The sequence below is a fragment of the Glycine soja genome, chromosome 7 (genome assembly GCF_004193775.1).
Source record: "Glycine soja cultivar W05 chromosome 7, ASM419377v2, whole genome shotgun sequence".
Lineage (NCBI taxonomy): Eukaryota > Viridiplantae > Streptophyta > Magnoliopsida > Fabales > Fabaceae > Glycine > Glycine soja.
Window position 1 is genome coordinate 17,013,126 of NC_041008.1, and position 72,089 is coordinate 17,085,214.

Sequence of the window (72,089 nt, forward strand, 5' to 3'; positions counted from 1 at the left end):
CACAACTGTAACACTGATATGCTGAGACATTAACCACCGTGTGCGATTTCAGAGAGGTATTCGTGCTTTATGTAGAGCGGGAAATCTGGATTAAAGATCCCGAACACGGTGGCATCCCATGTAACCTGATAAGGCCTCAAGAAAAGCTCTGGGATGGTCAATGTCATCAGATAAAGCAGATCATCGACTTCCGGATCGGGCTTTGGAGGTGGTTTTGCCAGAGAGACAGCTACCTGTTCATTAAACAAAGTTAAATGGCATAATTTGAGGCACACTGAATGAATTAATTTAAAAATAAGAAACATATAGTAAGAGTAAAGTACCTACTGTGATAAAGACTTGACCAGATGTGTCGGCCAAGCAAGGAAGGTGTGAAGTGTTTGCCCCACTAAGGAAACCTCATCAGTGGGTACAGGAATTGGAGCATCTGCATCTGTAACCTCCTCCACACCCACCTTTACTTGTCCAGGCAACAAAGGAGTGTTATGAACAACAGTGGATCCCTCATAAACTCTCCCAAGGGCAACCAGGCGGACAAGATCTGCTTCGATGTACAAGCCGCACCTATCTGAGTCACCCGTCTCAGGATCGTTTCCTGAGGGACCAACACAACTCCCCTTTATGCTCACTCGAGAACCGGAGGGACCAACCAGAGGCTCGGGAGGTAGTGCAAGTCCTTGAGATTGCATCTGCGACTGAATCTGGGACTGCATCTGGTTGAAGGATGCCATGAGATGCCACGTCACACTCTTTGTGATGGACTCCTCTAGCTGGTCCCTGATTTGTTGGGTCAGCTGCTGCAATTCTTCAGGAGGCAGGGAGGAAGAGTTGTGGGACGTCCGTGGAGCCGATCCAAAGTATTGCTTGATGGTGACACCGGCTTCAGCAGCACGGACACGTCCAGGGTGCTCTGGACGTCCAATAGCAGCGGCAAGAACATCCTGACGTCCATGGGGGATGAAGGATCCCTGTGCCGCCTGATCCTCAAAGGAATCCTGCACAGAAAACACACAGTTGTACATGGCATTCACAAAATATTGAAATATAATTCTAATGGTTAGTTGAAAATGACTTACGATTTTCGCAATGATTTCCTTTACGGCCTCAGTTGTCATCTCCCCTGTTTTCTTCGTGCGGGCCATCTTCCACTTCATGTGGCGTCTGACCGGGGATGGAGGGTCGATGATGCCATCAACGCTTCTTGACTGTGCAGCTTCCTCCAGCTTCTTCCAGCTTCTTCTTGGTCTTCTCAACCAGGAGCTTCTGCTCCAAATAGTCATAACCCCCACGAGACAGAACGTGGGGGGCAGTGTTCTGCTTCTGGATGGCCTGTGCCTTTTTGCGCACATCCTGGAAAAATAAAACAATAATGTTTCAAATGGCTAGAATAAAGTATAACAAGTTAATGTTTTTTGGAAAACAACTTAAATGGAAAGGAACATACCTCCCAAGAAGGGTCTCTGTGAGTCTGGCAAAACTGGGCCCATTTTTCCTTGCTAATGCCGTATTTCTCACACACAGTGTCCTCCCCACCGTCCTGATAGGCTGCAAGGACCCACTTCCTCGTGAGGTCTGATTTAAACTGCCTCCATCTCTCCCCCACGGTCTGAAGTAACTTCCTTTTCGTCCTACTGTCAAAAGCCTCTAGGATTTCAAATTCCGCCTGACAACATCAAATAAAGTTTATTTGTTACAATAATGTATTTTTTCGCTTTTAATTAAACAAAATCAAATAAGAAAAAGAAAATACCTAAATATCCTCCCAAATCAGGTCCTTCTGAGCAGTAGGGACCTCCTTCCAGTTCTCGTAGGTGACGTCCACCTTATCACATGCCACAATCCCCAAATATGTTTTTAATTTCTTCCTGTGGGGACTGTCGGCCTTGCCGGTAGTAGGATCTACATGGACCACTGGTCTCTCAGCACTAGGTGGTCTAGTAGACAACGATCGTAGACGTGAGGCTTTGCGTGTCCACTTCACGGCAGACGGTGAAGCCGATGCGTTCGAAGGAGAAGAAGGAGGAGGAGGAGGGGAGGCAGGTGGAGAAGCCATGATCCTTTATATGAGAGGTTTGCTTTGTATCTTGGGATAGTGTTCCCTCAGTCCAGGCAGCTGGTGGTTTGCTCTGTATGTGGAACAACTCAGCTTTTCATGTGGAAAGGAGGGTTAAAGGAAGAAATTTCCTAATGCTGGATGGGAGGTGGGTGATACAAAATCAGAGGCTTTACATAGTTAATGTCTATGCCCCTTGTGATCTAGTTGGGAAAATAGCCTTGTGGGGGGAGTTAAGGCAACTTAAAGTGTCTAATCCTAATGGTTTATGGTGCTTCCATGGGGATTTTAACAGCATGAGGAGCCAGGAGGAAAGAATTGGCTCATCCCAAAGGATGGCTGACACTTCTGACATTTCAGATTTCAATGAGTGGATATCTGATATGGAACTTCAAGAAATTAAAGGCTTTGGTGGCAGGTTTACCTGGTTTAGGCCCAATGGTACTATCAAGAGCAGACTTGATAGATTTCTGGTTCCAGATCAATGGATATCTCTATGGCCTGATACCTCTCAGCATATCCTTCAAAGGGACTACTCAGACCACTGTCCAGTAATCTTGAAAACAAGGATGGTGGATTGGGGTCCCAAGCCTTTTCGGGTTGTGGACTGGTGGCTCAATCAAAAAGGGTACCAAAGAATGGTCAGGGAGGCATGGATCAATGATCAGTAGGGTGGTTGGGGGGAATTGCTCTTAAAAATAATATCAGGAATCTAAAATATACTATAAAACAGTGGAGTATAGTTAATGGGGATATCAATGCTAGCAAGATTCAGAATTTGAGGCAGAGCTAAATGACTTGGAAACCATATCTGGTGATAGAACGTTGTCCGAAGATGAGGTTAAGGCCAAGAAATCCATCCAACAAGATTTGTGGGATGCTTCAAATGCATATGAATCCCTGTTGAGACAGAAATCTAGGGCTAAGTGGATAAAGAAACGTGATAGCAACTCAGCCTATTTCCACAAAGTTATAAATTTAAGAAGAAACTTCAATGCTTTTCAGGGAATCTTCATTGATGGTGTATGGGTTCAGCAGCCTAATTTAGTCAAGAATGAAGTTCTCAAATTCTTTCTCCATAGATTTACTGAAGATAAATTGTTCAGACCTTCTCTGGATGAGGTATATTTCCCTATGATTGATCAAAGGCAAAGGGACGGGATGATGACCCCTTTTTCAGACCAAGAGCTTAAAGATGTTGTTTGGAGTTGTGGTGGAGACAAATATCCGGGGACAGATGGCTTTAATTTCAATTTTATTAAGGAATTTTGGGGGGTTTTGAAACATGAATTCAGGAGATTTGTGGATGAATTCTATATTCATGGCAACTTCCCTAGAGGCAGCAATGCCTCCTTCTTGGCTCTTATTCCTAAAACAACCCATCCACAGTCTTTAAATGACTATAGACCTATTTCTCTCATTGGTTGCATGTATAAAGTAATAGCCAAGCTTTTGGCAAATAGGCTGAGGAGTGTGTTATCTGGGATAATTGATGAAAGGCAATTAGCTTTCATAAAGGACAGACATATCCTTCATGAAATTCTGATCTTTAATGAGGTGGTTGAGGAAGCTTTGAAGAGAAAGAAGCCAGTTATGGTTTTCAAAGTGGATTTCGAAAAGGCCTATGATTCTGTATCTTGGTCTTTTTTAGATTACATGTTGATAAGGTTAGGCTTTTGTCTTAAATGGAGAAAATGGATTGCTGCCTGCCTCCAATCATCCACCATTTCAATCCTAGTTAATGGAAGCCCTACAAAGGAATTTGCCCTCACTAGAGGTTTGAGGCAAGGGGACCCTTTAGCCCCTTTGCTTTTTAATATAGTGGATGAAGGTCTCACCGATATGATGAGAGAGGCCCTTCATAAAACTACCCCTATAGAAGCTATCTGGTTGGGAAGCAAAAAGAGCCTACTAATATCCTTCAATATGCTGATGATACAGTCTTTGTTAGTGAGTTAGCAACAAAAACCACTTCTCAAGTAGAACAACAACTACAACATATGACAAAGCACGCAGAAATGCTACAAGGATTACAAAGTTGATCACTCAAAGGAAGAAGCTGAGGACAGAAATAGTGAGAATAACAATGATTGGGGGTACAAAATCAGCAGTTTCAGGAACATAGGTTGGCTAACAAGAATGGGCAAGTTACTGAAGTTTCCAAAGTTGATCACTCAAAGGCAGAACCTCAGGAGAGAAATAGTGAGAATAACAATGAGTGGGGTACAAAGTCATTGCTAAAGGAGAGAAAGGCAGAACTTGATCACTCAAAGGCAGAAGCTAAAGGAGCCACTTTCTCTCCAAAGTCACTTTTCTGCTCCCAACTTACTGAATATGCTTTTGCATAAGACAATATGATAGATATATAGCTTTTTTATCAGTCTACAGGCTACACCTTATAGTTCAAACAATTTCTAACAAATTATTCCTTTTAATTTATGGCATACACTTAATAACTTATTAGGAATGGACTCTATCTTATTTTACTGTTTTTTTTATTCTTTTTTAACTGGAACAAAACAATCCTAAAAGCATGAAATGACTTATGTGAGGTGGCTAGCAGTTGCTGTCAGATAGAACATGTGCTTGTGCTTTAAGTGGTTTGATGATATATATAAGTCAGCCAAAGTGTAAGGTGGCCATTAAAATGGCAACTAAGGAGAGGAAGACCCGGAGAAGGGTAACAAATTCATATCAAGACAATTATTGTTTCCAAATAATACTTTGGTCTTAGAACCTTGCACTTAAACTATATATGGCTTAATCCTTCTAATTAGCACCTTAACAAATTTTCATAAAGACATACATTTAACTAGAAATTTCAGATCGGGTATATGGTAAAAAAACCAGCAATTTCAAACACATTCTCAAGTAAGTAAGATTGAACAGATGTAAAAAATATCAATGAAAACTCATAGCTTCAAGTGAGATTATACAAACTTCTGAAGTCTCTGTCAGCTTGAAGCTTCAAGGACTTTAACACGTACCTGCTAGTTGTATTTGGTTGTAGTGTTTTAAAACAAGTTTTAATACATGGTTTAGACATATACATGTATATATAAAAAGTAGTAACAATGTGCTTTACCTGGACTTGATATAATGAAACAGCTTCCACAAGAACACCAATGGACAAACCAACTTCAACTACAACAAAGTAATTCAGCTTCACCTGGAGTTCATATAATGAGTAATGGCATTAGAAGAACTCAAAGCCAAACCAAGTTCAAGTATAACTAACTAATTCGGCTTTTTCTCAACCAAACTATGTCAAACTACTTGTTGGCTATTAAAAGTGTTAGTTATTCATGTGACAGGCATACTATTATAGTTTCTATTCATCATTAAGATTCACAAAGAAAATATAGTGTTCTCATAGCAATACCACACAGAGAGAGGGGTGCAGATAGCAGCCACAGGCCCACAATCAGACCAACTTTGCCTTGCTATTATCTTGTCGGGAGTTTGTTATAGCTAATAGGATAATTTCACAAATTCTATTAGTGATATTTCCATTTTGTTATATTCTTGTCCCCCACTATCAAGTGTATTAGCCATTATAAATACCATGAATGAATGAAATAAAGCAAGCATAAAAAAATGTTATCAGTATAGTCTCATAGCAGTAGCAGTAGAAATTAGCTAAGTATAGAAATCCGTTCATATAATTTTCTTTCTCCAATGATTGCTATCAGCTGAACAAACAGATTTGTTAGAGCACAAAGGTATGAACACCAGATTTTGGGATTTCAAGATTGCTCCCTTATGATGTAAGCCATGTCTCCATAGCTCCACAAGGGTCTGTAGGGTATCTTGACCCTCAATAATTCGAATTATACATGCATTGGATAGTTGACCCTCAATCAATCACACCAAATTCTGTTCCTTCAAGCTCCTATCCCACCAAATACTAGGAATCAATGGGGATATTAAAAACATCAGGCAGAAGTTAAACATCAGGCAAAAGGCTATGAACAATAAGGCCAAACAACTTGAACAGCCATTATCCCAAAAAGCTATAAGGTATGAAGCATGGAAACAAAAACTAGAGCATGAAAGAAACGAGTACACAACAACAGTGAAGGAAGAAAGTAGATGCTTCCAAGCAACAACTCAACAAAATAAGGCAATATTTTGACACAGCTTTCCAAGCAAGACTACCTGCATTCTAAACCCTAGTAGTAGTAACTAATTAAGAAACTAACTAACAATCTGTAAGAACAAAGAGCACAAAGACCACGTATGCGGAAACACAAAGTTACAATGAAGACATGAAGCTTACCTCGAACACAACAGCGACAATGCCGACGAGATTGTACCTCAGGTGAAATGTACCTCAGCTCACCACAAAGACCACGTACTACCAGTCAAATGTACCTCAGGTGACCACCACTTCGCCAATCCTTGCACCAGAAACCAAAAAAGGTCCTTAGCTTAACCACGAGTTCCAGAAACAGACCTAGCACGGTCACGGTCTTCAGTTCAATAGAACAACACAGGTAGACGAAACGTACCTGTCACAGTCTTCAGTGCAATGGAGAACAAAAAGCTTCAATGTTAATAGTGCAATGAAGAAGAGAGCGCGAAAGGGTACACAGAGAAGAAGAGAGCGTGAGAGGGTAAATGGAGAATAAGGGAGCGCGAGCGAAATAAGTGGCGTCAAATATAATTTAAAATGTAAGTTCAACATCGGTTTTCAATAAAACACTGATGTTAACAAATTGATGTCAACGTTAACATCGGTTTTATTCAAAAAACCGATGTTAAGGAATACACATTATTTACAATTATGCCACCGCGTTTACGTTAACATCGATTTTGTCAAAAACCGATGTTAATCCGCCGATGTTAAATCTAGTTTTTCTAGTAGTGTATATATAGGAATGACCTTTCCATTGAGAAGGCAGAGAAATAAAATCAAAACATTCATTTCCTTCTTGTCTTCTGGAGATTTGTCTTGGTCCTCGAATTCCAAGGCTTAACATTGGTGCTTTCATTGTTTAATGGCTAAAGCAACTCGCTCCAAATCCACTATGGATCGTCTTGAAGATGCCATTGTGAAACTCACCTCTTACCAACTTTCCATGTCAACCAAAATTGGCGATCTCATTCATCGTATGACCTAATTAGAAACCACCCAACACAGCCAACACTCACTAGCTTCATCTACCGCCAGCCCTTCTACTTTTACACCTTCGAAATCTCCACATCGTTTGAAGCTCGAAGTTTCATGCTTCGACGGCTCCGATCCGACTGGGTGGATCTTCAAGATCACTCAGTTCTTTGAATATCATGCCACCCCGGACCACAAACGAGTCACTATTGCCTTTTTTACATGGACGGGCCAGCCTTAGCTTTATTCCAGTGGATGTCCTGAAATGCTCAGTTGACTTCCTGATCTACCTTTCTCCACGCTCTTAAAACTCGGTTTGCCTCATCAACTTATGAGGATCCTACGGGACTACTTTTTAAGCTCACTCAACGTGCTTCTATTAATGAGTACTTATCGGAGTTTGAATCCCTCGCAAATCGAATTATCAGACTTCTAGCGCCATTTTTGCTTAGTTGTTTTGTCTTGGGGCTCAGCCCATAGATCTGTCGCGAGATACAAGCCTTGTAGTCGGTATCGTTGATTCATGCGGTTTCTCTAACTCACTTACAGGAGGGAAATTTTTTTGATGCCTGTTAACGGTTTGTCAAGTGCACCAAATGTCCAAGTAGTAAAACTTGGAAGTCCAAGTGTCGATTTCCACATGGACTTTGTTTTGTACTTGTATTGTATAGTTTTCAATTTATAAGAGATGAGAATGTTAGAACCTAGCATGCCTTTTTTGCCTAAGATGTATGGTTTTTAGATTTTTATCAATTAGATAAATTTATCCTACCCACATCTGTTAAAATACTTGTCCCTGATGTCTCACGATGACAAGCATATTTTACCTATCCATATCTCCCAAATGTCTTTGCATAGACTCAACAGGTAAAATGCATGAAGCTTTAGTTCTAGATGTGTGCTTTAATGCATGGGCATAACGTTATCATCCTATGTCTAGCAATGATTTCATTATGATATCTTTTCCTTTTAGTTCTATTAGAATTTATCCTCTGTCGAGCGCCTAACTCCTAAAATTGATGCATGCATGTCTTCTTTATATCTTTATTAAGAGTTATCCTCTGTCAAGAATCTAACCCTTAACATAATATAAAGATGAGTAATGCATGAAATATAAATAGAAAAAGACAATAGGATAGAAAACACTTGTTGCATTGATAAATATGGAGTACATCATACATCTCTTGGCTTTTTAGGTCTGTCAGACCCTAACTAGGGGGTTTAGCCTCTCATAGCCATGAGGGCCTTACATTGAAAGAGGGGTATAAAACTTGGTGGAAGAGAAGGGATGGAAGAAGGGAATAGAGAAAATGATGAGAGAGGGGAAAGGATTCCCTAAGGAAGAGTTCTCAGGCTTTGGGTATGTATGAGAGTGCTTTGAGAATCGGTGTGCCTTTTCCCTTTGGCTTGACTCTCTTTTTGTAGTTGCTGGAGTGGACTTGGGTTTACATACTTACGCTTAGCGCGCTCTGCTCGCTTAGCCCAGGTGTCTGTTTTCGCGCTAAGCATGGATAACTACTAAATAATTATTTTAAAAGATATTTTAACTCTATTTTCATTATAAAAAAAAAAACAACTCTTATTTAGTAGTTATCAATGTCCGACGTCCTGGCCGCTACAAACCCCCTCTGCTCCCAACGGGTTCACTAGGCCCACGACCACCTCCACCCATTTCTTCTGCACCCTTGCTCTCCACCCCCACCAAACAACCTTCTCCTTCCATTCCCTTCAAACGCCTTTCCCCTGATGAGCTTGCTATGCGGTGGGAAAAAGGATTATGTTTCAATTGTGATGAAAAATTCACTCCTGGCCATAAGTGTTCTTCCAAATTGTTCTTGTTAGTCTCAAATGAGGATGAAGCTTCTCTAGAACCTTCCCTCGCGACCCTGAACCCAGATCCACCCGAACCAATTGAAGATCTGTCCCCGACCCAAATCAGCCTGCACGCTTTATCAGGCCATATTGCACTTGAGACCCTGCAAGTAGTAGGCCTAATTTCCAATCAGGGAGTGCGCATTTTAATAGACGGGGGTAACACTCACAATTTCCTTCAACATCGTTTGGTCTTAGCCTTAGGCCTCCACACAAAATATACAAACCCGTTGTGTGTAACAGTCGAAAATGGTGATGCACTCGAATGCCACCAACTTTGTAATGACCTGATAGTGCAAATACTTGGTCATTCCTTCCCTGTCGATTTTCATGTTCTTTCCTTGTGCAGTGCTGATGTGGTACTTGGAGTACAATGGCTAAAATCCTTAGGCCTTATTGTCACTAATTATAATACTTTAACCATGAAATTTATCCATGGCGACAAAATGGTTGAGTTGAAAAGTGAAAGAGCAAGTGGTCTTGAGTTGATATCTCCACCACAGCTTCGCCACATGGTTTAATCGGAGACAACCAACATCTTCTTTCACATTTGCCTAGAGACCCCTTCTACCCAAACTTCACCTTCACCACACCACATGACCTCCATAAACACATTAACTCATAAATACTCCTCCCTGTTTCAGCCTCTCACCACTCTACCCCCGTCTCACCCAACCAACCACACCATCACCCTTCTACCCAACTCATCTCCGGTTAATGTGAGACCATATTGCTACCCTTATTACCAGAAAAAAGAAATTGAATCTCAAGTTGCTTCTATGTTGCAACATGGCCTCATTCAACTTGGCACCAACCCCTTTTCTTCTACAGTGCTACTCGTGAAGAAGCGCGATGTCTCTTGGCGATTCTGCGTCGACTATCGCACATTAAATGCCATCACGATCAAAGATGACTTTCCGATTCCTACGGTAGATAAGTTACTTGATGAATTCGGGGGCGCAAAATGGTTCTTGAAGTTGGACCTTATGTAGGGATACCACTAGATTTTAATGAACGAAGGCGACATTGGAAAAATATTTTTTCATACCCACCATGGCCACTACAAGTTTCAAGTGATGCCATTTGGTTGTGCAATGCGCCGTCCTCATTTCAAGCTACCATGAATAAACTTTTTCAGCCTTATTTGCGTAAATACATCATCGTATTTTTCGATGATATCTTAATTTACAGTAGAACTTTCTCTGATCATCTATTGCATTTGGAAAGTGCTTTTTAGGTTCTCTTACGTGGCCAATTCTCTCTCAAACTTCCTTAGTCATTTGGTGTCGGAGAATGGAGTTGAACCGATGCTAGAGAAATTAAAGTGCAAGCTATTCGACAATGGCCACAACCACGAATAATTTGAGCACTACGAGGATTTCTCGGCCTGGCAAGATTTTATCGAAGGTTTATCAAGGGGTACGCCACCTTAATAGCTCCACTGACGAAGCTCTTAACTCACGACCAATTCATGTGGTCATCTGAAATTGACCTTGCCTTCCAATCACTTAAAGATGACATAAGCAATACCCCTATTTTGGTCTTACCAAACTTCACCATTCTATTTGTTGTTGAGACAGACGCTTCAGGTTCGGGAATGGGGCGGTGATATCTTGGGGTGGTCACTCTATCACTTTCTTTAGCAAGCAGTTTTGTCCTAAGTTACTGCATTCCTCCACCTATGTCCGGGAACTAGTCGCCATCACGACAACAGTCAAAAAGTGGTGCCAGTACTTGTTGGGTCACCACTTTATAATCATAATGGACCATCATAGTCTCAAGGAACTTATGGCACAGGTGATTCAAACCCCAGAACAACATTTGTATTTGTTGCGACTCTTAGGCTATGATTACATGATTCAGTACAAGACATGCAAATCTAATATGGTAGCAAACGCTCTATCTCGATCGTCTGACAATCTGACTGGCTCTCTATTTCTTCTCTTTATGTCAAATTTGCTTTTCTTAACAGAACTCAAACAGGAGTTGTCTTCCAATGGGGATTTCGTCAACCTTCATAATGCAATTCAAGCTGACCCAACAACTTATTATGATTATTCTTTGACTTAGGAATTCATTGTTGGACAAGTGGCTTCAATAACTTAAGAGGGGGGGTGAATTAAGTTTCTAAATTCCCACTAACAAACTTTTAATCCCCTTCTAAATGATAGGCTCAAAATGCAGAAGAAGAAGCAATAATCAATTTAATTATGTTCTTTAAACATGCAAAACAAAATTGATTGCAATAACATAAATGAGATAAGGGAAGAGAGAAATGCAAACTCGATTTATACTGGTTCAGCCATTTCCCGTTCCTACATCCAGTCCTCAAGCAACCCACTTGAGATTTTCGACTATCTTTGTAAAAAATCCTTTTTACAACTTCTGAACACCCAAGGAATCTCTTTCTCTTGTGTTCAGGAAACTCACAATTCAAGAGACAACCAGTCTCTTTATTACAATTGACTTTCTGAGAAGAACATAAAGATTTCTCTCCTTTAGAGTGGATAATACAATTTGAAGTTCATAAACTCTCAATAGATTTGCAAGTGTTTGCTCAAGAGTTGTTGAGAGAGCATTTGACAATGAATTTCTCTTGGAATATCTCTCTCTTTCCTTTTGAAGTCAGACACACATATATACAGGCCCTTCATGCCTTTCCAAAATGATTTGAAAAGATGTGTCTTTTCAAAAAGCTTTTTATGAAATTCTTCACTAATAATCGACTACAGGTTTCTGGTAATTGATTACACAGTTATATTTTGAAGGGTCATGACTTTTCAATTTGAATTTCAAGAGTTTCGTTGCTGGTATTCGATTACATACATCTGGTATTCGATTACAGGTTCAAAATTCAAATTCAAAACCCTTTTCAAAAGTTATTTTTCAAAATTGTCTTCTGGTAATCGATTACATTGCCTGGTAATCGATTACCAAATCCTTGGATGTCTTGGAAACACTTTGTTTTGAGGAAAGGCTTGATCTTGAGTTAATCTTGAAGCAAGACTTTATTTTGTTGAAGCAACCATGTATTAATCTTGAAGAAATGCTTAACCTTTGAAGCAACCTTGTTTGATTCTTCTTTGGCATCATCAAAATCATCTATTCATACATTCACATTCTCCCCCTTTTTTATGATGACAATCATTATCAAGTGAATTCTTTTCGACATCATCAAAACCTGCATGATTTACACTACCCACCACACTGTGCACTCAGTTGCCCTCCTTTTTATGGAGATAGTTGGCAAGCTTCATGGCATGCCTAGAAGTATTATTTCTTATCGAGACCCACTGTTTATCAACAAGTTCTAGTAGGAATTATTTTCCTTGAGTGGCACCAAACTCAGGATGAGTTTTGCATATCATCCGCAATCGGATGGCCAAACTAAAGTTGCTAATCATATTGTTGATCAGTACTTAGGTGCTTTTGTCCATATAAGACCATCGTCTTGGGGGTGTTTCCTATTATGGGAAGAATGGTCCTACAATACATCCTTCTATTCAGCTACAAGAATATCTCCATTCGAAATCACCTTCAGCAGGAAGCCACCTAATTTTCCTCAGTATATAGTATGTACCTCTAAAATTGAGGTTGTGGATGAAATGTTGGGTCAAAGGGAAGTTGTGTTTGCCTTGTTATGAAGCAGGTTGTTAAAGTCCCCAGCTCGTATGAAACGCATTGTAGACACTCATTAAAGGGAATGTGAATTTCACATTGGTGATTGGGGGATGGTGAAGTTGCGTCCTCATCGTCAGGTATTAGACATAGGGTCCTCGTATTCAAAATTAGCTAAGCACTATTATGGACCATTCCAAGTTGAGGATAGAATGGGAAATGTTGCTTATAAATTGAAGCTGCCAACACAGTCTTGCATACATCTTGTGTTCCATTGTTCAATCCTTAAACTGTATTTTCAAGCTACTTCAGGTTCTCCAGGACCCTTAGAATTTCCTTCTTTAGCAATAGAAAATCAACCTGTCATTACACCTTTTACATTCCTCGCAAAAAAATGGATCCCTTCACCCTCTGGCCCAAAGCAAATGGTATTGGTCCAATGGCTTGGTTGCACCCTGATGAAACTTCTTAGGAGGAGTGAAGGCAACTTACCACCTTAAGGACAAGGTGTTGCTTGGTGGGCTCCGGAATGATACAACAGATACTGGGGGTCTGGAAGAAGCAAGAGCTACAAGGTCCAAAAGGAAAAGTGTACCACCAGCTTACTTGAAGGATTATGCGTAGAATGACTAACAAAATCAAAAGTGCTAGGATAACAAGATTGTAGGTTGTTATAAAGAATAATATTGTTATCATTTTGTTAGGATATTTATTGTTTGTCTTTATCCTTTCTGTTATTGTTGTCGGGAACTTGTGCCAGAGCATTTAGCACTATATATAGGAATGACCTTTCCATTGAGAAGGTAGAGAAATAAAATAAAAAAATTTCCTTTCCTTCTTGTCTTCTAGAGGTTTGTCTTGGTCCTCGAATTCCAAGGCTTAACAACTTCACTGGTCATAAACTAGTAGAAGAGTTTCCAAATTGGTTATTGCTAAACAACACAAAAATGACAAGCCTTGTTCTCAAAATTTATTCCCTTACTGGGTTAATCTAGCTACATCCCGTCCCCTTCTCAAGCTGCAAAGAATTGATGTATCTGATAATGCAATAACAGGTCAAATCCCAAGTAACAATATCAGCTCAATTTTTCCAATTTTGGAAATCTTAGATATGTCTAAAATGCAATTCATGGTCTAATTCCTTGCGAGTTTGGCCAAATGAACTTACTGCAAACATTGGATCTCTCAAAATATCATTTGTTAGGAGAAATTCCACATGAGCTAAGCAACATGAGCTCATTAAAGACATTGGATCTTTCTGACAATCAATTGTTTGGAGAAATACCTGAGGGCATATTTGGAGTTCTGTACCAATCCAAGGGATATACTTACATAGGTATGGTTTCATCCTTTGTTATTGAACAATTATAGATTTATTGGTAAACTCCCAAGCAGCATTTTTAACCCATATGCATCACTTCATTAGATATAAGCAATAATCATTTGGTGGGAAAGATTCCAATCCTTATAAAAAAATATGTCCAATAATCATTTTGAAGGATCTATTCCATTAGAATTGGCAGAACTTGAAAATCTACTTTATCTAGATCTCTCCCACAATATTTTGATTGTTGTTGTTCCATCATTTATAAATTCTTCGGGGAGCATTATCCATTTGAACAACAATCATTTAAGTGGATTATCGAAAAGAATGATCAATGGAAGCTATTTTGCACTTAGCTTCGATGAAATAATCAATGGCATTGAATATTTGATACAGGAACATACAAGGCTGAACATTCTCCTTTTGAAAGTCAATCGCTTTACTGGCGCTATACCAAAGGAGTTGTGCCAATTGATAGATTTAAGCATACTACACCTTTCTCATCACAATTTTTCTGGTGCATATTCAATTGCTTAGGTAAAGTGCCTTTTGAGATTAAGTACCCTGATTTATTCTTGGAAATATTGTCTGGCCGGATTTTGGTAGATCACAAATATTGCATGCCTTTTGACACACCAATATTACCAAATGTGGAAGAGAAAGCAAATTTCACTTCAAAGAATAGAACCAACACTTACACGGGGAGAATCCTTGCTTACATGTCTGGAGTTGACTTGTCAAGCAATAAACTATTGAGGAATATCCCATCTGAGCTTGGAAACATGAGAAGAATTCGATCATTAAACTTGTCACATGATGATTTGACAGGGCAAATTCCGACTACATTCTCCAATTTGGTACACGGAAAGAGTTTGAATCTTTCATTTAACAAGTTGAGTGGCCAAATTCCTCCACAATTGAGTGTGTTATCCTCCCTTGATGTATTCATTGTAGCGCACAATAACTTATCTGGTGCAACACCTGAAAGAAAAGGACAATTTTCAACATTTGAAGAAAGCAGCTACAAGGGTAATCAATTCCTTTGTGGACCTCCACTACCAAAAAGTTGCAATCCTCTACCTCTTATTTTACCAAATGATGAAGGTAGTGATAGTTTGGTGGACATGTTTGTTTTCTATGTGAGCTTTGTTGTGTCATACATATCAGCTTTGTTGGTAACCGCAGCAGCTTTATATATTAATCCTTACTGGAGGCAAGCATGGGTTTACTACATAGAATTGATGAACCTGAATTGCTACTACTTTATCATGGATAATTTGTGTAAGTTATTTAAAAATGAAAATATGTAACATTATGTTGTATGCCTTAAACATCAGTTTCTTGTTTGTTTGCTCTAAGTGTCATACAATAGTAAATAAATAAGTTATCTATACGTTGTATGAAAATCATAAGTACTGTGGGGCAATAGTTTGTGCTATAAAAGAAGTCCTCTAGAGCAACTTGATGTCATGTTCCTCCCTTATCTCCTGAGAAATCAGGCTATGCTATAACACCTCTAATAAATATCAGTCAAATTAAGGGGGTGATGATATGTTTTGTGATCCGATATTGATATTAAGTGTTGATACAGACTCAAGCGTTGAATAATTTCACCATAATCCATCATTGTCCAGATATCAAATTCTTTAAGGCTGTTATCATTTTTTTTTAATTAACAGCAAGGCTGTCATCATTTTATTAAGGTTAAATTAAATTAATGTGCACTTCACTGAATTATTTGGGAATTTTTATGCTCTAACTAACTATAAATTCTTCTTATATATTATATTAATTGAACACTTGGAAGACCCAAACATGCATGTACCTTTAGATATTCATAACTATTTCCAAATCTTCTCCAATATAATGGATTTAATTACTCGAAAACTACGTTTCTTATGCTCTTAAGATTAATTTCTACCAAGAAATGTTCGTATCTATAGCAAAACACTAAAATCCCTTCACATGCAATCTTACAAACATGTGATATTAAAAAATAATAAAACTCCCTTTCTCAGTTTCTCCATAAGATTATTAGTAAACTCATTCATAATTAAACCTTGACCTTGAACAACAGGTATATCCATGGATACTCCATTCCTTTTAATATGAACATAAAACTCATATCTACTGACTCTTCTATATATTTGGAATTAGTAGAGCTGGGAAGTGGGAATGGTGGGTTGAAAATTTTTGAAAGCAATATACAGAAAGTGCTTGGAAAATTGATCTATAAGATATAGGTTGTATAGTGAACGCTCTTCACGAATTAAGTATAAGAAATAACGTGTATTACTATTACATCTGCACATAGTGAAATTACGAAGATAATAAGATAGAATTTTCGCTCATTTAGAATTTTTTTTTATTTCTAATAAACACCATCACAAAATTATGAATTTTATGAAATTCAAATGCGGACAAAAACAGGTTCTCCACTCCTGCCTCCACTATTTCATATTGAAAATTAATGTAAGAGACAAAGGAGGCACCGATTATCAAATCACCGACCAATTGGTTATCAGTGAAACCTTTGATAACATGTCAAGAAATTCTATTTTGTCCCACAGTTACACTGTCATATGAATAATAAATATTAGATTTATCTTTTTAGACTAATAAATCCAAAATAATCGTCAAAGTTTTGATGGAAACATACCAATACAGTAATGAATTTAATAACAGAGCATTGGCCAGAAATAAATTTTTTCAAACTTACAATAACATGTGAGGAACATTAATAAAATATACAACGCAAAATAAAAATCAATATTATACAAGAAACACAATTTGTTTAACGTGAAAAATAGCTCAATGCAAAGATAAAAATCATGGGTCATCCATACCAAAGAATAATTTCACTATAATCAATAAAGGTACAAAAGAGTTTTCAATAAGTGTGTAACACTCAATTTTTCGTAAAATAAATTAAAAATGATTTTATTTAAAAATAAATAGAATTTTAGGAAAATAATGAGGTTTTGTAATTAAATAAATAAGAAGAAATAATTTTATCGATTAAAATAATAGTTTCAAGGTAAATAAAATAGATATATCTCCTTAAAAAAAAATGTGTTATCTATTTATTCGATAAGGAGTAAAATATAATTTCTTTTTATATAATGATAAAATAAAGAAAAATCGAGTAAATAATAGGTTCGGAATACTCTAACTATAAATAAAGACATATTATATCAGTTTTCACAATTTCTTCTCTTCCTCTCAATTTCGTTTTTCCTTCTTCCTCTCCCAAAACCTTTTTTTTCCCCGCATAAAACAACAATCTTAGAATTGTTAACCATTGGATCGCTATTAAATTTGAACACCAGGTTCGAAACTTATTTTCACATATAATGTTTGTGGTAAGGGGAATGTCCCCCGCACGTAGCTCTTTGTTTTCCCGCATACACTCAAACTTATCCCAATAAAACTACAATCCTGAACTTGTTAACCGTTGGATCGTCTTAAAATTTGGACACCAAATTTTACATGCATATACTCATATATTTATCGTTGTGATTTGCAAAATAATGTTTATGGTGAGATAAATTAGCATCACATGCAGACAGTGAACTAGGCTCCAACCCCTTCTCTTTCTCTCTAACGGTTGGAAACCCTAACAGAGCAAACAAAGAAAAAATGAGGAATCTTAGAGAACCTCTAGAGACACCACTAGCACTGCCGGACTACATACGTGAGCCCGCTTAGAGGTAATGAATGAGTTTATCACAATTGGGATTAGAATGAACATGTGCAGGAGTTCTTACAGGATTAAATTGGAGTTTATTTTGGGATATTTATTGTATTGTAATTATTCATGTATGATTATGTGAAATTGTTTGAGTGGTTTTACTCCCCATATTGCGAGAAACATTTTGTATAATTTGTTTGTGTTTTGAATAAGATTTACTATATTAGTGTGATAAATTGTTATATTAGGATCATGAAATTGTATATAAGTGATAAATTGAATATGTGATGAATTGTGAGATAACATGTTGCTTTGAGATTATAACATTGTTATTGAGATTGAGTATAAGTGCAAAGTTGAACATGTGTTAATTTTTGAGATATACGTAAACATGTGATAGTGGATTGTGACATTGTAAGATGTTAAATTATGGACATGAAATTTAGTTGTGAATCAGTATGTGGTTAACACTTGATGTGGTGATACTTGTGTTGTGAGTTGTGAATTACAATAACCAACTGGTGTTTACCTTGAGAAAAGTATTTATGTGCAAAATGTTAAAGGGAAAGAGTAGGATTCCTAGTTAGGAACCTAAAGTCCTGAATTGTAGCGCAATGTGTTAAACGTGTTTGAAACACGAGTATGAGGTCCTAGGTATTGTATAATTCATTAACAGTGTCTGCCTGCAAAAGTTGTTTTAGGGGTTGGATCTAAATCATGAAGGTGAGACCCTAATGGATTCTTCAGAGTCTAGGCTTTGGGGGTAAAGACACTCGGTTTGAGTGCTCCTTTAAGCCTATGTTGATCCCGTATGATTGGAGTATTCTCGCAAAACAAAGTGATCCTGACTGATCATCTTATGATCTTACTTAGTGAGAGTGACCTAACATACTCATTGTATGATGTGTCTTGTTATGTACTCTTAAGCGACTTAGTGTGATTTTTTATTGATACGGTATCACATTGTATATAGGCTTGAGTCTTAGTATAATGTCGCATAACGCCTGTAAATTATTTATTATGATATTAATGAGTGTTGTTATGTCTTGACTCGAGTGTGTGATTCATGTGTAATGTGATTGGTGATTAAAAAATGAATTTTAAATTTTAAAGTGGTGAAGTAACGTGTATTGTATTAAGTTGAGCTATGTTATACATACTTCTATAGTTTATTTTGATTATGCCTTTGTTTATCTATATTTTATTTAGAAATATGATAACGCACTCCCTGTCTGGTGTATGTGTTTGGATTCTGTAATGATCTTGAACCATGTGTTCGTGGGAGCAAATGACTAGGTGGATAACTTTAAAGAATTTCGTGCTAAAGGACGCTGAGACACAATGTTCTGATATGATGTAACATTGGGGCATGAGCTTTTATTTTCAATTGCATAATGTTATTTTACTTTATTTTATTTCATTGTTTAACAAGATTTCATTGGTAAACTTTAACGATTTTGTTCTAAGTCGAATATTTTTTAATAAGTTTTATTTGGTAATAGTGAAGCGAATGCGACCCTTTACCCACATGAATTTCTGTATGCGATTTTTATAAAATTGTTTTAATTAAATTCCATATGTTTATATATTTTTCTTATTTATATGTATGTTGGGGTAGAGAGTGTTACAAAATGCACTGAAACGTGCTACAAATGGTCAAACCAAAACCAAACATCAATGCTTACAATAAAGAAACAAGAAGATGGAAAATACCAAATGCATGACAGGAAATGTGAAACACTTATCTCCCTCTCTAGATATCTTTTTAACAATCCAACCAAATAATTTTAAGTATCACGTGTGTAGAACCTACTATTCAAAATTAGTCTGATCCAATGGTGAACGAATTCGCAATTGCAATATGAAAAATGCTCTCTGGTGGATGTGCGAAAATCAGAATGATTTTTTCCCTCTTTTCTTTCTCAATGTTTTGTAACTCTTTTCCCTCGCCAATAAGTCTCTTCCTAATGTGATCTCTCTCTACTTAAACAAATGGGACAAAATAGACATTCTCATTTACAGTGTGTTTGGATGGAGAAATTTAAAATTCTCAGAAATTTTAAATTCTAAGAATTTCAAATACTTCAATTGAAATTCTTTTATTTTCAAAATTTTGTATTTGGATAAAAAAATTAAAATTATGAAGATGAAAAAAATGAATGAAAAAAAAGAGAAGATATGATTGGTGTGCTAGTTATACGTGTTGTTCTTCTATGCTCACACCCGAACGATATTTTAGGAGTTCAAACGGTGTTTCTTGAAGAAGACAATAAGAAGAGAATTTCAATTTCTCACACTTGAGAAGGAAATTGAAATTCTAGATTTTTAGTTGTTTAAAATTCAGTTTTAAAATTCCAAAATTTTAAATTCTTCGTAAAAAACATTCAAATAATGAATTCTAAATTACAAAAATTCAAATTCTCTGAAAAAATTATTTTCATCAGTTAAAATTTTCTATTCAAACGCACTCTTAGGCATTTACTCCCCATAGAAAAAAAATCCAAAAATCCAACAAGTTTTTTGAAATTTGTTCACCTTTTACTTTTACTAAAGCAAAATTCATTTTTATTAGACTAGATTCGTGTATTGTATTTGCACGATGAGGGAAACCCAGCCTCAGGATGATGAAGCCCAATATATAAAAGTTGGTTTTTATAATTGTTGCCATCATCTTTTTGTGTTACTTTTTATCATGTTGGGTTTATGGTCAAAGCTGATCGGCCGGAGTGGTGACCCAACAGAAAGGAGGAGAAATGTGTTGTTGAAGATTTTTATCACGGAATAATAATTTAATCTTTAAGAAATGCTTTTGAAGGAGGCAAGCAGGAATTCGACCAGTGCTTAATGACCTGCACTAGAACACAACTACTTTATAGTGGTCCAAATTTCAATATCATCTCTTAGCATTATTGACAAGCTTTGACCTTTGGGGAAACTTTGTTGCTTGGTTGCAAACATTGTCTTATGGAAGATGAAACACAATGCTACCATAGCACTACGAAAGCGAAATAACATAAGCAAAAGGGACAACTGAGAGTCTGAGACCAACCTTCTTGAAAATCCAGTTGTGTGGCTGTGACCTATCAGTGTTCTTTCTCTAATTTATCACTTGAGTAAAAATCTTTTCACAATTTTAATTACCTACACTGCCCATAGAACCTAGTATGCGTGGATAAGAACAAACAAAAATTAAAGCAAAGAAGGGGCTTCATTCTCCAATATTTTTAATTAAAATACGTTGCACCAAAAGACAAAGAAATTAAGAGAGGGAGATCATGTATGTATGGAATTGAGTTTTTTAACTTTATTTGTTGGTACATTGGTAATTTCAAGTTACAATCGAATGAATCGATTCTATCATAGTTAATCAAAAACGATTTTACTAGTAAATTAATAAGAGTTTTGCTGTCTAGTGTCTTATTTAATGTGTTTTGTTACCTTGAACCTTTATCATTCTCTTTGTCAAATAACATGGGATGATGGGACTGCTATCATTTAAATCAAGACCCCTAATTAATATGGTTTATTATTGTTATATTGTCGTTATTGACTGTGATTTGTGAACCTATCAATAGACGTGAATGTCAATTCTTGAGATTGTGTATAATACTTTTTTTAATGATTTTCCAAAGTTCAAAACACAGGTCCTGAATCCCTTTAAAAAAAAAGTCATGAATCACGATCTTATGATTTTAACATTAATTTTATTTATTATTAAGGGTAACAATAATATTTGTTAGTTATACGTGTGGTAGTTAGAGAAGTTACTATAAATTAATATGGAGGCAAGAAATTATAGTTTCACGTGACACTTACTTAGGATGGGCGGACATGACATAAGACATTAGCAAATATCATTGTCTTTTCACCCTAGAAAATGCAATGAATAATCCATGCAAAAACAAGTAGGAACAAAGATATTCTATCAGATGCATTAATTAAGTTTAATAGAATAGAAGCTTAGTGTTATTATATTAAAACCTTAAATAAGATATTTTTAGTCTTAAATTTAATTTTTTTTATCAAGTAAAGCAAAATTCGTCAAAACTAACAATATTATTCTATAAATTTCTTTAAAAAATATTTTTTCTTAAACGATTCAATATGCAAAGTTGAGTATTATTTTAAATTATATATATATATATATATATATATATATATATTAAAAAATATAAAAATAAATATAATTCATCAATCAGAACTGAGCCTTTTTTGAAGGTTGGTCACAACTTTTTTTAGGGGGGGAGATAATTACCAATATTTTTAGGAGCCTAAGACCTTAATTAATTAGTTGTAACTTTGATTTTATTTTCTTATTTAATTAAGATTAAGAGTCTATTACATTATTTAAAAGATAATGTATTACATTTTGTAACACTTCATTATAAATTGTGTGAAATAAATATTTTATTATACATCAAAGTTTCTTTTCCCTTTTTCTTCCTTTTCTATAAACACTCCTATGTTATAAATATGAATTCTCGTATTGAATGAGAGCCTTTCAGGAATCCTTCTTCTATGGAAGAGTTTTCAAGAATTTTTCTTGAATAATAGCATTTTTAAGAATTATTGTCACTCCTCATTGAGCCACATTCATCCTAATTAATATGATATATTGAATATATAATTTTATTTTTAACTTTTCATTTCTTTCAAATATACTTCTTAATTTCAACTTTAAATTTAATTTGATTTAACAATATCAAACCAAAAAATATATTTTTCAACTATCTCAAACCACTGTCAACAACAATGGCAAAGTTATATAAATCGATGTAGAGTTTGTATCCTTTGCTGCGCTTTGTATAATTATGAATTTATGATGATCGATGAGAGAAATATAACTAGATAATTTCATAACTTAATTAAAAACCTTAATACGTAAGGATTAAAAATCTTAAAGTCTGGCAGGCAAAATAATAATTCTACATTTTGTGGCTATATTTTCTCATCTGCCAACTGCAGCAAATTTTCTATTATAGAATCCAAATTTTCTATAGCTGTAGCAAATTAAGGAGAAAGCAATAAAGGATTGTTGTATTGCATTTGCATGTGTTGGGTGTTAAGAACAAGACAAAGAAAGCACGCCTATAGTATAAGTTATTTATTTTTTAATTTGATGAGCTGGATGTGCGCCAATGCCTAAGTGGGCACCACCACTCACCGTCGCTTTCTCCACCGTTGGATGCTTACCAACAAAGGTCGCCCTCATACCTCGTGGATCAATTACAGTGATGTGTTTATATATATATCATCTTTTTTGTGAATATACAATTATTAGTATTAAATAATATTATTACGTTATATATATATAGATAGATAGATATTTACTCTAATTTTATCACTTATGTGAGGTTAGAAGAGAGTGTGTTATATATATGAAACAATAAAATTAAGACTTATCAACAACAAAATTCTCTATTTATAAGACTAATTAAATTTCGAAGTTGAGACTAAAATTCACATGTTGATGCATGCAGCATGCCTGATAATATATAAATATATTTATTTTTAATTTAACTTAAAATGTGTAATATTTAAATAAATTTGCTTATATATGGTCCCCTTTTTGCATAATGTGGGAATTCCTAGTCTTCTCTTTTCTCGTGTTTGGCACTCGTCACCCTCGCATAACTTTTTTCTACGTAACCATACAAAAAAGAAAAATTATCCTTTCCTAAAAAAAGTGGTTCATTATTTATGAAACAGGGGGGATCGCTTTGAGGAGAAGACAGGTATTGATACTCGCTGTACATGTTACATTTAGATTCCATTTTTTTTTTTAACATCACTGACATATCTCTTACATTTTCAAAACTCCATGCTTCGATCTCATGTATAAGTAATTAAAATATTAACTTTTTTTACAGAAATATTAAATTTTTAATATATACAATTTTGAGGCCTTTTTAATGTATAAATTGAAAATTATAATAGCTAGTATTTGCTTTTTCTTATTTACTCTTATCTAATGAATTATCAATGAATTATACTATTAAATAAAATTAAAAAAAGTTTCATTATATATAAGAAATAATTTATTTTAAAAAACATTACATTTAATAACGTTCAATACTATAATATCGATACAAAGTATTCATAAAAAATTAATAAATTATCATATGAATAATCTTTTGATTGAAAATTTAGTTGAGTGACTATATTAATGCACTTTTTTTTCATTCAGAAAACTATAATCTAAGGCATTGTTTAAGAAAAATGAATTCATTTTCATTCCTATCAATGCTTTGTTGATATTATATTAATATTTCTTTCATCAAATCTTGTTTGATTATATATATATATAATAGAACTTTAATTCTTTAACCATCAAATAAATAAATAAAATCGCAAATGTTATTTTCAGGACAACCGAAGAATACTGTTACGTCATTGTGGTATAAATACGAAAGAGAAGTGTCAACAATTCAACATGTATTTTGATGCAGAAAAGACATCATACGTGACACGTACGTATCCCTCTCATATCATGTGAAGCAATTTAAGTAGAAGCCTGAAACACCCATTCCCCCCAATTCCTCGAGTGTATTTATTACTGCGTCAGCATGCTCTAAAATGCAATTGAGTTAACCATAATGGGAAAAAGCATATAATTGAATGAAAGTAAAATGCGATTGTTACTCTTTTAAGACTTCAGAGGTACCATTATGATCTTCGTTTTTCCTTTTCAAAAGAATTTAGTGAATTCTTTGAATTTAGAAAATGAGTTTTTGGTATAAAAGATGTGTTTGTTTTTTTTTTTTTTACCAAAGATTTCGTACCACTAACTAACCAATATAGTTAATGGAAGATAAAAGATAATTTTCAACCTAATTGTAGATTTGCAATGCAATAAAACTGTCCCACTATTTTGTCTTAAGGAATTTTAACTTTCATAGAGTTTACCTTTTATCTTGGAAATTATATTTAGTACCAAAATAAAAAAAATGTTAGTATATTGATTCGTTTAACACAATATTGCACTTCCTACAACTATTTTCCTCTCTAATCAAGAAATGCTTGTCTCCCACGAGAAACACTATTGCAAGAGAAAAAGCCACAAGACGTTAAAAACAAACCTAAATAGTTTTCTAAACACTCAAGATTTGTTCACATGTATTTTTAAATTACATAATATGATATATGATATAGTTGATAGATAATTATTCCTCTTTCACATGTGACTCTGATATCAATTTTTATGTTGTCTATGAAAGAGGTTTTTTTTTATTATTATAATAATAGTGTGAATTATTATTTATTTTTTATTGTCAAAAATCCCACTTGATTGATCATTTTTAAGATCTTTTTTTCTTACTCTCATTTTTTTTATTTTCATAAGTTGATTTAAAAAATTTAAGACTAATTCCATTGAAACCAATGATATGATGGTGTAAGAAATATTATTTATCCATAAATGTTAGTTCTTTAAATAGATTTTAATATTTTAAAATATTAGTCGTTGATTTTTTTATTTTTTTTTGCAGAAGATACTCTAAATTACCTTAAAAATTATTTATAATTTTTTTAAAATAAATAATAGTTGATAGTTGATACATAATAACTAATAATTTACTAAGTACTAGATTGTAGTAGTATTATTTAGTACGTTGTTTTTATCCCCTACCAATTTAAAGAGAGCTTATAATATTCCCCGGTTGAGGTACTCCCTACTCCTGAGAGAAAGTGAAAGTGAAGTGCACACTGCAGATGCAGTTGCAGGGGAATCAGTTAAACCGTATTTAATTTTCACAACCTCCAACTCCACCAACTTACCCAATATTCTTTACTTTCTTCCTCCGCCTTCTTCTTCCCTCTCAAACCCTAGAAACAGCAAAATCCCCCTTTTGATGCAAATGGGATCACTCCTCCAACTCTAGAGCCACACCCTTCAAGATTTAGCTCATGCCCACTTCAATTATGGCTCCATTTTCCACTTCCCACCACTTCACAGCCTTCACCTTCCTCATCTTGTTCCTCAAAACCCAAGCTTTTGATCCACTCTCTTCCTTTTCCTTCACAGATTTTCAGAAAGATCCAAATTTTAAGTCAAGTGTGGGGCTTTATGGCAATGCAAAAGTTGTCTATAATGGTTCTGAGGTTCTTCTTTCTGGTAATGGTGGTGGGAGAGTCATGTACAAGAAGCCCTTCAAGCTTGTTCATGGTGAAGCAAGGGAATTGGTCTCATTTTCAACCTACTTTGGGTTTTCAATGTCCTTGGATAGTGAGAAGAATGGCTTGGCTTTTGTTATGGTTCCAAGTGGTATTGAAGGTGAGGTTTTTGGCAATAGTTCATATGGGTTTTCTTTTGGATTGAAGGAAAGGGAATTTAAGGTTATTGGTGTTCAGTTTAGTGCTTATGGTAGGAATGGGGGTTCTGGTAGTTGTATTGTGTCCATTAATGTTGGTAGTTCTGTTCCTGTTAAAACAATCAATGCCTCCTCTGTCATTATGGGTCTAAAAAGTGAGGGGAAATTGCATGCTTGGATTGATTATGAGGCGAGTTCAAAGCGCTTAGAAGTTAGGTTGAATCAATTTGGTCAATCAAGGCCAGTTGATCCATTGCTTTGGCATTCAATGGACTTATCAAATGTTTGGGGGACTGAAGAGATGTTTGCAGGCTTTAGCACAGTGAAAGGGAATAATACTTCTCAATCATGCTTTCTCTATTCATGGAGCTTTATTGTGAGGCATTTTCCACATTGGATGCATTCTGAGCCTCTGGATCCAAAGTTTCTTGCTAAGAAGACCGAAACTCCAACAGTGAAATATTATAGGAGTTTTTGCCTTTTGAGGGTTCTTGCTGCAATGATATTTGGTGCTGGATGTGGAGCTTTGACAGCATTCATTGTGCTCTATTTGTGGACCATCTTTGGTAATAAACGACCCGTGGTGCCAGAGGAGTATGCTATGCAGCCTGTAGATTTTGATTACAAGAAAGTGAACATTGTTGTAGATAAAACCATCATAGACGCTAAGGAGTAGATCTACAGTTGGATGCTGGCATTGTAAATCAGTGTTTCTTGTATTCGGGTTTTGCTTTGTTGTAGCTTGATAATGAACTGTTTTATTTACTTATGTCGTTGTCTATTTTTGAGCAAATTGGGATCCAGATCTAACTTGTATTGAGGATTACATGGCTTACCCTTTTTTTTTTGTTTCTGAATCATGACCAAATGTCCAAATCTATGTTACTATTATTTTATTATATGATGTTGTTTCATCAAATTACATGATGTTGTTGACAGAGACTTTATTGTCTAATGATGACAAATAACCATAATCAGTCTGTATATTGAATATTGGATGGCTAATAGTAACAGCGTGATATCTGCTTCATATTTGTGTCACTGTTTAATGTAACGAGCCCAAGTAAGGGAAAAATACTATAATGAGGTTGATAGTGTATGCCTGTATGGATACCTCCTCATCTACCAAAATATCCTCATTGTTGGTTTTCTTAGTGTAGATGTGGATTTTTTTTTATTTAATGATATTTTTTTTGTAAGGTAGCAATTATTTTGTAACTCCTATCTTTCATGAACGAAATTAGTCATTTATCCTTTATAATATTATTTCCCATTTTCTATGGTAAGATTAAACTTGTTAAAACTTAAGAAATAAAACTGCCTGAGGAGTGAGGAGCACAGTTTCCATAAAAGGAGTGGCCATGGAAGGAAATTGCAACCTATTCAGATTTGGATCTATTCTTCATTTTGTTTCAGGTTTCTCATAAGACAGGAACCCCTCTCTCCCCTGTTCTTTATTGATTGTGTCCTTCATTCCTGCTGTGAAACCAATTTTTAGAGGTAACAGAAACTTGTAGCTGTGTGATTGACATTCAAGCACTCAATGCCACATAGGTTGGTTGGTATATACTTTTTAAGCATCTTTCAATCATATTCCCTGGCTCTCTGCATTCAGCTGAAAATGTTTCTGCAATATAAGGATCAAGCACGTGATGTGCTACTTCCGAAGATACTTGCATTAATGACAAACTTCAGCTTGTTTACTTAAGAAATATGAACTATTTTGTTCCTTATAAATGGTTTAGTAAATTCTTTTACTTTATTCATGAGCTTGTTGTTGTTGTTGTTGTATTCATGAGCTTGTTAAGAGACATATCCATGAGCTTGTTACATTTTCCACTTGTAGCCCATTGGACATTTTTCATTTTTGACTTGTGGTGGGTAGGTATACGCAACATTACAATTGGATGTGACTGTGATTGAACCTATACCTTACCTTCAGGCTTTAATAGAAAGATTGAATGAATTAAAATGGAATAGAGTAGACTGGAACATAAAATTCCTTCACTCCACACATTATAGATTACTATTCATTATTTCAATATAATCCCTGCTCTATAGCCATTACCTTGGATTTAATTCTCTCAACCATTCCAACTCTTTTTCATTTCTTGCTTCGTTCTTTTGTTTTGCGTCCAAAATTGGTATTGAACCCCACCCCATTTGCCATGTTGAGAGAGATTGGACAACAAGTGAAACAAGTGAATTCATGCTTAGAAGTCTTAGAAAAGGAAAAATGGTCTTGTTCTTTGTGCTAACTTGGGCCAAAAATCCTTCAATCACATGGTCTTGTTTATGCTGGATAAATGGAAGTTGGATGTTACTAAGTCCATCCAGCATTTTTTCATTTTTTCAATTTTGCCCTATCTTACAGAAAAAATTCTTTCATATAAGAATCTTAAGAAGAATGAAAAACTTATTGAAAAAGTTCTTTCATAAGAATTTTTTTAAAATTTTTTTTGAAAAATATTTGTGACTATTTGTTTTTTTGGTTTTTTTTTATTCTTTGAAATTTTATTTTTTTAATTATTAATATATTAAATTAATCATTTGTACATTAAATTTTTTTTTATTATTACAAAATTTAATATATAATAAATATTTTTTATTTTTAAAAAAATATTCAAATTAAATAATTCATATGTTTTATATCAAAATTAATTGTCATAAAATTTATTATTTAAATTTATATGCACATTAAATATACATTAAAAATTTTAATTATATATAATAATATTATTTATTTTATAACATAATTAATTCAATTGATTAGTACATTATGCTAATAACCTGTCACAAGTTATTTGAATCATTAATTTTAAATTAATTCATCACAAATATTTTTTAAAAAAATTTAAAAAAAAGAAGTTCCTCCATAAGACTCTCACGGAAGAACCCTAAAGAACAAAGTTCTGGATGCATGTAGCAACATCCATAAAAGTTTATCCCTCAACCAATTTGCCCCAAGTAAAATTACAGAGGGTTAGAATAGCATAGTAATTTAATAATTTATAAAAAGAAAACATCAGATTATTTAGTTATTTGCATCACAAAATTTACAATTGTATTCAAAATATCATTTCCCAAGATAACTCAAGAGACTCAATTCAAGACTGCAATACCATTATATGAAGCACCTTGAAGAAATAGTAGATTGTTAAACAAATGTTTTGCCAACAAGTGTGACCCAAAAACGCATAGTTTCTCCCCCAAAAATCAAAATGGAATCGACGAAAACTACAAGCCAAGCAAGATCTCAGTCAATTACGATTATCTTCAACTCCTTTGAAGAAACTACAGATAGATAATGCAGTCTCTGAAAACCATCATAGATCCCATATATATTTCTCTGATATACACGCTTTAACCACTACAAGATATTACGGAAAAGCAAAACATAGAAAAACAAATCTAAATAGAATAAATACAAAACACATAACATAACACTGCAAGCTGCAGCTGTTAAAAATCATATTCAATACCCATTTAAAGCTTGAAACAAGGTTTTAAAAAATGGTGTGAAACCTTGGTTTTTTTCCCAATGTCAAGGTCTTTGAACCAGAAACACAACATAATCGCAACCACAACCACAATTTAAAACCTTGAACTGAAGCTCTACCAGTCAAAGAAACCAAACGATTTCAAACAAACAAATGCAATCATTAGGGGCAAAAGGGTTGTTATGTAGGCTCCATTATAGATTCAAATCACATTGAAATAATGATGTTTAAAAAAAACAAAATTCCGATAAGAACATCAATGGATCTCAGCAGATTATGGTTATCTTCAAATTCTTTAGGAAATTTCAGATAGATAACGCAGTTTAAAATTAACATCACCGATCCATTAACCCTATCAACTAAGAAAATGCACAAAAAAATAATTAAAAAAATCAATTTTTTTTCGTGTGAATTGATAAAAAGCTGAAAATTTTAGAAGAAAAAAATAGTGAGAGATTAAAGAAAGAGCATCTCAGAGTAATCATTCCCCATTAGCTTCTTCACTGGCAATCAAAGTGCAAGGATAACATTGGAATTGCTCATCACTGATGCTCGTAAAACAAAGACAAAAAGAATAACCTTTGAGGAATATTGAATTTTGAAAGACGGAAACACAGGTTTTAACCTCAGAATTGACCCTTCGAAATTCCAAATGAATCTAAAACGCGAACGAAGGGGATGCGGTTTCTACTTTCTAGTGTCTGCGGCGTGAGAGTTTTGAGAATTTAAAGAGTCGCGTAGAACCCCTAGGGTTTTGTTTGGAGCCTTGGTTCAGTTGGATGATGCGTTTATTTTCCCTTTCTCTTTACAACGTGTAGTTGGGCTTTTTTTATATCATTGTTAAAACAGTAGTACTTTTTTAGTTTTCTTAACAAACAATTGTAAATAATTTAATTTGTAGTAAAATTATTTTAAATTATTGACAAAAAAAATTAAGAAAAAAAAACCGTTGAAAATTAATTTAGAGATAAAGAATCTTTTTTTACGGACTTTAGTGAAATAAATAAATGAATTAAAATAAGAGTTTAACGGATATGCATTTTCTTCATAGAATATTTTGCACTACCAATTTTATTTTTACAGCCACTATCAAATTAAAAATCAGATTTAGTGCCATTTTTAGGATGATTATTATCTAGTTAACAAACCTGTCAAGGATGTAGTGTAAAAATGTTATACTTACAGTGCATTTTTTTTCTCTTAAAACAAATAAATAATAGAGATTAAAAAAGATACATTACAATCCTAATCCAATGAATCCTCCTAACACAATTAGATAGTTTTAAAAAATATGCAGATAAGAGATATAGAGAGAAAAAAAATGTTAAAAATATCTAACTGAGAGATCACGAAAGAAAGTAAAAACCTCACTCTCCAAATCATATAATTTAATTAATACTAATATAACACCATATATTTTATCTCACTTCAAATATTATTTACTAAAATATTTTTTAAATTAAAAAATAATAATTTGACTCAACCCGACTTTTTAAGATAATTAAATATTTTTTAAAAAATGCTATCGTCAATTATTTTTCCCTTTTAGGTTGAAAAAACAGTTTCTTCGTTTGCAAGTAAATTATTAATTTATCGTCAATTTGGTATCAATATTATATATAAAAAAAATTAGCTCGTGATTAAGACAAACATGAGTTCTTGAATTTAGCATTACCGGTTGATCTGACTCATAAAAAATCGAAAATTCAAACATGTTTGAGTATTTGCTAACTTGATTCTCCATTTCTCCTTTTACTGCATCTTTCCTTGCTGAAATTATCTTTTGGAGAACTTGTACTTTGGACTTTAACTTAATACAAGTTTGGAAGACTGTATTTTAGACTTGAACCTGCTATTCATTACTTCCATTCCATGGAGACGAGAAATCAAAGAATGAAGCAGGCATTGAAGCTTTAATAAAACGAGCTAGAATTCCTACTAGATGTCCATTTTTTATGAAAAAGATAAAATACTGGTCATAAGCTGAAAATTATGATCAAACCAAGTACTTGATAAGATTAATCACATTCAATGGCAAAAGAAGAATAGAAGATACATCGTTCTCTATTTTGTAATGAATTTTCTGTTTGAGATACTACTACTCTTAGGCGTAAGGAAAATGATACAAACAAGCTAATGGGTGATTAAGACAAAACTGATAGGGATTGTCTTTTATTTAAATAATTCACAGTAACATCAAGAATTCACAATTAACACTCAACTTGAATCTGACCTTATTTCATAAATATAACCTCACAGCAGTGATCCATAAAGCCAATGGATTAAATGATAACAGTTTAATAGTTATGCGCTGTTGGTATAAAATCTTTACACTACAACCAACCAATTAGAAATCACCATTGATAAGACTTTTAAAATAGTTATCGTAAAAGTTAACAAACTTACAATACATAGTGATTAGTAATTGGATGACAGTGTAAAATTATTTTACATTATCAATGCATAACCTATTTCCTCATATCATAAAGTTCATCTGCTCAGCCCTCAAACCCTGAAATCTGCTGGTGTTATTATCAAACTGAACAAACACAGAACTCACAAATGTGTAGATGAAACCTTTACAACTGCCCAATGCTGCCAGGAAGAACAGTTTCAACATTACAACTTCAACCACTCCAAACAAGGACACAGGCCCCAACAATATCTAGCAGGGTAATAATCCTTCAAATACACCTCTCTGCCATATTCTATAATGTAGAAACTGAAGGATTGTCGACGATGAGCCATGGTGACACGAGTTACTGGCACAACTGAGATTGCATGCCTTTCACATATGACCCTTGCAGTGGCAGGCACTTGAGCTCTTTCTGCAATGACATCAGAAGAGAATTTGTTGAGAAAATAAGAATCAGCAAAAAAGGCTGGAGTGCATTGGTATGCTTGAGTGTTGCACAATTGAACCCCTTTGGATCTATGGAAAACTTCATCCGGTACTGATGCTGCTCCACTTGTTGCATTTACTTTCCGAGTTGAAAGTGTCTTCCTGTAAAAGTGCAAACACAGACACGTGTTCCTTTAGCATTGTCACTAAAAGGAATCAATATTAAGCATAACAACATGAAAATGGACGACTTATGAATCTATTAAACGAAGATTATATATTAAAAGTTGCATTGCATATCGTGTTTTGTAAGTTCACAATATTTATAACCTAGTCTACAATAATTCTAGTGACAGATTGCAATTCTGCAAATGGAATTGAGCAGTAGTGCCCAAAAATCAAAGTGACACAGGACTTGGCCCCGACAAAGTTTTGGAGTCACAACTTAAAACAGTACAAAATCTTTATCATGGATCCACAAAGACCATTGTATTCCTCATGAAGGTACAAAATTAGGCAAGGTATGATTAGAGTCATTAGACACAGCCAAATTGACATACCATCGAATAATGGCCAGATTGCGTGCTAGAAGAGAACCACTTCCATTACATGTTGCACACTGAATTAGTCCACGAGATCCACATGTTACACAAGGAATCTTTCCCTTGCCATTACATTTCACACATCTGCAAGAAAATGTAACTTAAGTGAATTACAAGTATAAAGTATAAACTTCCACCTTGACAGAAAGCAATGAGGCCAAGACATTTGTGACTTAAGCTTGAATTCAACATCCACTATTATATAAACAAACAAACTACTTACACAGTGTCAGAACCATCTTTATGAGCGATTAAACCCCTTCCATAACAAGTTGCACACTGAGTCATCTGATTTTCCTTATAAAATCCAGGTTCTTGGTCTGCATTGCATGTAGCACAGACTGTACTTCCCCGTCCTGCACAAACTGAAAATAATTTCGAGGGTTTTGTTAGGAGAGATAAAAGGAAATAGTAAGAAAATAGCAGTATATATGTGTACATATTGGATTTTATGAATCTTTGAGACGAAAATCCAGAATTTACCTGTGCACTTTTCTATAACTTCAGAATGGGGAATCTTTTCCCGCACTTCTTTATAGGGTTCAAATAGAACAGGGAACTGAGATCTTAGATCCAATTCCCAAATACCAAGTTCAGGTCCATTATCCTTTCCGTCAATACTGCCACCAAGGTATGGTTCTGTCTCTCTTATGATTTCTCTTTCCTCTATAAATGTATCCAGAGTTCCTACATATACATTACAGTCTTCCACTGCATGAATCCTCCATGTTCGAGCAGGACGACTACCCCAACAGCAACGATGACCAACATGATCAATGAGCAACTCTCGTATCTCCACTTCATCCAAGATTTTCCTAAATGTAGATCACCCAGTTAACAAGATTATTTGCCAATATAGAACTGGAATATTGAACTTGAGAAATCCATATCATAATGGCCTTTATCAAAAGGCATACATTTAGAGACAGCTGACATGTGGAAGATAGTTTTTAATTAAATATGTAATATGTATAATATGTTCAACTAAAAAATGCACTGCCAATTCCATGACCTATTAGAGGAAACAAGACAATCTAGTAAATATTTCAATGAAGTCAATTGTGATAAGATTATCTTGATCAACCCAGCTAATTTCTCTCCCCTTCAAACTCTTTTGAGCTATTGCTATTTTCTTAAACGCATAGAAGGAGTAGTAACATATCTTTATGAATTAGAACATTTCCACAACAAATAGACTCTAGTATATAAATAAGTTGCTTTGTGCTGTATATTTGTGCACGATTCCAAATGAGTGCTGCACAACACCACCACCCAGATCAGATATATTTACCTACACATTTTCAGGTAGAAAAAGATACCTTGGTTCTACGGAGGCCATATTTAATCAAAGAGACCTAAATCAACCCTTTAATACCAAACCCCATACACCTTTGTTTCTGTTTTCTTCCCTGAAGTCATTGCTATACCCTCTGATCACTCAGAAAGCTACCACCTAAAAAGCCCCTTGCAAGTCTAAATTTTATGCTTTAACAATCTGTAGCAAAGTAAATAGCCTCTTCATAATAATTGAATTAATCATTCCAGGCTTATTCATAAAGCCTTTAGCCAAGAGAGCCAAGATCTCTCCACATAATGTCAAAAATTCATAGAATTAGCAGCTCCATGGTGCGTGTTCTATAACGTAGCTTCTTTAGTCTAATGCATAACAATGTCAGTTTTACTATCTAAAGTGATTGGCCATCTTTCTTCAAAAAACATTTTCTGCCCGTCCGCACTTCTATACTTAATATATTTTCATCATCTAATTTCTGTCACAATAAGGTTTAAATCCTTGTAGCATAAAACCAACTATTAATTCTTTTGGACAACACAACCAAAACATTAAATAGCTTCATGCACAACCTAGTTTCAATATGAATAGTTAAATGAAAAGTATCTTTCATAGACTCATTTTAGGTGATTATACCTCTGGAATTGGGGTGTGGGTCCACCATAATCTCCTCCATATCCACCCTGATAAACAAGAGCTTGCTCTGCAACAAGTAACAATGTATTCAACATCTAGATTTACATATGGGCAAAATATTTTTTGTAATAAACGTAAACAAGAAAACGTAGCAACTCTCAATTTGTCCCTACATTAAAAGACATTGTTAAAGAAAAACAAGCAAATTCTCCCAACTCAAGCTCAAATGCCACAGCCGTGTCAACATTTCCATGATATCAGTGATGCAAATGAAAATCAGAAAATCAGAAACAAGATCAAAACCAATCATCAAGGTTTTAAAAACGGTCCATGGCTAGAATTTCGGCCGAAGCATCAAGGTTTTGTTTTGGAGTCTTTGCGACCACAATTGTGGCTGCTTCAGCCGCATTTGTCTGCAATTTTCCGTATTATCAAGGATTGCAATGAAACTTCAGCCACGGCCACAATTTAAAACATTGCCAATCATCACAATTGAAATGAGAATCAGGAAGAAGCACACACCTGTAGGATCAGGCTCAGGTGAACCAACCAAGGCTCCATGAAGGGAAGGGGGATAGTAACCAGAAGCAGCAGCAGCAGATCGAATTTCATCCACACTCACCTCAGTTCCAGCCAATGAAGAAGTTGGCCTCACAGAACCGGTTCCACCCACATACTGATACGAGCTCCATTTTCCACTCTCTTCTTCAATCGATCCAGTTCTCTTCTCTAATTCAAACGCAACAGAAAATAAAAGATACCCAGAATCAAAATCGTTGTAAATATTCAAAATCAACAATGAAAATTGAAACTTTGTCATCAAGGAAGAGAAATTGTACCCGATAATAACAGAGGCGCCTCCATGGTGGGGGTGGTTAGTTGAGAGTTGAGAAACCGGGGTATGGACTAGGGTGCCTTATAATCGAGTGTTACCTTTGTCATTAAGAAACTAGAATTGTGGATTATAGAATTACACAAGTCAAACGGTGCTATGATTTGATTGTTGTCAATGGTCCCCGCGGTTAACACAACCCGCGTGCCGACTTGCTGTTCTGCTCCTGTGATTTACGCATCAAACGGCAATTACAAGAACGGAACTATTGCTGTGAAATTGGGAGATATAATTAAAATGAGAAATTGAAACTTCTCATTTTATAATTTTCTATAACATTAACGAATTTGAAAGAGTGTTTATTTTTTTGTTCTTATGGCTTGAGACTAATACAACAATTTGATACAAAGTTAAGTAAAATCAGAAATAAAAAATTCGTTAAAAGTCGAATTCAAATAATATCGGATAGATAATTTTTTTTCCTTAAAATATAAAAATACTAGTACATGAAAATATAAAAAGTGTAATAAATATATCAAAACATTAACGGTAGATCATAACTAATTATTATAATTTAACAAAATTTAGATTGATTGTCACATTTTTTTAACAAACTCATAAATTAAATTAAGTTTAAAACAAAAAAGAATAATAATTTTATAAATTTATAAATAACTTTTTATACTCTTATGCTTGATGAAAGGTTTAAGTAAAAAAAACATTTATTATAAAACATTATAATTCAATTAAATTCATGAATAATTTTTAGAAAAAATTACAATTGCAATAATATTTTTAATTTGTAAAAAACATTCACTTCCTTGGAATGATTTTTTTTTTTTAAGATTATGAGTTTTTAAATGATCCGTTAATAAAAATTAATTGTGTATGATATAAAAAAATTAATTTAAAAATCAACAAACTTTTATTATAATTTGTAGTTTGATGTCATTGCATATATTAATAGACATTCATATTTTATTATGAAAAATTATAAAAAAATAATTAAATAAATAGTATTTGATTAAACATAAATAATTATTTTCTTATCGTTTTATAGTAAAAAAAAAATTTGTGTTGATAGTATTTATTCAAGAGTTAACAACCAAATGATTAATTTTTTTTGTTACAGTTGAAGAAAAGTAAGAAGAATTCACCAAAGCAATAAAAATTCACTTTCATTGATAATTTTTTATCACAATCATTATAAATTTTTCAAAATTATAATAATGAATCACAATCTATTATTAACGTCTATACATATTTGTCGCACTCTTAGAGATGATCACGTTGTCAACCATTTTGATCACAAATTTGACTTTCTAAACTACTTTATTAATGGTGACGAATGAAAATTAACTGTCGAATATATTTATCGCACTTTTTATACTTTTGGAGACTAAATTGTATATATTTTCATGTTTCAAGAATGTAGTTTTCAATGAATTAGAATGACTATTTACCTACTAACATCTAAACAAAAACATTCATTAACCAATTGTACAATCACTTGTTATTGAAAGTGTGTTTATTAGTTGAAGTTACATATGATACACTTCATTTAAAATTTAATATTACATAATTTTTTAAAATTTATTACTTCCTAATAACTTTTAGTTGAGTAATATTTAGTACATGGTATTCATTGTAATTACATGAAATATGGAACTTAACCAAATGCGCTTGATCTTGATACTAGTAACATAGCACTAAAATGAATAATTTCCTATTAACTTTTAGTTGGATAATCTTTATATCATTTTTATGTAAAGATTATGGAATTGAATGTTAGGAATAATTCAAAGTTTTAAAAAGTTGTAAACTGGTAGTTATAAGGTTGGTTAAGTTTGATTTCTTATAACCAACAAGTAGTTACTATTAACCTGCTATATAAGCAAGGTTCCTCCTGTAATCAATTGAGAAGTGAATAAGCAATTCAATTCATTTTTTCTGTAAAAGTGTAATAGTTAACATGGTATCTAGAGCTTATACGAACCTGACCTGTGAAGATTAGAAAGAGGGAGAGCAAGCTTCTGTTGACACAAAAAAAAAACTGAGGGAAACCCTTCTTTTTGTGAGAACTGTGATTTGTGAGTGATTCTTCATTGTTTTCACCATCATATATGTGATTGTGGTGGCTGAGTGGGGTTCTTGATAGTCAAGAACGCGGGTAGAGGAACCTCTGAGATAGCAGTTGTGTATAGGAAAGTGAAGGAGGATCAAGGTGCAACATGGCTGGCTCAAACAGTATCATTCAAGGATCTTTACCGGTTTTCGATGGAAAACTGTTTGATGATTGGAAGGTCAAGATGCTAGCAATCTTTGGCTTCCAAGATGTATTTGAAGTGGTGACATTTGGGTTTGAAGATCCTGGAAGGAAAGCCACTGAAGAACAGCAATTGGATTTCAAACAGAAGCAAAAACTTGACTGCAAAGCTCGATTTCTCATCTACCAATGTGTGAACTCAAAGATTTTCAACAAGATCTCGAAGGCCTCTACCTCTAAGGAAGCATGGGAGATTCTGATGAAAACATATGGTGATGGAGAAAAGAACAAGAAAGTGAAGCTACAGACTTTGAGAAGGCAATATGAATTACTATGCATGGAAGAGAAAGAATCAATTTCAGATTACTTTGATAGGATTCAAGAACTGGTTAATGCCATGAGGTCGTGTAACGACAAGATCCCCGATGAACTAGTGGTAGACAAGATCTTGAGAACATTGCCACCACAATTTGATCATGTGGCTGTTGCAATTGAAGAGTCAAGGAACTTAGATGACATGGAGATTGAAGAATTGCAGCACTCCCTAGAGGCACATGAAATGAGGATCAATGAGAGAAGATCCAATCAAGAACAGGCACTTCAAGCAAGATCCAACTACAAATGAAAAGGGAAAGGACCATGGAAGGGAAATAAGCCATGCAGTAATCAGAAACACCAAGATCAAGGATATAATGCAGGCAGTGAATTCTTTAAAGGAAAGAAAAGTGATCAATCACAGAAGAAAAATGATAACTCCAATGGCAGCAAGGAATGGAAGTTTGATAAGAGGAAAGTGAGATGCCACAACTGTCAAAAACTTGGTCACTATGCACGAGACTGTTGGCAAGGAGAAGGTGCTAAAAATAAGCCAAAGAATCAGGCAAATCTGGCACAGGATGAAGGATCAGATTCTGAAGCTGTAATGCTCATGGCAACCACAAGTAAGGAATCCTCCATTGACACCTCTTGGTACTTGGATTCTGGATGTTCCACTCACATGACAGGGAAGAAGGAATGTTTCATCAGTTTGGATGACTCATCAAAGAGCAAAGTCCGGTTTGCAAATGATAGTAGTCTCACTACAGAAGGCATTGGCAGAGTGGCTTTCAGAGACACAAATGGAAAAGAAACAGTCATTGAGGAGGTTCTATATGTGCCTGGCCTAAAAACAAATCTGTTGAGTCTTGGGCAACTACTGCAAAAGGGATTTGTTATGACAATGGAAGACAATTGCCTCAAGGTATTTGATAGAAATCAAAAGCTGGTTATCCAAGCAAATCTGTCCCAGAACAGGACATTTAGGATTGGGATGAATATTCTTAAGCATCAATGCTTTGCAACCTCTGAAAATAAGGAGGAATGGTTGTGGCACCTCAGGTTTGGTCATCTCAACTTCAAGAATCTACACCTACTTACTAGCCACAAGATGGTTGAAGGATTACCCCATATTGTAGTCCCTAATGAGGTGTGTCTAGAGTGCATTGAATGCAAGCAAACCAGAGGAAACTTCAGCAAGTTTGTTCCTACCAAAGCAACTGAGAAGCTAGGGGTCATCCATTCTGATGTGTGTGGTCCTATACAAACAGAAACTCCTGGAGGCAGCAGGTATTTCATCTCTTTCATTGATGACTTAACTAGGAAAGTTTGGATTTATTTGATTAAAAGGAAGCATGAAGTCCTAGATGTCTTTAAGAAATTCAAATGCTTAGTTGAAAAGCAAAGTGGAAAAATGATTAAGGTACTAAGAATTGATGGTGGGGGTGAGTATGTGTCAAAAGAGTTCAAGGAATTTTGTGAAAGTGAGGGGCTAATTCATGAGGTCACACCACCTTACACACCTCAACACAATGGAACACTGCTAAACATGGTGAGATGCATGCTTAAGAGCAAAAACCTACCATGTTTCTTGTGGGGAGAAGCTGTATCAACTGCTGCATACATATTAAATAGATCTCCCACTAAGAGATTGATAGATACTTCACCAGAGGAAGCACGGACGGGAGCCAAACCGAGTGTTACACACCTGAGGATCTTTGGGTCAATATGCTACAAGCATGTTCCTGATCAACTTAGAAGAAAGCTTGATGATAAAGGCATGCCACATATCCTAATTGGTTATCACTCAACTGGAGGCTACAAGCTGTATAATCCAGAAAGTGGTCAAGTATCCATCAGCAGGGATGTTATTTGTGATGAAACTAGAAGCTGGAATTGGAATTCAATTTCTAGTGAAAGTCAGTCCAGGATATTGTTAGAAGAAGAAACACCTCCAGCTGCACCAACTACTAACCAAGTTCCTAGTGTAAGGAAATCATCAAGGACAAGTCAGCTACCAATAACTTTGAGGGACTATGAGCTGTTTCAGGATTCAGAAGTCAACTTAGAAGGAGAATTGGTCCATTTTGCACTCATAGTAGAAGCTGAACCTATCGAATTTGACAAAGCAGTGACTAATAAAATGTGGGTGAGGGCTATGAAGGAGGAGATTGACTCTATAGAAAAAAATCAGACCTGGGAATTGGTGGATCCTCCTTCAAACAAGAAGCCTATAGCACTAAAATGGGTTTATAAAGTGAAGGTTAACCCAAAGGGGGAAGTGGTGAAACACAAGGCCAGACTTGTAGCAAAAGGTTTTCTGCAAAAGGCTGGAATTGATTATGGTGAAGTCTATGCACCAGTGGCTAGGATTGAAACTGTCAGATTTGTTGTAGCCATTGCAACTAATGCTAACTGGTCCCTGCACCAACTAGATGTTAAATCTGCTTTCCTAAATGGTCCATTAGATGAAGAAGTTTATGTGCTTCAGCCACAAGGGTTTGTAGTGAAGGGTTCAGAAAACAAAGTGTACAAGCTGAAGAAAGCATTGTATGGCCTAAAACAGGCTCCAAGAGCTTGGAATAGGAGAATCAATAGCTTCCTGTCACAGATTGGCTTCAAGAAATGCACCTCAGAACATGGATTGTATGTGAGATGTCTGCAGGACAACAAATTAGAGACATTGATTGTATGTCTATATGTTGATGACCTCTTGATTACTGGAAGCAGTGAGGAAGAGATTACTGCATTCAAAAATCAAATGATGAATGAATTTGAGATGATTGATCTTGGACTTCTCTTATATTTCCTTGGAATGGAGTTTAGAATGACTCAATATGGTACAGTGATGCATCAGTCCAAATATGCACAAGACCTACTGAAGAAATTTAATATGCAGCAGAGCAATCCAGCAAGAACACCAGCAGAGGTTGGCCTTGTGTTAGAGAAGGAAACTGATGAAGAACCAGTTGATCCCACTCACTACAGGAAAATAGTTGGGTGCTTGATGTACCTATGCAATACAAGGCCTGATTTAAACTTCAGTGTTGGGCTAATCAGCAGATTTATGCAAGAACCAAGGCAGTCTCACTTGCTAGCTGCTAAGAGGATTATGAGGTATATTCAAGGGACAACCAATTTTGGAATTCTATTTCCTAAAGGTGGAGCTGACATAGGACCAGAATTGACTGGATACTCTGATTTTGATTGGTGTGGGGATAAAAATGATAGGAAAAGCACTGCAGGATACATTTTCTTTTATGGAGGAGCACCAATCTCTTGGTCCTCCACCAAGGAACCAGTGGTAGCACTATCATCCTGTGAAGCAGAGTATATTGCAGCCTCAGAAGCTGCATGCCAAGCTGTGTGGTTGGATGCCCTGATTAAGGAGTTGCAGCTGGAAAAATCAGGAAAGGTGAAGTTGTTGGTAGACAATAAATCTGCCATTGATTTAGCAAAGCATCCAGCTTCCCATGGAAGAAGTAAACACATAGAAACAAAGTTTCACTTCCTAAGAGAGCAAGTCAATAATGAAAAGCTGAAGATTGAGCACTGCAGAACTGAAGTTTAACTTGCAGACATACTCACTAAGGCTTTGAAGCTAGAAAGATTTAGATGTTTAAGAGATTCCATTGGAGTTGTTTGTGTAAATGCAACTTTGAATTAAGGAGGAATGTTAGGAATAATTCAAAGTTTTAAAAAGTTGTAAACTGGTAGTTATAAGGTTGGTTAAATTTGCTTTCTTACAACCAACAAGTAGTTACTATTAACCTGCTATATAAGCAAGGTTCCTCCTGTAATCAATTGAGAAGTGAATAAGCAATTCAATTCATTTTTTCTGTAATAGTTAACATTGAAAGATCTTCATATCAGTAAACAAAAGATCTTTATATCTTTAGAATTATTTATTCATATTTTTAGAAATTACTTATTCATTTGTTCATTACATAATCAAGCAAAGACTATATTTGGCTAGTCACACTTGGAAAGATAATAGAAAAAACATTGGCCAACCCAATATACATAGTTGCAATGATATTATAAAAGATTTATATTTTTAGGTTCACATTGCAAATTAAATAGGATTTATATTGGTCAATCCAGTATACATACTTTCACGGTAGAAAGATTATCTGTGTCTCCATTTTTATTGTGCTAAATTTTATATAATTTATCTTATTATTGGATTATAGTATAAAAAAATATATGTGATTATTATATACATAGATAAAAAAAAAGTTATAAATACAATGGGAACACAGGTGTTGTTGTTGTGTTCATATGTCCACATTTCTATTTTACATTTTTTCACTCATTGAAATATTTATTTTATTATTGAGTTATAATATAAAAAAATGTGATTACTATATACATAGATATAAAAAAAGTTATAAATATTAGGTAAATTATTCTTCTTGTTTCTTAATTTATTTATTATATTCAATTTGATTTTTTTATTTTTAATAGGTTTAATTAAATTTCTTATTTTTTAAGAAAAATTAAATTTAGTTTCTTTATTTGTAAAAGTTTCAATTTGATCTCCTATATATATTATGTAAAATGAATTTGATTTGGTCTTTTTTTTATTATGTTAACTTCAAACATTTTTTTAAAATATTGTCAAATTTAGTTTAAAATATGACTAAATTGATTTTTTTTAACAAGAACTTAATCCAAACTTTTAAAATAAAAAGATAAAGTTAAATATATTTTAAAAGATAAGGACCTAATTAAAACTTTTAAAAATAAAGGGATCAAATTGAAGCAGTAAATGAATTTCTATATTTCTTTCTTGAAAATTTATTCAAACTATTTTTAATATCTATTTTATGTTAAATTACTTAATTTTTTTTAATTGCTCGATGGCATATATATAAAGAAGTAGTTTTTTTTTTTAATTTTTGATGATAAACCATACAACCAATTGTTATTTGAAAAAATGTCTTATTCTTTATGTTAAAATTCCAAATTAACTCATTACCCTACTTGTTTCTTAAGAAATAAACCACTACTATTTGAAAATTGATTGCTTAATTTTATTTTTTAAATTTTAAGATGCTATTATTTTAAAACTTCCAATTTTTGTAATTTAAAATTTCAACTCACTACTCTTTTTGGCTGTAAAAAGAGTGAAAGAAAAGAGATCACTCAGGTTTCTTAAAAAAGAAACTGAATTAAAAAGATATAACAGATAACAGAATTAAAAACAAAGAGATAACATTTTTTTTATTTTTATAAAATTACCAAATTAAAAGATTATAACGGTAATAATTTCAAGTTGACTAGAAGTAAAATAATATCAAAATTCAAATTCCTTTCGCAATCAAATTTGTTATAGAATGGAATAGGAATTAATACCAATAATTTGAGATGTTGTTAATTGTAGGTAAGATAAATAATAAAATTTAAATTAACAATTTGAAATTTTTGTTACATAAGGTGGAAGAAATATAAAAAAAAATTAAAGTGACACCGTCTGAAAGCCCCAACGTTACAAATAAGGGTAATATATATATGCGAAAGAGGAGTTACAAGAATAACAGAATGGATTGAGAGTGTTCATTTTTTTAAAATCGAGTATCCTAGTATACTTCCTAACAACATAGTACACCCATAAAAAGACAGAAAAAAAAAAAAAGAAACTCCACATTTTAACTTTTAATTCTTTTAACTTTACAAAATAAAAATTGGCAAAAAAAAAGAACTAACATGAGGAATTTGAGGGGGAGAGAGAGGATGAGTGGGGGAAACTAAATTAGAATGAGAGTGATGAAATAGTTTCAGTTAGAAATTGAGAGACAAAAGAATCCTAAGGTCATCATCACCAACAGAAGTTATAATATAATTTCACATGATAACTACCAACAAAGATAATTAAAATAGGAGAACCATATAGCAGCAACAAATATCAAAAATCGATGCTGTAGATTTCTATCGCAACAAATCTTCAGAACCATATTCTCTTTTCAACCTTAACAATGCTTCCATAACTTCTAGGTTTCTACAAAATGAAATAAAAAGGGTAAAACACTTATACAGTGTATTGCGATTCAACAATTCAAAATGCATGTCAAAATTATTCTTATATGACAATAAGTAACACAATGAAATTACAATTTATTTTGGACAATGACACAAAAAAGATGACAAGTCTTTTTTGGAACTGCATGTGTCTTCCACCAATTTTTATTCCTCTTTGTCAATTCAACTGCTGCATAATATTTAACGTGAAAGATCAAAAAGAGGTTAAAATTAAGAAAACGAAATAAAAAAAAATTAGAGAGATGGGTAGAAATTTAGAGAGGTCAATTAACCCTTAAACATGCTCTAAAAACTCAATATCTATGCCACCATATAACCACACAGATGAATTCCACACGCTCCATATATATGTTAGTTAGACCTTGTAAAATCAAAATTGACTCAAGGATATTGTAGGATTCATAAACCAATCCTGAAAAGATACAGAAAATCCCTTGTATTGTTATGATTTTATTTCTTAAAATTTCTCTTTCTATTGTTATGATTTTATTTCTTAAAATTTCTCTTTCTATTGTTATGATTTATTTGGATTCTTGTTCTTTTTCTATTGTTACTACTGCCTTCATTTGGATGTGTGAATAGAGAGGTCCTGGCAGAAAAAATGGGTCTATTTCCATCCTTTACAAAGCTGTTTTTCCTATTTATAAAAGAGGTAAAATTCAGAGAGTTTAAATACACTGATATTGTTTTTATATACAAATGTTTATTTTTAAATATATCTCTTTTTTTATTTAGGATATCTATATAATTATATACATCATTTTTTATTTCTACATAATCAAATAAGATAAAAGCAAAATCAATAATTTTTTCTTTTATTTACGCTTCTACTGAGTAAACTAAAAGAATAATTTTATTTTCTATTATTTTCATTTCCCATTTTTTTCTAAACAAAATACACCTATCCTTTTAATTCATAACATTATTTATATAATAAAGTATATAATTTTACTATCAACATTAATCAAAATTTTAGTTGTACAAGTAAAATATTTAGAATTTGTTATTAGTTTTTTTTATAAAAAAAATTGGTCTATCATTGAGTTAATAAATAAATGAAGAAAAGATGAAATTGAAAGAAACAAAAAAAGAAGCAAAACAAGATAGAAAAGTAGAAGATTCGGCTCTAAGTCTGCTGACCTTTCGTAGCAATAAGAGAAGAGAATGCCTCCCAAAATTAACAAAAAGGTTCCTTCTTTATTTAAAATAAAATCGTAAATATACAAAAAAATGTGTTAACATCTTATATGCCTTCTTTAAAAAAAAAAAATCTTATATGCCATTATTGGTCAAACAAAAATCTTATATGCTAGTATTTACAAATAAACAATAGAGAAAAAAAAATGATAATGCTCTCCAAAAGAAAAATAATAAAAAAATAAATGTTGATAGAGTACTTTATAATTAAAAAAACATTTAAATACAATTGTTTGTAAAGGATTAACACAAAACTGTTGGATTTAGGTTCAAATCCGCCTCCACACTCAATCGAAATCCGAAAATTCCATTGTTTCCATTGAAACACGGTTTCTCCAAAATCAAAACCCCCTTTCTTCTCTCACTCTTCTCCAATTCCCCGCCATGATATCATCGCGGCAAGACCAAACCGGCGCGCCGCTCAGCTCCTCCACCACCACCACCACCCCCGTGGTGGCGCCGATCAGCGTGGTGGACCACGGCCTCCCCTACGACACCCACAACCTCTACGACGTCTCCTTCAACAACACCCACACCATCTACACCCTCCTCACCTCCGACCCCTCCCTCGTCGACTCCTGGATCTCCACCGTCCTCCGCGACCACCAGCACCAGCACCAGCAGCGCGTCCTCACCGTGGGCCTCGACATCGAGTGGCGCCCCAACACCCAGCGCAACATGCAGAACCCCGTGGCCACACTCCAGCTCTGCGTCGCCGAACGCTGCCTCGTCTTCCAGATTCTCCACTCCCCTTCAATCCCTCCCTCTCTTGTTTCCTTCCTCGCTGACCCTAACATCACTTTCGTTGGTGTTGGGATCCAAGAAGACGTGGAGAAGCTTCTAGAAGATTATAATCTTAACGTGGCGAATGTTCGTGACCTTCGCTCCTTCGCTGCGGAGAGGCTTGGCGACCTTGAGCTGAAACGGGCCGGGCTCAAGTCTTTGGGCCTCCGCGTGCTGGGCCTGGAAGTTGCCAAGCCCAAGCGGGTCACCAGGAGTAGGTGGGACAATCCCTGGCTCACTGCCCAGCAGGTTCAGTATGCAGCCGTTGATGCCTTTCTCTCTTACGAGATTGATCGCCGTTTGAGTTCTTATAATTAATTCATGCCTTTTGTTTTTTTTTCCTTTTCTCACTTGTCTTGTGTAGGAGTATTTGGTAATTTTGTGAATTGTAACACTTGGTGTTGCTTGCTATGTTACCATTCGAATGCTTAATTTGATTTTTCTGAAATTTGGACCTTGGTTCTGATACATACGATGATTCCACTGATTTTATGCCTTCTTCGCCCTTTTTTTGTTGTTTGATGTTGCTTATTTGCTCCGTGACCTATGAATTAATTGATAGAAATCGATTTTTTGGTTTTTTTTTATGTGGGGAAATGAATTAAAAAGATTTTTAGTCTAATAGGAATAATACTTTTTTTAAAAAATTTAAATGACGGACGGGGTGAATACAAAAGCTGGACAGGTTATGGAATGATCATATAGTCATCATTTGAGCCGAAAAATGCTTCCATTGTTAATGTAAAAATAGAATAGACATGCTTTTATTGGCAACACATACACTGACAAAGCCGTGGGTTTCACTAATGAAAACATCACGTGTTGTGTTGCACTTGCATGAAACAATGCTAACGATCGATATCGATCCATTGAAGGAAATCAACGACCATACTAGTAGTTTCAAGGGAATCTACTAGAAACTGCTTTAACAATTGACACAACAATCCTTTCTTACCCACGATGATTTACGCGAAACATAACGAAATATACTTGATAAAACAGAGTTCACCAAATACAAAGCATAATAACAAAAGAAAGGCTCTGATATATGTAAGAGTGTATTTTGTAGCACCCAAATTCCTTAACCAAAGTTTTAAATTTTGGTTCCGGTCTTGTTGTTGCAATCTTTGATATCCTAAGAAATTGCATACACATGCCACTGATGCAACCGCAATTGCAGTGGTGATACCCTGCAAGGAATCTAAAAACTTTGAAGTTGCGGCTAGAATTAAAAACCTTATTTATAAATTTAGACCAGACGGAAGTGATTGATTCATTCTCCCCCTTAGTGGTTTTAATCAAGTGTTTCAGGTCGTTTATCAAAGCAAATGCTGAGGTCAATAAAGCTTTCAATATTCCAAGACCCTGCACCATTCAATCAGAGAATGTGATGTAATCTCATGCATACAAATAACAACATGCAATGAAAGAAGCCTCGCACAGTTTCTTACCTCCTTTACACCAATTGTGATGACCCTTTCCTCTAAGTCAGAGAATGGTACTTTCAGACTATTTAGATATGAAACAGCATAAATGTATGACATTGGAGTCACAACCAAGTTATCAGTCACCATGTACATTGCTGGTCCTTTCAAGAATCTTAGAAGACTTGATGATTCTCCAATAGAGGACTTAGGATCAACAATATTAAATGATTTCCATAAAATGAATAAGTAAAAGGCAAACTTTCTGCCCCAATTTGTAATATCTGGTTGCTGAGATTAAACTGCGGAGCACATAAGAGGGTTAGCTCTGAGTCCCTCTGAGCTTAAATATCTGTCTGTCTGAACTCAATTCATTCATGCTACCATATAATTTATCTATGCAGCTTACAGAAGAAAATCCTTCAAGCATGTGAAGCACTCTTCCCAGGGGAAAAGTGAGAAAACTAAAAAGAAAGTCTACAAACTCTTCCTCCGCTTCAGCAAACAGAATCTTCCTATTTGATTTTCTTATTTGTATTTTCACAACCATTTGCCTACCCTCAGATAATATTTTTCCAAACTGAAACTGGTTTTGATTTTTTGGGTTAATATTAGAAAGATATTGTTCCTTTCGTAAGATTAAGTCTGACACAGGGGTCATTGAAATCAATGAAAACTTGAGCAAGTCCACTACCTACAATAAGAAATGAACAAACCAATGAAAAGAAAGAATGTAAAACTAAAAAAGAAAAAAAAAAAGTAAAAATAACAACCAATCTGAGAAAACATACCTCCTTCTTGCTGATATCCACAGTTCGTTCCTCAACAGCTTCCATGTCTTCAATTCCAAGCTTCTGAAACAGATTTATACTTGATCCAAAACCATTAGGCGTTATGTAAAGATCATCAGAAACTATAAAAGAAGCAGTCTCCTTCACAAAGCCATTTTCTAAATTCAGTTTATCTGAGGATCCCACCACCCTGTTCATTAGTTTTCCACAACTACATCTTTGATTCCTGAAAGTGCTCAAAAGGGACGGCTTTATAGTACATTTCGACCAGTTCTCACAAAAGTAGTAGTTCTTAGGCTCAGTGTCATCAATATTCAGCTTCAGTTGTTGACAATAATCTTCCATAAGTTCTTTGGCTGCAGTAGAATTGTTAATAACTCAAATATGATGATTTTGGAATAGACAAGTGTTGGTAAATATTTGTGTTTTAATTTAAAATTTATAAGTATATATTAATTATATTAATTCTATTTTATAAAATAAAATATTTATTTTAGATTTTCTTAAGATTTTGTTTTAATGAGTGAACTAGTTTGTTACTGTTTGTTGTGACAACTGTAGGTTGGTTTTCAACGGTCATATTTTGTTGTTGCAAAATGTCTATATATATGTATATATCATAGTTTGTTGTTGCAAAATGCATTTTTCTTTCTTCCAAAAAAATTGTCTCCTTCTTTACCTATAAAGAGCATTAATGTTCATAAGGTTCATGCATCCTGCACACAATCGGAACACAAATCAAATTGTCGTATCTTGGAAGAGGAGCACAAATCAAATTTTCCTACCAGTGCAGTGGGACATTTTCTCTCTAAGGATAACGTTTACGCGCTTCAATCGAGGCTATTTAATTCTTTCCCTTGATTTAATTTTTCCTTGTGCTTATTGTATGTTATAATACATTATTGATTCATGTGCTGTCAATTAAAATTATTTTGTTACTATTATTTTATTATTTAATTCAAGACTGTGCATCTTCTTTCGTATTTATTTTCTTTTATTTTTATTTTATTTTCTAACAACAAGAAAGACTGCTTTATCAGCCGCAGATAAGCTGATAAAGTCCATTGGGAAAATATTATTAATCAGTAATCACTACGTTTATAATTAACGTAACAATCACAGGTTATTGATATTATGCTGCTTCTTGAAAATCTTGAACCAGTAACAAACTCTTGTAGCAATAGGAAAAGAATAAGATATTTTAAAAAATTAATGTATGAAATGTAATGTTATAATTTTCACTGTTTATTTTTTAAAAAAATTATAAGCTCAGTCATTCAAATATAGTGTAGGACTTTCCACTGGGCTTCGGCCCCATCCTTTTATTAAACAAAACAAATATACGTATCAGAGTTTATAAAATGACATATTCATGACGTCAAAAAAATAAATGACATATTCATGAATTTTTTTATACTTAACCGTTGAATTTATATTTCTCAAAAGGTATTGACTAAAAAAACCTTTCTCATGAAAAAATTACAAGTTTTCAAAAATTCATATAACTTAAAAATCGATGGACACATTGTTGTACCATTTTATTTTAACATACATTATACTAATTAAAATATAAACAAATAACTACTATTTCATTACATATATATAAATTTGTAAATCATGCAAAATTCTATGTGCATAATCATTAAGATAATTTCATATAATTCTTCAATTATATCAAAAACTATTTTTAATAAAAAATTTATTAGAGGTATCACTTTACAAAGTTTAACATATTATATATATATATATATATATATATATATATATATATATATATATATATATATATATATATATATAACCAAAATGGCTATAACGTATAAATATAGTATAATTTGCCATATTTGCAAGTGTCATTTTCCTTCTTTTTTTTTTCCTGACGAGGGAGGAAGTGGTTTAAGGAGATTTTTTTTATTAGTAGGTTTAAGTAGAATATGACTAGTGTTATAGGTGATATCTTGTTTTATTATATAGAAAATAGATGAAAAAAATTAGTACTAACTTTTAAATTTTATAAAAATAATTTAATTTTTTAAGTAATTACTATGTGGTTTTATATAAGTTTTAATTTCAACTACTCATATTACCTAAATTTGTTTCCTCATTCTTATCAACAAATAATTTATATAAGCTGAAGTTGAGGTCTAAAATTTATAATAATTTCTGTTACTTGGGAATTTATAATAACTTCTGTTATTTGGGCAAATCCCTACCTTGCTATTCGGAGGAATGATGTTACGTGTTGTGCTTGTTGCTGAACTTCAAGGGTCAGAACCTCCAAAAACAAGGAAGAAGAAGGAGAAGATAAGCTGGTTTCGAGGTTACCGGTGCCTTCAGAGGAAGAAGAGAGAAAGGAAGCTTTGTTATTTTCATTCATATCTCCAACAAGTGTCATTACACGGATATATATATATAACTACGAAGGGGACAAGGGTCCGACAAGCACTAACAGAAAGGATAAACATAGATCAAAATATCTAAGCTAACAACAAATATTCTGTTATTACACTACACATCTTCTAGAAGGTATGGTGCTAGCTTAAGATTAGCTTGTTTGCGCTTTCCACATACTAATGCATGAATGCATGGGTCATAGCTAACCATATTGGGCTGAGATTATTGCCTTCCGTTTGGGCCTTATACTTCTTGCTTCTTGCAGACCCTTTGCTTCCCGCATTACTATCCCTATCAAATGATGATAAAAAAAAGTGGTTTTAACAATCCCATTATTAGAAAATGTATATCACGAGTTGTTTCTAGGAAAATGATGCTAAACAACGTGGGTGTGGTAGATTATTGTGGTAAGATGCATTGATACAACGAGGAGAACTTTTGGGTTCACTAGACAATCAAACTACCCTTTTAGGATTTGCTGCTAAAGATGACTAATTAGGAAATGAAATTATCATCCAAGTACTACTAATTATCGGCATGAAAAAAAAGAAGATAATGCTCTATATATAGGAGGATTTTTGGCAATGGTTGCAATTTGCAAATGCAACTCGATCAGACAAGCATTCCTTATTAGTTTTTATTTGTTTTTCTGTCATGGTCTCATGGAATGCACAAGCCACTTAAGAAGCTTCCCCTTGTTACTTGAAAAAAGAAGAAATATTACTATTAGGAGGGATTGCTACTCAGCAAAGAACCACAGAAACTTATTGGCAATAAAGAAACGAAACCACAGCAGCAATTACATGAAACACAAGAAAATATTTGATAAAATAGTGTCCATCAACTAATTCAAGTATCACATTAATTAGCATAGACTCAAATTGTTAGACAAAAACTTAAGAACACTGGATTCGAGGCCAGCACCTCTAGAAAGCAAGAAGAAAAGGAAAGGAAGTTTTTGAATTTTCATATATCTTCAATGATTTATATTTGCTTTATTTATACTAGTTCCCTAATATCAGAATTTGTCTTTTTGTGCTTAGGGAATATTTAGAAATCATTGGCTAATCCATTTACGGTTATGTTGTCCCCTCTTATACCAACAAGCCAACAACTAGCAATTTGTATTCCATTTATGCAATCCTGATTAGCTTCCTTTCACACAAATATTCTCCATATGTAATCTCTGAGGTAAGAGGGCCTTGTGATGGCCCTCTTGGATTTTCCTGCTATCTGTACCCCTTTGTCCTGTGACTGTACCTCTGTTTCATGTTTTTTGTTTTCTACTCCTGCCTTCATATACTTCGTGCATGCTTCTATCTTTGTATCACAAATATACCTAACTACATATTTTGTAGCACCTATGATTCTATTACCCACGCTTCAGAGGTGGAACAGTAGCTTGAACAAGTGGAGCCTAGACGGGTTCGCGGTCGCGGTGGGTGACAGCTATCCAGGAGTTTCTCCTCATGGAGACGCGCCAGACCTGCGGCCTGGACCAAAGTCATCGGTTGGTGCGCCTGAACCTTCCGACGTATCTCCGGTGTGAGTCCAGAGACAAAACAACTAAGTAGAAAGGGCGACGGAAGACCAATGCTACGATTGGCAAGCTCTTCAAACTTCGACAGATACTATGTCACTGAATGAAGCTCCAGTAGAATCATAAAATTAGAAATTAAAAAAAATCAAAGTTAAGATTAAATGACCGATATCTATAGTATTAGTTACTTAAGTTAACGAGTTACTCATTATAAATATAGCTCCAAGATAGTTTTTTTTTTTCGTGAATACATCATCTCTCCTATTTTTTTTTTCCAATGTACAACACTTTGTAATTTAATTTTCAATGTACACTACTTTAGATTTTGTGTTTTGATTCACACCACTTTGCAAATGAACGTGACTCTTTTGTTTTTTTTTTTAATTTAAAATATTGTAAAATATAAATATTATATTATATAATTTTTTTAATTGGTTTTAAAATTATTTAAATTTTATAATTTTGTTTTTTTTATTTTTTTAAAAGAAAAATATACGGATAAAGCAAAATAAAAAAATTGGATAAAATTATAGTACAATTTTTTAGTTACGTTGTATGTAATTTTGTAGTTAAATTTATACACTGTTGATATTTTTTTTGTTGTGTTCGTTAATTAAAAAATAAGAAAATTAGTTAGTAGTATTAAAATAAATTAAAAACACAATGAAAAAATATTTGATACATTTATCTTATATAATAAACTAATTATATTTAGTAATATAATTATATTAGAAAATTCAGATATTAAATAAAAATATTCACCTAAAAATATGTTAAGTAAATTAAATAATAAAACAAAAATAATTATATTTAATAATATTATTTTCTTTAAAAAAATAAAAACAAAATTACAAAATTTAATTTAATAAATAATTAATTTTAAAACCAATTAAAAAATTATATTATATAATATAATATTTATATTTTATAATATTTTAAATTTTAGAAAAACATAAAAGGACACATTCATTTATAAAGTGGTGTTAATCAAAAGTAATGTACATTGGGAATTAAATTAAATAATAGTGTACATTACAGGGAAAAAAAAGAGTGTATATTCACTGAAAAAAAACCTCCAAGATACTATGTTTTTCATCGGTTACTTATAATAAAACAAGGTTTGGTTACAAGTATCATCATCTTATCAAAAAATCCTCTAAAACTTTTCTTTCTTTCTAACTTCTCTCTATCTTTCTTTTAACTTTATTATATATTTTTATTGATAATTTATCATATTGTTATAACATTCTATATTTTTATGTACTATATCAAAAAAATATTATATTGTACAACAAGAAAATTTGGTTTTTTTTAGAACACATCACAATTTAAGGGGAAAAATTACTGCTCAATTTTCTCTATTTTTTTTCATTTACTTATCTTTTATTTTTTTTTAATTTTCTCTCCCTTCTATTTTCTAAAAAACACAACTACTACCTGGCCCAACTCCTTCTCACTTTTTCCCTCTCATTTATTTTCCTTTTATTATTTTATTCTAACACAGTTTTTATTAATAACTACTCATTTATTTATATTATATTATATTTTATCCTTTATTTATAAAAAAAATATTCAATAATTTAAATTATCATGTAGAATCATAAAAAATTATGGTTTTGTTCAAATTATATTTAAATAATAATATTTAATATAAAATTATGTTATTATTATATTAATTAAACCATAAATATTATAAATTTAATCATTTTTAGAGTATAATTATAAAATGGTTAAATACTATGATTATTATTATTATTTAAAATTTGAAAATTTCAAGAATACTTAAATTTAACAGGAGTTAAATCCTTTTAAATTTTAAACATCAATTTCTCGTATCATTTTATACATTTTTAAATAAAATAAGAAATAATTGTGTTATTATAATTAAATATATTTTCTATGTTTCATTTCTCCTACTATTTCTGTATTTTTTAAAAGTTTAAGTAGTTAACTATGCTTTCTAAAATTATATTTAATCTTTTTACGAGGGCATTATTTTATTGTAATGAATTAACTTTATCTTGTAAATCATTGTATTTTTTTATGGTTTATTCAATTTAATGACATCAAAAATTAATTTTAAATTTAAAATTAGATAAAAAAATATCTAAAAATTTATTATTTTAAAGTAATAGTATTTTTTGTCCCTTAAGGGACATCCAATAAAATTATAAGTAATAGTTATTAAAAGGATGGAAAGGGAACTGATATACTTAACCCTAAGGGACCGGATTCGTAAGAATTTTTTATTTATTTAATTTGTTTATTTTTTTTTCCGTTCATTCTTCCTCTTGTTGTTCAAACAAGTGGAAAAAAAAACATTTTCCATTTCTCTCATTTTTATCCATCCAAATAATACATCTTATTTCTTTTATTTCTACAATTTTACTTCTATCTTTCTTATTTAATTTCATTATATTTCTTTTTCTGTATTTCACTTTTAATCCAAATAAACATTAATGGTAGCCAGCCAGAATGCAAACAAATAAAAACACCGAAGAAATTAATAATATATTGGAAAGCTGAGATATGAAGTGTACAATTTGGGTCTCTCATGGAAAAGAAATTATGAAGCAAGTCATGACCGTAATGCGAACGCTGCACGCAATTTCCTTGATGTGGAAATCAAGGTGCTGCATTTTAATTTGTAGGGTATTGAGAAAAGCAATAATAACAAGAAACGAAAATTAATCAACCGCGTCAACCGCGTCAACCACGTCTCCATCCAAGTATAGTGATGCAGAACCTTTGCATTATAAACCTTTTCTCCTTATTTTCTTTCTGACTTTAGTTCAACAAGATTACTTCTGGGCATCATATAAAAAACTTAAAAAACAAGAAAACAACAAGATTACTTCTTCAAATTGATTTAAAACATATAATGAAATAAATAACATGCATGAATTAGATTCAAAATTTAAATGATAGACTAAAATTTGCAATAATACATAAACACATGTATTTAGAATTCAATCAACAAAATTAAAATTCAACATAATTTTAAAACATGATAATTATTATGACTAAAGATGACTCTAAGACAACATGAATGAAGTGATTTATACTTAAATTTTCGTGTTTTCTTTTCCAATTAATATTTTGCAAGAAAATTGAGATTTAAAGATTCAGCACAAAAAGATTTGAATATACTCTAAAGAGAATCAAACCACAGAACAGGAAATACATGAAAAATATGATAAAAAACAAAAAATTAAAGTGAATTGACAAAACAAAAAATAGAAAAAGCAAAAGGTCGCAAAACCCTTTGAAATGTGTGTTAAATGATGTTAAGCAGCTCAATTTGTCAAGAAAGAATTCAAATATTTGTAAATGATCGTCCCCGGACGAAATTAGGATATGACATATACTTCCTTAAAATGAAGTCATTATATTAAGAAAACTTATAATTTTATATATGTTTTATTTCTTTTAATTTAATCTAATTAAATTCTAGAATTAACATATTTAAAGTATTGTCAAGAGATAATTTACTTAATTAATAATTAAAATATAAAAAAAAAGTATACAAATTGAGAATTAAATCAAAATTACATATTTTTAAAAATAATAAAACTAAAATGTATGTTTAAAAATTATAAAGAGATTAAAATTGTAATTTAGTTTATTGATTTATCACATTAATAATTCAATGTAATTTTTTTTATTTTACTTTTACTATTGATGGTAAAACTAATTATAAAAAGAGTTGTAAGAATGTAGTGTTTTTTTTTTAAAAGACAAGTGTAAATGAATTTCGGATTTAATTTTTGTTCAGTTGTCAATGTCAAAAATGACAATATTTGATTGACATGAAGTCAGTTTATGGGTTGACTGTAAGTTAACTCATGTTATTTTCTTTTATTTTTATTTTGTCGGACTTACAAAGTTCAATTGATTTAAGTTGATTCTTTTATTTATTTTATTTAATTAGTTCACACTTTTATTAAATGTTTCAATTTAATTTTGTATTTTTTTCTTTCAAAATTATTGTAAAATGTTATCCTTTTCGTCCAAAAATGTTAATGCATAGGCCGAACTTCAAAATCGCTACTATTTAAAATTCAATTTAATAATTTTTAAAATTTATATAATGATAAAATAATTTAAAAAATAGTGGTGATTAGAAATTTGACACTATTATAAAAATATAAAAATATAAAATTAGAGTAAAAAAATTCAATTTGATATTATACTAAAATATTTTATTATTAAATATAGAAAATAATTTATATATTAATATTTATATGATCATATTATTTAATATATTATAGTTATCATTTAAAAAATAAAAATATTCACTTTTAATTTCATAATTTTTACATATAATGAATATAAAAGTTTAAATATTAATATTAATAATATGATAAATATTGAAATAATTATTTATTTCAGAAAATTATTTTATTATATTTAAAAATTAAAAAATTAAAACTAATATATTTTCTTAGAAGAATGTAACAATATACCTACTTCAGCAAAAAAATCTAATGATGTTTACATGCAATTTACAATAAAAGGATTTAAACGATCAACGGAAGCTAAGAGAGACATGACCAACCTCCCGCCATTTTTATTGTCATTATGAATGTTCATGGGGTGGCGGTTTTGCTCCACGACAACCTGCGATTTTGCTCCATGACAACTTGCGATTTTGTTCCACGGCAACTTCGTAACTAATTGTGGTTCTAAAGTCTTGCTCACTTGTACTTGATGGTGTTAGTATATGAAAGAAGGAGCGGTGACCTTATCAGAGGGTAACACACACTTTATATAGAGTTCTGGCCATCAACAAACTCAAGCATGTGCAAATATGAGAGATAATTGTGGGATAATAATTACAACCGTTTTTCAAATATTAGAGTTGAACCTAAACAAGAATATAGACCACATCAGTTTTTTCCACATGATAACAAAGTATATTTAGATAACAAACAAATCACATATGCTTGTTCACGAAAACATGGGGTATTTACGTGAAAAAATTGACATTACCTGCATAATTTCCCTCTGAATTTTAGTAAAGATGTTGGAGACATGAAATAGTTTATCTTCCATTGATGTTAATGGTTAAGAAAAACTTTTTTATAAAATTTTTAAGAACAACTTAACAAAATAGAAGGTGTTATTGTCCAACACTGTTCCAGTGCTCTACTATTTGACATCATGTTGCAAGTGATGGGTTCATACAAGAAAACAAAGAAATAATAATAGGGAACAATATTGGATAATCGTCCAATTTGGTATTAAGAAATAATATTGTTTAAATTAAAACACATAATTTATTTTTGAAAGATATTATTTAAATTAAAATTGTTGCACATTTTTTGGTATTTCAATATAATCTGATGTGTAAGGTTTTAAAATAAAATTTAACATTTAATTTAGAATTAATTAAACATAAAAAGTAATATTTGAGAACAATAAGAAGATATAGATAAAAAATAAATAGATATTTAATGCATATAAGGGCATGTGAATGAAAGTTGCTTAACAACTTTTTAAACTTAACAACTAATTCTTATACACTTTTACTATTAAAGTTAATTAGATAAATAGAGACTGATATGCATATACTTCTATTATATTAACCTATTTTTAATATTAAAATAGTTTCTTACTAGACCAATTAAAAAATATAAATATTTGTAATAATTTATGATATCTATTTTCAGTTAAATTTGAAAACTTACAATTTATTAAAGATGTTATATAATAGAGTTCATAAAAATAAAGTTAAGCAACTCTAATGGTCTAATAATGTTTAACATTAAAGATGCTCACAAGAGAGGAATCATGTCTCTTAATTATTTGGATTATCCCGCCAACTTGATCTTTCAAAGAATTGATTCGCTACTCAAGTATTTACATCATAGATTATATTAATGTTTGGTGGGTGCTAATGGATTGCATGACTGACTTGACCCTTCAGAGAACCATCATTGCACATAATTAACTTAAGCATTTAAGTCCCTTGGAGGTTTGTGAAAGTCTGATTGACTCAACCCCTCACATAATTGAGTCTTACCCTTAATTTCCTTTATTATAAGAGTCAATCATCAACATGCATCAATAACTAATAGTCATTTTTAATAGTCTAATGACTCATTCTAAATAGGCTTTATACTATCGTGTATATAACCTCCAAAATCATTGGAGTGTGGCAACAATGTCAAATAACATATCACATCTTTGACACAACATATTCGTCCTGGTACAAAGCCAATAAGATTATGTTTAAACAAACAAGTGATCTACAAAAACTAATACTAAGAAGATATTTATAAAGGATTCTTGAGGACATCAGGTAGAGGTGTTCTAACATATTAAAAATTCTTTTTTTTTTAGCAAAGAGAAGAAAAAAATAGAGAACTGACGTAGGATAAAATAATTAAAGTATCAAAGCTTATTTTGAGAAGGGAAATATGAATGATGAAAATATTTTTGTAGGTTCCACACACAAAAACAATTTGTTTTCCCATAATTTGTCACTAAGGAAGACATGTAGGTTGTGTATTATTATTCTTTTTTTTCTATTTTAAAAATTAAATAATTCTGTAAAAATAGAAATATTAAATATTTTTTTTTTGTGAAGAACAACTCATGTAGTAAAACGTTTAAAATTTCTAAGTTAAATTTAATTTTTAATTAGCATAATTTTTTTATTTTTTCCACTCATTCTTCCACTTGTTCAAACAAGTGTAATTTTTTTTTTTCATTTCTCTTATTTTTATCCATCCAAATAATGCATCCTATTTATTGTTTTTTTTATTTTATTTCTTTTTTCTGCATTCCACTTTTAATCCAAATAGAGCATTAATGGTAGCTAGCTAGAATGCAAACAAATAAAAATACCAAAGAAATTAACAATATATTGGATAGCTGATATATGAAGCGTACAATTTGGGTGGGGGCTTTGATCGAAATGAAATTATGACGCAAGTCATGACTGTAATGCGAACGCTGCACGCAATATTTAATTTGTATGGTATTGAGAAAAGTAGGGGTCGGTAAATGGGTCAGGTCCATGGACTGGCCCGTACGGTTTGCGGTCCGCGCGAATAATGAACTAATTTTTTTAAACGGTTTATGACTATGTCATATCTTTGGGTTCGTCCTACTTAACCCGCGGACTATGCGGGTTTGGTCGGCGGAGTCCGCGAGTTGCCCACATTAAGTTTGATTTGTATGACCAAGTTACAAGCAAAAGATTAGAATTAAAAAAAAAACAGATAAAGAAATATATTAGATAAGATAAAGATTTAAAGATAAAAATAAAAGATGATAAAGATAAGATAAGAAAAGTAAAAGATAACAGAAATCAAAGATTAAGATAAAAAAAGATAAGCGATATTGTTGGGACCTGACCTGCTAAAAATCTTCATGTTTAATATTTTTTTAATCTCTTTTCTCTTTTAATTTTTCCTTTTCATATTTGCAAACCATAAATAATAAAAATATCAATTCTTATCATTTAAGCAAAAAATAACTGTTAAATAAATTTTTTAAAGATATTTTAATAAATTTTTATTATAAAAAATAACTCATATTTAACACTTATCATTGCAGCAAGCTAAAAACACTTTTTCTCCTCATAGTTCTTCTCCACCACGCAGTCATGCACGTGCGCAGTCATACGATTCTTTCCCTTACAAGGAAAACAGAACGCGACTCACGCTCACGCAGCCACGCGACACACCACAACAGCACAGTCTCGGTCCACCACCGCACCACCACGCAAAGTACATCTCTTCTTAAAAAGACAATCAATTGCGTGCGTGTGCGTGTAAGAAAGAAGCCACTGAATTAACCTAGGTTCCTTCCGTCCTTGGGTGTTGCCCAGTGGCTTGGCCACCGACACAGTGGATCTTTGCTCTCTACAAACGCTAGGGTTCATTCTTCGATCCTTGGGAGTTTTGACTATCTCGGTCTCCAAAGCTTTTCCTTGTTTTTTCCAATCGCGTGCCCTATCACTTTTTCTCATCTTGGGCTATGAAGTAGTTCGTTACTACCTGTAATAGCCAGCTTGAACTGCTCCTGATGGGGAAGAACAAGGATCGTCAATCACACTCAGTTGCAAAGCAAATTATGGTGAAGGGTTCAGGTTCAGGCAAGGTGCTTGTAAAAAAGGCAAGGACAAGTTCTGCAAAAACTGATGATGTCGCACACCAAGTGTTTGATAATTTGTCGGAATGCAGTGTTGAATCTGAATCTTCCCCAGAGGTTTCTTGCACCTTAGGGGATAATGATTCAACTATTGTTGATGATTCATCTCACTCCTGTGGCTCTAAGTCATCACCGCAGCTAGACGACAATAAGGCTCCCACTCCTTGGGTTAATCTGTTCAAAGATAACAGAAACCCTTCCAAAGGTTTTGGAATAAAGTTCTCCCCTCCACCCTCTGATGATGAAGTGTTGTTGGAAGAAACTAATTTGCAACCCCTGGAAGAGGCTTGGGGACATAGCCTTATTGGCTATGTGACTGGCCGCTTCCTAGGAAAGAAAGCTCTGTTGGATTGTTGCAAAAAATGGGGAGTCAAGTTTTCATTCTCAGCTCATGAAAGTGGTTGGCTGATGTTTGAATTTGAGTTTGAGGACGATCTGAACCAAGTCCTCTTTGCAGGCCCTTACTTCATATTTCAAAGACCCCTACTGCTGAAGGTTATGCTAGCATTCTTTGACTTTGGCAATGAGGAGCTCAGCAAGATCCCTGTTTGGGTTAAACTCAAAAATCTTCCTCTGGACCTTTGGAATCCTCAAGCCTTAGGGAAAATCCTGTCCAAGATTGGTTCGCCCATTCGATCTGACCATCTTACTACTTCTAAGGGGTCTATTTCTTTTGCTAGAGCTTTAGTTGAGGTTGATGCTTCTTTGGAGCTCATCGATGAAGTGCGATTTAGACTTCCTACAGGGAAGACTTTTGTGCAAAAGATTGAGTATGAAAATAGACCTTCTTTTTGCACTCACTGCAAGATGATTGGGCACCGCCTCACTAATTGTAAAACTGTCACTGCGAATAAGTCTGCTCTCATCGCAGCCTCCCCCACCTTGGATCAGCCACAAGTGGGTGATTCAGCAATGCCCCCACATACCAATACAGCAGGCTTCTCTAATAATCCAAAGACTCTTCAGAGTAATTTGTCTGTCCTTCCTCACAGAAAACATGTTCTGGTTGCAAATCATGTTCTTGTCCTTCATAATTCTTCTAACCTCAAAGAAATAGGGAACACTGAGTTTGGTGATCCTATAGAAGAATGGTTTGTTCAGGTGAAAACAAAACACCAAAAAAAAGGTAAAAAAGTGCAACTCATTAAGACAACCCGTACTAAGGATATGCACGTTGATATCCAAAGAAGAAATCATAAAGTTGTAGCTAGGGTCGAGGAGGCTTCCTCCCATCCGAATCCATGATCATTGCCTATTGGAACATCAAAGGCTTTAATTTGTCTCTGAAGCATCATGCGATGCAGAGCTTCCTTCGCTGCAAGGAAGTTAACATCATGGTTGTGTTGGAAACTAAGTTGAATAAGGTTTCAGTTGAGGAAATCATGAGAAGAAAGTTTGGTGACTGGCACTTCACCCATAACTTCGCTTCTCATAATGCTGGCAGAATTCTTATCCTCTGGAAGTAGGATAAGATCCATCTTTCTATTTTGGAGTCAAATGCCCAATTGATTCATTGTGCTATTGATTGTAAAACAACTGCCAAGCGCTTTCAGGTTTTATTCATCTACGGTCTTCACTTCATTGTGGCAAGAAGATCTCTTTGGATAAATCTGACTAGTATCAATGCTAATATGAACTGCCCCTGGCTCCTCATTGGTGACTTCAACTCCATTTTGTCTCCCACCGACTGTTTCAATGGAGCTGAGCCCAATGCTTATGAGTTGTAAGATTTTGTTGATTGTTGTTCTGACCTGGGGCTGGGGAGCATCAACACTCATGGCCCCTTGTACACGTGGAATAATGGCAGGGTGTGGAGCAAACTGGACAGAGCTTTATGTAATCAGGCCTGGTTCAATTCCTTTGGAAATTATGCTTGTGAAGTTATGGAGTTTATTTCTATTTCAGACCATACTCCTCTAGTTGTCACCACTGAGTTGGTAGTGCCTAGAGGTAATTCTCCATTTAAATTCAACAATGCTATTGTGGATCATCCAAATTTCTCAAGAATTGTTACAGATGGCTAGAAGCAAAATATTCATGGCTGTAGCATGTTCAAGGTCTGTAAGAAATTGAAAGCTCTTAAAGCTCCCTTGAAGAATCTTTTTAAGCAGGAGTTCAGCAACATCTCCAACTGAGTAGAGCTAGCTGAGGCTGAATATAATAGTGTGCTTAATTCTCTAAAGCAAAATCCTCAGGACCATTCCCTTCTTGCTCTGGCAAACCGCACTAGAGGGCAGACCATTATACTTAGAAAAGTGGAGTCTATGAAGTTCGCTTAGCTCATCAAAAATAGATATCTCCTGCAGCCTGATAAATGCTCCAAATTTTTTCATGCTTTAATCAAGCACAACAGACACAACCGGTTTATTGCTACCATAAGGCTAGAGGATGGGCATAACACTTCCTCCCAAGATGAAATTGCCCTTGCTTTTGTGAATCACTTTAGGAATTTGTTTAGTGCTCATGAGCTGACCCAAACTCCTTCCATTTCGATATGCAACAGGGGTCCTAAGGTTTCCACCGATTGCTTTGCGACCTTACTTTGTCCTACTTCTAAGCAAGAGGTTTGGAACGTTATTTCTGTGATGGATGACAATAAAGCTCCTGGGCCAGATGGTTTCAATGCTTTATTCTTCAAGAAGGCTTGGAATATCATTGGTGATGATATCTTTGAGGCGGCTAATGAATTCTTTACAACTGGAAAAATTTTAAAGCAGATCAACCATGCTATTATTGCGCTTATTCCTAAGCATGATCGGACCTCCCAGGTTAACCATTTTAGACCCATATCTTGCTGTAATTTGTTATACAAGATTGTGTCTAAAATTCTGGCCAACCGCATAGCCCCAGTGCTTGAGACTATTATTGGGGAAACTCAAACTACCTTCATTAAGAATAGAAAAATGATAGACAACATTTTCCTAGTTCAAGAGATTTTGCGCAAATATGTCCAGAAAAGATCCTCTCCGAGATGCCTCATGAAAATTGACTTGCATAAAGCTTATGATTCTATTTCCTGTGAATTCTTGGATTGGATGCTTAAGTCCATTGGCTTCCCAACCCAGTTCTATACTTAGATCATGGAATGTGTTTCTTCCACTTCCTTTAGTGTGGCAGTCAATGGATCCATTTATGGCCACTTCAAAGGGCAGCAGGGTCTTAGACAAGGGGATCCTCTCTCCCCTTATCTGTTTGTGCTTTGTTTGGAGTACTTTTCCAGAGATATGAGCAGCCTCAAGGATGATGCCACTTTTAAATTTCATCCCAACTGTGCAGGTATTCAGTTATCTCATTTGGCTTTTGCATATGATATTATGCTTCTATCTAGAGGAGATATCCCTTCTGTGTCAACTATGTTTGCCAAGCTTCAGCACTTCTGTAGGGTTTCAGGGCTTTCCATCAGCTCTGATAAATTTGCCATATACTCAGCCGGTATTAGGCCTCATGAGCTTTCTCATATTCAGCAGCTTACTGGATTTAGCTTGGGTGGCTTCCCTTTTAGATACTTGTTTGTTCCCCTTTTATCATTTAGATTAAATGTATGCCACTATGCTCCCTTGCTTTCCAAGATTACTGGCCTGATTCAGGGATGGAGCAGAAAGTCTTTATCTTATGCAGGTAAGCTAGAGTTGATCAAAGCAGTTATTCAAGGAATTATGAATTTCTAGATGAGAATTTTTCCTTTGCCTCAATCTGTTCTGGACCGGATCAACGCTTCGTGCCATAATTTTCTGTGGGATAAAGCGAATATTGGCAAAAACAAGCCCTTGGTTGCTTGGTCAGTAGTTTGTTCTCCGAAAAAAGAAGGGGGTTTAGGCCTTTTTAATCTCAAGGACTGGAACCTTGCGCTTCTTTCCTGTATCCTGTGGGACTTTCATTGTAAGAAAGATTCTCTATGGGTTCGGTGGGTTCACCATTACTATTTCAGACGGAGCGATGTGTGGAATTACAATACTTCTTCATCAGATTCAGTTTTGATAAAGAAAATCATTCAAATAAGGGACTTTATTATCTCCAAAGAGCTAAGTACGGAAGAGGCCAAAAAGAGGATTCAATCTTGGAGCACCAATGAACAATTGCTTGTTGGCAAAGTCTATGAATACATTAGAGGTGCCAAGCCTACTGTTAGTTGGTGTTCTGTTATATGGAACCCAATAATACCTCCTAAGATGTCTTTCATTCTATGGCTTGCTAAAAGGAACCAGCTGCTTACTCTTGACAAAGCTGCTTTTTGAACAAGAGTTCCCTCTGCCCTTTATGTTCAAATGAGATTGAGTCAAATGCTCATTTGTTCTTTTCTTGCAGGAAATCTCTCCAAGTTTGGGCTCACATTTGTGATTTGGCTCCTTTTCGTAGGCGTTTCACTTCTTTGCAGCGCATTACTGACTCTTTAATTAGGGGCAAATCCACATCAGATGTTCAAGGAAAATTTCCTTGTCTGGCTATAGCAATTATAGTTTACTGCATCTGGCTGTCTAGGAACAAGCTGATTTTTGAAGATTATCAATTTTCTGTAATAGAGGTTATTAATAAAATTAAGTTTCTTATGTATAGACAAACACACCTGTTGCATTTGTTTTAGCATCTTGATATAGGCATTCTTGTATTAGGGAGACTTTTGATTTTCTCTAGCTGCGGGGTATGCCCCGTTTATTGTTGCATCATTTTGGATTTAATATAATTTACATTTTTCCCAAAAAAAAGTACATCTCTTTTCTCTCTAGAATTTGTTTTTATCTTATTTTTGTTGGGGCTGATTCATTGTTGTTGTACTCTTAAAATAAAAGAAAAATGTGAAAAACCTATAATTGTTGCAGAGATACTTTTGTTTTCACAAACTTACTACACCCATCTCATTCTATATAATGAGTGTGCTCAAATGTATTCCAAAGAAACAAGAAGCAGTGTTGGTTTAAGTCAAGGTTCATCACAAGAGACTATGGCTACTACTAATATTATTAGTATTACTCAAGTTGATGTTATGGATGTAAGTCAAGGTTTCTTTTAATTTTTTTTAACTACCAATCATTTATTCTTATTTACTTTGACTGACTATTTTTTATTTTTGTGGAATTAATATAGGAGTTTATACAATTTGAAGATGAAGATATGTCATAAGTGAGTAAATCTCAACTAGATACATATTTGGAAGAGGCAAATCTTTTAAATAAATATCATCCCAATCTTGATGTTTTACAATATTGGAAGGACAATAAAGTTCGGTTTCTAGATCTTTCATTATTGGCTTGTGATATTTTAAGCATCCAAATTACAACGATGACTTCCAAATTGGCATTTAGTATTGGTTTATAGGTGCTTAACAAATATCGAACTAGGCTTCTTGTTGACAACGTACAAGCCTTGATATGTATTAAAAATTGGTTACTAGGATTTGATATACATGGTAAATAATATATAATAATTGTTGTCTTTTAATCACTTAACTTGACTTTATTCTAATATTTATTATTATTTTGAGTTTTAAGAAAAGAAGATGAAGATGTGGAGATGGAGAAGGCTCAAGCTACTTCAAATATGGAATTATTTGTTGTTGGAGATGTTTAAGTTTCATATTTTAGATTGATTGTTTGGATTTTCTTTTGTTAAGACATTATTTATTTTATTGATGTAATTGACTAATTGTTGAGATTTTATATACATTTGTATTGAACTTAATTTGATTGTGTTGTATTTTATTAAAATTGAAATTCTTTTAAAATTTGGCCCGTGGACTGACCCATTTAATCCGCGGGGTCTGCGAAACAGGGATAGATCAATTTATTTTGTCCATGTAAGAATGCGAGACAGACTGACTCGGTTTATTGCCAATGCAAACTTATGCGGATGAGCCTTATACGGGACGAGCCGGCCCGCTTACCCACCCCTAGAGAAAAACAATAACAAGAGACAAAAATTAATTATGCACGTCAACCACGTCTCCATCTAAGTTGAGTGATGAGAACCATTGTCCTTTTTTTGTGTGGCTTTAGTCTCTATATTAAAAAAATTTACAATTTTGTTTAATTTTTAATTTTACATATATTTTATTTCTATTATCCTAGTCTAATTAAACTCAAGACTTAACATATTTATTTAAAATATTATCAAGAGATAATTTAATTAATTAATAATTAAAATATAAAAAACAAAGTATGAAAATAAAAAATTAAATCAGAATTGCATATTTTTTAAAATATGAAAACTAAAATGACTATTTAAAAATTATAAAGAGATAAAATTGTAATTTAACCTATTGTTTTATCACATCAATAATTCAATGTAATTTTTTTCTTTTACTTTTACTATTGATGGTAAAAATAATTATAAAAAGAGTTGTAAGAATATAATTTCTTTGAAATAAAAGACAAGTCTAAATGGATTTCAGCTTTAATTTTCCTTCAGGACCGGGAATGACGATCTTTGGATTGACATGAAGTGGATCTTTGGAATGACATGAAGTGGGTCTATGGGTTGACGTTGGTCAACTCGTGTTATTTCCTTTTATGTCTATCTCATCCGAATTAAAAAGTTTAATTAACTTAAGTTAAATTACTTTTTTTTTCTTTTTGGTTATTTATTTTATTCAATTAATTCACACTTTTATGAAATGTTTCAATTTAATCTTGCATTTCTTCAAAATTACTGTAAAATGTTGTCTCCTTCGTCCAACAATGTTAATGCATATACATGGAGCTTCAAAATTGTTACTATTTAAAATTCAATTTAATAATTTTTAAAAAGTTATACAGTGATAAAATAATTAAAAAAATATAGTGGTGATTGGAAATCAGCCACTGCTATAAAAAATTAAAAATACATAAAATTATAATAAAAAATCAATTTTATATTATACTAAAATATTTTATTATTAAATATAGAAAATAATTTAAATATTAATATATAATTTTTTAATATATTATAGTTATCATTTTTTTTATCATGATTATAGTTATCATTTAAAAATAAAAATATTCGCTTTTAATTTCATAATTTTTACATATAATGAATATATAACTTTAAATATTAATATTAATAAAGTATTTAATTTATTTTAAAATATTATTTTTTATTATATATGAAAATTAAAAAAATTAAAACTAATATATTTTCATAGAAGAATCTAACGATTGTGAATCCATATTATCTACACTTAATTTTTTTACAAAATAACAACACTAAAAAAATTACAAAAATATCTATTTTTTTCGAAAGATAACAATAATAAAAAAGTTTAAAAAAAATATTTCAACTTAAAAAATATAAAAAAAAAAGTCCGTATTAACCATACGGTATGACTTTTTTTTCAAAAAAAAACAAAATCAGCTTTCCATCGCCATTACGTCATTGATTCAAATCAAACGAACATTCATTCAGTTCAAACAATGAGCCAAGCAGAACACAAAGGTCATGAACAAGAAAACAACACCCATGAACCAAGAAAGCAGCAGTAGTGGGAGAAGCGGTGCGAGAGCGAGAGAAGAAAACTTACTTGGAAGAAGATGAACCCAAGAAGAAGAACCTGAAGTAGGAGAGGAAGCAGCCACCAACACGAAACAGAAGCGACGCGCGAGAGAACTCAAAGGTCACGAAGCTGCAACAGGAAATGAAGCAGCCACCAACATGAACACAAAGTCACTCTTGTTGTGCGTTTGCGTGAGGGAGAAAAGGAAACAAAAGGAGAACAAGAAGAAAATGGAGAAGGAGAAGACGAAGCAGTGACACACAAGGGAGAAAACAAGTGACTCGTACGGGCTGTTCACTTATATATTAAAGCTTCAAAGGTAGTTACAACATTTAGCTTAGGATGCTGGGTATTCCAACAAAAATGATCTGGGTATCCCAACAAAAATGCTGGGTGTCCAAAGTAACCCCTTTACTCTTGGGACGTCCAGATTGTTGTCAATAGGAAGGAGTCAAGTGCAACTCCTCCACTAGGAGAGTGGCCCAACTCAGTTTGTCGTTCTGGTGGACTCATTGACCAAACAAACTATATGTAATTAATTACTCAAATTTTGTTGTCTTCAAAGGTTTGAAGAACCTCTACTTGTCAAGGAATGGCATATCCGGTTGTACAAGGACTGAAGGTTAATTAATCTCTAGTACAAATTCTCTGTCTCTATATATATAAATATGATTCTCGTACAAATTATATGGCATACTCATTATTTCAACTTTGTTTTACATACTTTCCATGCAGCGCGGCTGGAAAATCTGGAAATCCTTGACATGAGCAACAACTATTTGGATAATGTTGCCATTCTATCTTGTTTGGATGGCCTTTCATCTCTTAAGTCTCTGTGTTTACGCTATAATAGATTCAATCTATGAAGCACCGACACCGACACCGACACCGGACACGACACGGACACGGACACGTGGACACCTGAAATGTTGAAAATGTAGGACACGGACACGGCTATATATATATATATATAATTCAATAAAATAAAATTACATAAAATTAAATATGAGCGATATGCATAAAAGATCTAAATTGAAAATCAAGATTTATATATTCATCATCATCTCAAAAGAACTTTTCCTACGATAATGAGTCACAAAAAATACTAAAAATTATAAAGCAAGATGATGAATTAGCAACTTCAAGTCTTCAAGAATTCTACAAACTAGCCATCATCATTGAAAAAGACACCCTCTAACTCTGGTTCATCTAAAGACAAACTAGCAATTTCAAGAATACCACAATCATCAAGTGACCCAAAATCATCTCCAGCTACATCCCACATTTTAGTTTCCTCTTGATGATATTGTGGAGTATTCCTTGAGAGAAGTCGTAGGTTGCTATGAACAAATACTAAATCTTCAGCTCTATGTGGTGTCATCTTGTTTCTCTTTAAAGAATGGATAAATGAATATGTACTCCAATTCCTTTCACAACAAGAAGATGAACAAGGTTGCGCAAGTAGCTTAAGGGCAATCTTTTGAAGTATTGGAGCATTAATGCCATGAACTAGCCACCAAGCTTTTGGATCCATTTGACCTCTATCATTTAAAGAATCAAGATCATCAAAACCTTCTCTTCCATCCGAGAAGTTGGCAAACTCAATATTCACTTTCCTTCTTACATCCACATCAAGAAAGAACCTCTTGAAGCATTTTAATCTTTCACGAGTGAGTTCCATGTCTTGATGTGGAGGAACTCGATTAGAATCTTCACTTAACCATTCATGACTATAATATCTACAATTAAAAATAAATATATACATGATTAAAATTTATGTAATTCTAAAAAAAATGTAAGTAAAAAAGTATAGAGTCAATTACCTAGGATTTAAAGAATGAGCTAAACAATGGAGAGGAGTGCTACTCTTAGTCCAACGGTCAATTAATATGGAGTGCACTACCTCATAAAAGGTTGATCCTTCACTCTCCTCCTTTCTCTCATATTGATATATGGCATTCTTCACCTTTTCAATCATTGAATCCCACATCTCATATACTAGATGGAGAGATGAAGCTTCTGTATCCGTTCTTCTAAGAACATCATAAATAGGGCTAGTGAAAGAAAGAATATAATCAACCTTATCCCACCATTTATCATCTAACAAAGTATCTTTCACAAATTTAGCCTTTGCAACATCATCTTCCTTATAAGAAGACCATTGGTCACTAATGACCATCTCTTGGAGTCCTTTCTTCAATTGCTTGAATCTCTTGAGCATTACAATAGTGGAGGCAAATCTTGTTGGAGCAATGGATAACAATTTCAATGAATTGAATGAATTGAAAATTGATAGTCTCATAGAGTGACTCATGACAAAGTTTTTCACAAACATTGCATCATCCGCAATTTGGGTGATCCAAGAACATTCTTCATAAGCAACATTATTTTTTTCTGTATTCTTGGCTGCACATATGTTCTTCAAAGCAAGATTTAATGTATGGACAACACATGGAGTCCAATAAATGGAAGGAAACTCAGCCTCAATTATTAAACCTGCTGCTTTACAAACGGCTGCATTATCCGTCACAATTTGCACAACATTTGAGTGTCCAACCTCCATAATTACCTCCCTCATATGTTTGGCAATGAAATCCTTGTCTTTGATCTCATTTGAACAATCAATGGCCTTTAAAAACATAGGTCCACTCTCTGTGACAACCATGAAATTAATAAGAGATCTTCTTTGCGGGTCACTCCATCCATCACTAACAATGCTCACACCCTTCTGGCTCCATGCATTTTTAATTGGTTGTAACAAATTCTCCACATGTCTTCTCTCGTTTTGAAGTAATGTTGTCCTTAATTTATTATAACCTGGAGGTTGGTAACCACTGATCTGATTGTTGGCAGCATAGGCAAATGCCTTCCTATAATGAGGATTTCTTGCTAAATGAAAAGGCAATCCCGAAGAGTAAAACATCCTCGCAATTTCATGATCAAGTGTCTCTCTAGCTTGCAAATTAAAGGCATTTTCTACAGATGATGTCTTTCTCTTTTTTGGATCAACACCAAGAGTGTTTGTATCCATTTGGTGTTGAGTAGAAACCGGAGGCAATGACACAGATTTTGTTTTTGACCTCTCCACCCTCAATGTAGCCTCATTGTCTATCTTCTTCAAATCTATAAGTTTGGCAACTGTTACCTTTTGACAAACTCTAACTCCTTTTCTTGTCATCTTCAACAAGTGTGCCCTCACTCTAGTGTAAGACCCATTAAAGGTAAAATCACAAATATTGCATTTTATCTCATAATTTCCACCACCAGCTACACTTTTTATCTTTGTAACATAGGTCCATAAAGGTTTGGTATCATCATCTTGTTCTTTAGCTTGACTAGGACTAGAAGCACTCATCTCTACAACAATTTAAAAAAATAAAAAATTAATGTAAATAATTTCTAAATAAAAAACAAACAACAAAAAGCAATTTGTAATCAATGTTGACCGGGAATGTGAAAATAAATACATTCCAAAAACATGTACATGACAAATACATAACAAATTTATCTCCAGCTTAACTAAAAAGAATAATAAAGATTTAGAAGTTCCTCGTGCTGCATAGTTCATGTATGGTTTGTTTGAAATTTGAAATAAGATGAATAAATAATTAAATAGTGAAGTTGACTATTTCACAGCAAAAAAAGTAAATGCATTTAGAAGCTCCTAGACGTTGGCATGTCATATTCTAATGAATAAGCCTTTGTAAAGTGGTATGTGTGTGTGAGAGAGAGAGAGAAAACAGCCTTTACAATAAAAAACATAAATTACTATCAATTATTTTAACTTTTTATAAAATCATGATTCAGTATTAGATCTTTATACAATAACATATATCTATGACAACTTTAATGATCTGTGTTTGATTATAAAAAATCAGGTTGAAATATAAACTAACACGAATTTAAGTAAATATTTGACTATTTACTTTCACATTGAAAAATTAATTTTAAAATTTAACTTTAGAAAGAAATTCTAAGTTGAGCATCTTTACATAACTTTTGGATTTAACAAAAAAATTCATTTTCAATTTT

At 33.3% G+C, this 72,089-nt stretch overlaps 5 protein-coding genes and 3 non-coding genes across 8 annotated transcripts; 3 read left to right on the plus strand and 5 right to left on the minus strand.

Annotated features, from left to right (window-relative positions):
* Positions 1-13,883: 13,883 nt before the first annotated feature.
* On the plus strand, positions 13,884-15,287 carry LOC114420437 (receptor-like protein 9b). Its single transcript, XM_028386332.1, has 2 exons — positions 13,884-13,989; positions 14,374-15,287. The coding sequence occupies exons 1-2, from the start codon at positions 13,884-13,886 to the stop codon at positions 15,285-15,287; spliced, it is 1,020 nt and encodes a 339-aa protein (XP_028242133.1).
* Positions 15,288-25,322: 10,035 nt separating this feature from the next.
* LOC114419010 (L-type lectin-domain containing receptor kinase VIII.2-like) lies at positions 25,323-26,896 on the plus strand. Its single transcript, XM_028384584.1, has one exon. The coding sequence runs from the start codon at positions 25,574-25,576 to the stop codon at positions 26,651-26,653; it is 1,080 nt and encodes a 359-aa protein (XP_028240385.1). The 5' UTR covers positions 25,323-25,573; the 3' UTR covers positions 26,654-26,896.
* Positions 26,897-29,225: 2,329 nt separating this feature from the next.
* LOC114420772 lies at positions 29,226-29,316 on the minus strand. The gene has a single exon (XR_003668405.1). It is a non-coding gene; the product is annotated as a small nucleolar RNA snoR27 (small nucleolar RNA).
* Positions 29,317-29,735: 419 nt separating this feature from the next.
* LOC114420771 lies at positions 29,736-29,825 on the minus strand. Its single transcript, XR_003668404.1, has one exon. It is a non-coding gene; the product is annotated as a small nucleolar RNA snoR27 (small nucleolar RNA).
* Positions 29,826-29,942: 117 nt separating this feature from the next.
* Positions 29,943-30,032, minus strand: LOC114420769. The gene has a single exon (XR_003668402.1). It is a non-coding gene; the product is annotated as a small nucleolar RNA snoR26 (small nucleolar RNA).
* Positions 30,033-31,618: 1,586 nt separating this feature from the next.
* Positions 31,619-35,949, minus strand: LOC114419011 (protein SSUH2 homolog). Its single transcript, XM_028384585.1, has 7 exons — positions 35,688-35,949; positions 35,371-35,577; positions 34,849-34,915; positions 33,405-33,736; positions 33,145-33,286; positions 32,880-33,005; positions 31,619-32,481 (listed from the first exon to the last, which is right to left on the minus strand). The coding sequence occupies exons 1-7, from the start codon at positions 35,710-35,712 to the stop codon at positions 32,097-32,099; spliced, it is 1,284 nt and encodes a 427-aa protein (XP_028240386.1). The 5' UTR covers positions 35,713-35,949; the 3' UTR covers positions 31,619-32,096.
* Positions 35,950-45,741: 9,792 nt separating this feature from the next.
* On the plus strand, positions 45,742-46,775 carry LOC114419012 (Werner Syndrome-like exonuclease). The gene has a single exon (XM_028384586.1). The coding sequence runs from the start codon at positions 45,885-45,887 to the stop codon at positions 46,599-46,601; it is 717 nt and encodes a 238-aa protein (XP_028240387.1). The 5' UTR covers positions 45,742-45,884; the 3' UTR covers positions 46,602-46,775.
* Positions 46,776-68,080: 21,305 nt separating this feature from the next.
* LOC114420438 lies at positions 68,081-71,412 on the minus strand. Its single transcript, XM_028386334.1, has 3 exons — positions 69,881-71,412; positions 69,224-69,796; positions 68,081-68,186 (listed from the first exon to the last, which is right to left on the minus strand). The coding sequence occupies exons 1-3, from the start codon at positions 71,410-71,412 to the stop codon at positions 68,081-68,083; spliced, it is 2,211 nt and encodes a 736-aa protein (XP_028242135.1).
* Positions 71,413-72,089: the final 677 nt, after the last annotated feature.

Bases quoted from the DNA above. Each gene is read 5' to 3' on its own strand.
- LOC114419010 (XM_028384584.1), top strand. From the start codon at position 25,574: ATGCCCACTTCAATTATGGCTCCATTTTCCACTTCCCACCACTTCACA.
- LOC114419011 (XM_028384585.1), bottom strand. From the start codon at position 35,712: ATGGAGGCGCCTCTGTTATTATCGG. The intron at 35,578-35,687 runs GTACAATTTCTC...CGTTTGAATTAG, and splicing joins GGCGCCTCTGTTATTATCGG to AGAAGAGAACTGGATCGATT. The intron at 33,287-33,404 runs GTAAATTCTGGA...AATTATTTTCAG, and splicing joins AGTTATAGAAAAGTGCACAG to TTTGTGCAGGACGGGGAAGT.
- LOC114419012 (XM_028384586.1), top strand. From the start codon at position 45,885: ATGATATCATCGCGGCAAGACCAAACCGGCGCGCCGCTCAGCTCCTCC.
- LOC114420438 (XM_028386334.1), bottom strand. From the start codon at position 71,412: ATGAGTGCTTCTAGTCCTAGTCAAGCTAAAGAACAAGATGATGATACC. The intron at 69,797-69,880 runs GTAATTGACTCT...TTTTAATTGTAG, and splicing joins GCTCATTCTTTAAATCCTAG to ATATTATAGTCATGAATGGT. The intron at 68,187-69,223 runs GTTTGTAGAATT...TTCCTGTTGCAG, and splicing joins TTTTTCAATGATGATGGCTA to CTTCGTGACCTTTGAGTTCT.
- LOC114420437 (XM_028386332.1), top strand. From the start codon at position 13,884: ATGAGCTCATTAAAGACATTGGATCTTTCTGACAATCAATTGTTTGGA. The intron at 13,990-14,373 runs GTATGGTTTCAT...TATTTGATACAG, and splicing joins CAAGGGATATACTTACATAG to GAACATACAAGGCTGAACAT.